The sequence below is a fragment of the Rhinatrema bivittatum genome, chromosome 3 (genome assembly GCF_901001135.1).
Source record: "Rhinatrema bivittatum chromosome 3, aRhiBiv1.1, whole genome shotgun sequence".
In the NCBI taxonomy this organism is placed as follows: domain Eukaryota; kingdom Metazoa; phylum Chordata; class Amphibia; order Gymnophiona; family Rhinatrematidae; genus Rhinatrema; species Rhinatrema bivittatum.
The window spans coordinates 343,916,338-343,988,426 of NC_042617.1; the positions used below are offsets into that span (position 1 = coordinate 343,916,338).

Below are 72,089 nucleotides of genomic sequence, written 5' to 3' on the forward strand. Positions count from 1 at the left end.
CATACTGAGTCAGACCAAGGGTTCATCAAGCCCAGTGTCCTGTTTCCAACAGTGGCCAATCCAAGTCAAAAGTACCTGGCAAGTACCCAAACATTAGATAGATCACAAGCTACTATTGCTTATTAATTACCGTAATAGCAGTTTATGAATTTAACCTCTAGGAACATATCCAATCCATCAATTTCCAGTATCGTAATAGGGACACTTAAACCCTCCCTTTGCTGTTGAGATAACTGGGGAAATTGAATATAAGCCAAAAATCCCTCTCTGTACTCGTCAGAAATTATACCCTATTAAAATTTCAGTAACTACCTCAGAATCATGAACTAAGTTACCACAAGGAGTCCTCATCCCTATAATATAATTTCTAGGTTGCACATTCCTAACCAATCTAGCTATCATCCTTTTCGATCTGTTAACATAACAAAGCATTCTGGTGCACAAAGCTCTTTGATGTAACAATGATTTAGTTGCCCTCTTATGGATTCCTGAGATGTCTTAGATTCTGAAGTGATAATCCTAATATGTTGATGCTTAACTTCTTCTGATTGCTTAGAAAGACTCAAAAATTCAGCATCCCTAACTTTATTTCTATAAGCTACGTAGGATATAATTTCACCCCTTATCCATCGCTTTCCCTACTAACCATAAGACATCTGGGGCTTTCTCCCAGGATTTATACACTCAAAAAATTGCTTCCATGTCTTGATATAAATAAGAATTAAAATGCCATTTTAAATGCTTGGGAGGGCTGCGTCCTTAAACAAAGTACCACAGAGATAGTTGTATAATCAGAAATTGAGATGACACCAATATTTGAGGATCTCACTTGTGAAAATAAAGCTGAAGAAAGAAATAATCTAAATGAGAATAATGACTGTGAGGAGATGAACATAATGTTTAATCATATTCCCTTGCATGTAGTATTCTTCAAATATTTAATAATTGCAATTCCTGCATTAAAAATGGAAGCCCTATTATCTTGTCCCTCCCCCCAGAAAGATTGCTCTTTCTAAGAGGAATAGCATCTACTTCTGTATTGTGCACTAAATTAAAATCCCCTCCGAAAAATAATTATATAGTCTAAAAATGATGCTACTGTGGTAACAAATTGAGAAAAAAAGGCAATAGCTATACCGATTTGGTGTATGGATGTTACCTAATAAATATTTTCTATTATATAGGTACTGCTAACAAACACAAATCTACCATGAGGGTCCTTTACTGTTTTCTCATTTACAAAGGTTAAAGCTTCGTGAAATAAAGTAACTATAGTACACTGGATCATACTGGGGGGGGGGGGGGGGGGGCTCATTGGCAGGAGAAATAAATTCCAAAATGACAATAATTAACTTAGGGATGCTTACGGCACAACGATTAAGGAAGGAAAGAGAAGCGAGGAGGAGGAGATACAGAGAGGATACAGGACCAGGGCATCGTTTCTGGATCTGTCTGAGGAGCAAGTCTTGCGCAGATTCAGGTTTAACCAGGATACCAAACTATATTCCACCAGTTAGAGCAGGACCTGCACCTTCCACCAGGAGAGGCCACATCTTGCCAGGACGCCTCAAGGTCACTACAGCCCTGGCCTTTTTGGCACCTGGTACCTTCCAGACATTTGTAGGGGTCACAGCTTGAATAAGTCATTCAGCCACCTCCATACATAATGAGTGGTTTTTGGCTTCTTTTCTCTGGAAAACACATCACTGTATATCTTTTCCTTGGAGAAGATAGCATCAATAAGAAATTATGAGTGGGTTCTACCATATTGCATGTTTCTACTGGGTTTTGGGATTCATTGATTTCACTCACATCCCTATAAAGGCATCAGAGGGTGAGGAGGCCACCTACTGCAAACACAAGGGCTTCCACTCCCTCAATATGCTGGTGATTTGCGATGCCAAGGCTATCATCATGGATGTAGTGCCTAGGCTACCAGGATCTTGTCACAATGCATACAAATTTAGATGGACATCACCCCAGGGCCAAGAGGCTCACTCCAGCCTCTATCTGGGAACAGTCCTGCTGCCTACCACCATAGGATATCTCACTCAGCTCTTCTCTGTCTTCTTCCTTACTGGTGACGGAGGATATCCACTCAAAACCTGGCTCATGATCTTGCTGCTGGCATACCCACACACTGAGCAGATGTGCGCTACAATAAGGCCCGCTGCCAGACCAGGGCAGTCACTGAGAAACATTTTTGCCTACTTAAAAACATGTTTCTGCAGCCTGGACAGATCTGAGGAATGTCTGCCCTACAATCTCACCATAGCCTCTGCGATCTCTCTGGCCTGTCGCATACTTTGTAATCTTGCCAAAACTAGAGGCCTTCTTCCTCCACCGCGACTACATAATCATGTTGATGAGGAGGAGGCATATTTAGTTTATTATTTATTTATTAAAAATTGTTATGATTCACCTATGCTAGGCAAAGTACAAACAATAATAACATATATTCATGCAGCAACAAACAACACATAACAAATGAAGTTTCAACTAAAATTGAGCAGAATAATGAAGCTGCAATAAATCAAATACTGCTGAGGAGTTGCAAGAGATATATTGCCAGACTCACCATCAAGCTGTAGAGGAAAGGAACACCCGATTCAAAGACATTTTCAGCGATGAAGGTGCATTTACTTAGTTGACAATGATGATGTTTGTGCATAGAAAGCTATACTTTATTCCTTCCTGGGTAGTCCTCTCTTTTTGGGAGGTAGCTCCAGTACCAGTCTGGTGCTCCTCCACAGCGGTGTCCGGTCACTACTCATAGTGCCTTCAGAGGGAATAGACACTGAGGATGGCGACAGGGGATGAAAACTGCAAAAGGGCTGTGGGGGTGGACAGGAGCTCATGAGAGCTGGCATCGGGGGAGGGGGGCCAGAGGCTAAAAGCTTGCGAGCTGTGGTGTGCCTCTCCTCTTCAGCAGCAACACATTCCATACTGGCTACGGTTGGCAGGGTGGCATCCAGTGGATCCCTCCAGACAGTGGTCATGCCCTGCAGTTCTGCCAAAGTCCTGGATCTCCTGATGGATGCCCTGAGTTTCCTCATGCTCCACTTCCCTCAGAACCTGAATGCCCTGCCTTAGGCCTGCAATATGGTCTGCTACTCTAGCATTTAATTGTAGCCTATGGCTTTCTGCCTGCATGCAAGGCACCTCTTCTTCTCTACCGGAGAAGTTGCCTTCTTCGACAAGCCTGGCCTCCTCCTCATCTCCCGCATGCTCCAGTACCTTTGGAGTAGGTGGCTGGGTGTAGATGGCCCTCAGCTTCTCCTCCTCCAACAGAGTCTGACAGCACTCTGCATCTGTGTTGCGTTTGTGCCTGTTCTTGCCCTCGCTCCACCCTCTCTACCTCTGAGGCGACTCCCTTCGGGTCTCATGGACAGTTGCTGCCGCGGCTTCTCCTTGCCATTTCTTCCGGAGTCCCCGGGCTGGTCTGACGCTGTGGATCCACCATGTTCCTGATGATGTAGGGCGCGCGCGCGCTCTGAAGATTGCACCAGCAAGGGCGCGAACCTCGGGGGTGTCCCCCCATAGTGACGTCAACATAAAAGGTCTTTGCTTACGCTTGCATATTGAGTTAGCAATAGGTTTGATTGCAGGGATCATTCCGACCCGCTTCATCCTTCGCTGCTCTGACTCTTCGAACTTACCAGGGGTACCCGCTCTTCGGGGGCCCCGCTCTCTCCTCTTGTTTTCAGATTGCTAAAACAGGATCCGGTACTCGCTCCTCGAGGGCCTACGTCCCTGAACGCTCAGAAGACTCCCTACTGCCTGGAAGCGATCGCAGCTGTGAACATTGTGAGTTTCCTTTCCAGTCGCATATAGGAACCGGTACTCGCTCCTCGAGGGCCCATGTTCCTAGAACTGAAGACTCTCTTCTGTCTAAGACGCTATCGCAGGTACGGAGATCATGAGTTATTACAGATTGCAGATAGGAACCAGTACTCACTCCTCGAGGGCCTATATTCCTACAACCTTACGAAGACTCACTTCTATTTCAGAAGTTATTTCATATACAGATATTGTGAGTTCTTATTACAGTCTGCCTAGAAACCATTACAGAGAAAATTAACTGTGAGTTACCATCGCTCTCTCAGAGCTATTCCTGGAACCAGGTACTCGCTCCTCGAGGGCCTTACTCTCTCCAGCAACTGAGCTTTATTATATCTATGTGAGTGTATCATCTACCTCTGGTTATGTATCCAGCATACCCTGCCTACTCACTATGAGTCTCTCTCTACAGATCAGCTAACCCGGAGATTGCAGTTCCAGGATCTGAGGGACTTCAGCCCTGACGGGCACATCAGCTCATTACTGCCACCTCTGGTGGTTCTACTAACTGTCTAATAAAAAACTATCTGTGTCTGTCTCCATACTCCAGCCTAGTCGATGGTCCCTCTCTTGATATCCTCGAGGGCGCTGTCATCTGCCATCGACCCAAGGATTCACCATTCTACATTAGAGTGCTCATCTCTCACTCTTCAAGAGCTGAATACAACAAACTGCTACCTTACAGTCTACCCTCAACTGTTGCTAACATCTTCTTCCTCAGGAACTGTATCATAACCATTTGCTACTTCTTAGCAGGAACCATACAGAGGGCCTACACCTCCCTCTAGGGAGACTCTCGTATATCAGGTTGCCACTCTGTACGGAGATTCATAACAGATACTATTTCCTCCTCTCTGGAAGAACAGATCTTTATGGTTGCTGACTCTCCTCTCTGGGGAGCAACTCCATAGCAGCTCTTATTACAGATTGCTACGCAGCAGTCCTAACCTATAACAGACTGTTAACTCTTAGCAGAACTCTAACAGATTGATCATTCCGCCTCCTGGCGGGGTAAGCCATAACAGACTGCTAACCCCTCTCTTCTACAGGAGTCAGATTACAACAGATTGCTACTCCGCCCTCCTGGCGGGGAAATTGCTAACAGATTGCTAACTCCGTCCCCCTGGTGGGATGATCGACAACAGATTGCTACTCCCTAGCAGGATCGATAACAGATTGCTAACTCCCTAGCAGGATCGATATCAATCTGCAACCATAGTACTTTCATTCTCCTCTCTGTCAGCCTGGACTTGACCCTGTCTCCTCCACATCCTCACTGTCTTCCTCCAGGTTTACTAGTAGCACTTGTGCATACCATCTAGGCCTTCCAAGGCCACTGGTTCTGGGACCATCAGATTCTTGGCTAGTCTCTTCCCCTGCAAAAAGGTAAAAGTATGCACACTGTCATTATACACTCTCAGACTGGTGCAGAAAGATGCGTTCAGTCAAATGCATAGATTTACCTGCATTTCAATCATCAATGTAAACCTTACTGCTGATGCAGGAAGACGTTTTACAGTCACAAAAGGTGCATTCAAAAATGTGAGTACTGCTTAGCACCCTCACATGGAAATCCCATATAAATGAGGACATTAAGCAGTACTGTTTGATTCAGAGAGGTGAGCTGGCCCCAATCCAATTTTTATCAAAGCTGGAAACTTTACACCTGGTCAGAGGTGGAGTAAGTTTTCCAGCTTTGCTGTGCTGGCATTTAATCCAAGGAACAGGTGTAAACAAAAGGTTTTTCTTTCTCTGGCCAGATAGCCAAATAAGTCCATACTTTTCTGGCTAATTAGCAGCACTAATAAAGGCCAGATAGCTGGATAAGTCTGTACTTATCTGGCTAAGTGGCAGTGCTAACTGCAGCCAGATAGTCAGATAAGACTATTTATATGGCTAAATAGTAGTGACTAACAAGATGGCCACTGGGAGAAGAGAATAGCACAAACTGGGAGGGCTGGATAGATAGTGCAAGCAGTTCAGAGCGCCATCTGAAGGCCATAGGTGAATTTGGCAATGGATCCTCACACTCCACAACCAACACCATGACTTGGTTTATGCTGGGGGTAGAATGATGCTAAACATAGTCTTTTAGCCAAGCAAATAAGGGTAAGCGAAAACACACCAGCGAATAGCAGCAGAAAAGGAGATGTGCTTCACAATAAATTGCAACGTGCAGATAAGATTTATAGGAAGCTTTATCAAAACCTTTTCTTTTTTTTATCAGATAGACACAGTTCATAGTTGCGGTTCACAGGATGAAATAAAGTAGGGCCCTCCCACACGGGCTTTTCACATGCAAAATTAGGTTCTTCATTTCTAAGACAAAGTCCTCCACAGGCAGCACAGATAATGACTTGATTTCTACTGGAAGTGGCGTGAGGCTTCTGGAAAACTGTCAAGACAGGGCTTGGCAAAGTACAAGATAGGGTTCAAAGTTACAGCTGTCAGGCTGATAGGCACGGGACATGAAGCACAGGTATTTTCTCATTCAATGCAAAGCTTAATAACACAAGGTAACAGGTTCTCTTCACCTTCCTTAGCTTGATGATATTCAACCAGCTTACTTAGCCGAAAAAGAAAAGATGTATAAGCTCTCCAACAGGACAGAACCCAATTCAAGACTAGGTCAACCTCTTTTTCCCTCTACAGACATTTGGCAAAGCTCTTCTGGGAGAAAATTCCATAGGGTAGGTGCTGCTCCTGAGATGGACCATCAGATTGTTGGATCTGTTCTTTTGCAATTTCTTTGGCCAACGAAATGTAACAGAGGCACCAAATGAGGATCTTAGTGGTCTAGAAGGCATGTATAAATGAAGCCTTTTCATAAAGTAAATAGGTGCATCTCCTTTTAGAGCCTTGGAACTAAGTGTCAGTATTTTGAATTTGGTTCTGTAGTGGACTGGTAATCAATATAGTTTGTTTTAGAACAGGTGTGATATGGTCATGTGGCTTGTAGCCTTCTAGCAGCTATGCAGAAGAGTTTTCTGTTATTTGGAGTCTGAGGAGGTCCTATCTGTTAGATCTTTGTATAGTCCATTACAGTAAACTAGCCTTGCGATTCCCTGTGATTAGGTTTGTCTTTTCGATGAAAAGGCATTGTCTTCATAAGTTATGTAATTGGAAGAGGCAACTCTTTACTGTTGCCTGGATTTGTGGGATCATGGTTGGCCCCAAGGGAAGCAAGACTCTAATGCTTTCTACCTGTGTTTTTACTGGGACTCATAGGTTTCTAATGGGATTTTCATATAAGGGACTTGTCCTTGCATGTTTTGGATCCATAGTATATTCATTTTCTTTGGAATCATTTGGAGTTTGTTGTTTTTAATCAATTCTTGGATGGCTCTGAGACATGTACTTATTTCTTTTTTGTAGTAGTTGACTGATCCATGTCCATAAGTAGTACGAGCTGGACATCAGCCTCATAGATGTAAGCTTTTATATCAAAGGTCCAAATTAGGAGAAAGGGGAGGAGCAAGATGGTGACATGATTGTGGGCATGTTGGCTGCTGAGCATTCTCTTTTTTTCTTCTGAGTTTTACTTTCAAGGTGCCGTCTAAATGTAAGAGAAAGGTGAATTGCCTCCTGAGTCTTCTTACCTTTCTGGTCAGCAGCCTATTGCAGCATTCATGTCCCTGAAGACTACAGTGTAAGGGGCTGGTGTCCCCCTTGTGAACAGCAGTGAATGAGCACCTGTTTCACCATGGGAGGTTGTTTTTTTCAGCCTTTGAGATCAGTGTCCCCTGCTGGCAGAGAAATGTGGTCTTCCCTGCAGTCCTGTTGAGGCATCCATGGATGATGCCATTGAGTTAGCCATGGTGGAAGGGGCTACTCAATGGCATTCGGTGACAGCTTATCTGATTTCTCTGTTGTTGACGGAAGCTGATGGGAGGGATGGTTCCAACTTGTGCTCTTCCTCCTTCTTTGCTGGTTGATGGATGTGATTTGGAGGCAACTTTGGGATTGTCTCCCTTATCATTGTTATAGCTGGAACACTTTGCTCCTCTTGGCGAGTTTTCTTTGAATCTAGTAAAGCCCATGGTGGTGCTAGGTTGATTATAGACTGCACTGTCAAGATAGATTCTTTGTCTGCTAACTTTGATCCTATGGTGAAGGAACACATGGATCAAATTTTGGAAGTTAGGAAGATTACACAGGTAGAAGCTGATATAAAGGATATCCATAGTTTCAATGCTGTTATGGTGAAGGACTGAAATGCTCTCTCCAGGAAGATTGAGTTGTTAGAAAATCAACCAGGATAGACATCTGAACATTCGCTTGTTAAACTTTCCAAAAATTATGAGTGAAATGCTATACAGTACTTTAAAAAAATACTTCCTAGAGGTGTTACATTTTGAGCCTGACCAAATTCCCTCTATTAATAAATTGCATTTCTTGCCTAGATTAGCCTGTTCTACTGCTCAACAAAATTAAATGGTTCAGCCCTTCACAGAACTGTTTAATCAGACAACTTTTGGCGAATTTGTGACTGGAGGTTAAGGAGCATTTTACCTTAATAGTATATTTTATTAGTGAGCACTATATTAGTAATGAAACTATATTTCAAGAACTTGAATTCTTTGTTTTTTTGGTCAAGTTGTAAGGATTTTTCCAGACATAGCTAAAATAACTCAGGAAAGAAGAAAGGGCTTTCTTAATTTAAGGCAGGGAGCTATTTCCTTGGGTGTTTCATTTTCTTTGTGTTATTCTTGTAAATATCATAAAATATAATAATGATTGTTTTATCTTTTTTTGTTCCTGAGCAACTAAACTATTTTCTGGACTAAAAAAAAAAATCTTTGTTATCTTCTATAGCTCCCAGTCAAGCCTAGATGGATCTTTTATAGTAACCTAGTCCTTCCATTCTATGCTAGTTCTTCACTTTTGCTTTCTTAGGTCTCCTCAATTTACTGCTCCTCCTTACATGTTGCATGGTATAGTTATGGGAATATCGGTTTATTATTTTACATGAGTTGTGATGATTTATTGATTCCCACGTTTCCATATTTTTTTTTTTGCTTTGTGTGTTGTTTAAAATGTATTAAAAAAAACAATATAAAAAAAGTTTAAAAAGGTCTAATAGACTGTACTTGTACTTGAGGAATATGTTGAAAAGTACTGATGAAATTACAGAAGTCTGGGGAACTCTGTAGTTCAAGATCCAGAGTAACAACAAACTATACACATTGTTGCTTGGAGGACAGAAATGATTTGAACCAGATTAGGACTTTGCCACTTAGACTGGCCTCTGCTAGTCATGATTACATTATATTATGGTCTATAGGGTCAATGGCTGCTGAGAAATCCAATAGACTTTGAACCACTTTGCAGTATCCGAGATCATCCAACAGTGTAACTAGGACCATCTCTGTTCCCTGACCTTTTCTGAATCCAGATTGGTAAGAGTCCAGCCAATTTCTCTCTATCAGCAAGTCAGTCAATTGAGTTTGTACAATTTGTTCTACTAGTTTGCCCAGAAGTGTGATATTACAAAATAGGCAATAGTTTTTTCAGGTTTGTCTAGATCCGGAGTGGACTATTTTAGTACTGTCCATACCATGGCTTTTTAAAAATCTATAGGTAGCAGTCCTGCAGAAAAGGATGAGTTTAAAATTTTAGATGCCCAGGTTTTGAGAACCCCGCTTGTGAGCTTCAGTAACTTGGATAGATAAGGGTCAAGGATGCAGATTGATGGACATAGATTAGTCAGAGCTTTTTTGAGACCACCTTCATTGACTGGGATAAATGAGTCAAAAACCTCTAGTGCACTTGGAGGGGTCAAGCTTACCAGTGTCTCCTGTGGAAGATGTCTTGATAGTACTGACAGAGGATCTTGATTTATTTATTTTTCACTATTTTTCTATACTGCACATACAGGAAGCTGACCAAGGTGGTTTACAATACAATAAAATAACACAAACACTTTTTAAAATAAACTTTATACCAGAACTAACCTTCACTAATTTACATTGCATCTTGTCCTCCTCGAGGAATGTTTTGCATCATTCCCTTTTTAATCTTTGCACTTGTCATTTTAGAGCTCAGAGGTCTTTTGTTGTACCAAGAGGAACATCCTTGAGAAGGACATAGAACTATTTTTTTGTGGGGCAATTTCCTTCAGGGCTTTTGCAAGGTTTTCCTTCCGTATCTCTACCTGGTCTGTTACTAATGAAGCTTCTCATCCGTTAGGGAGAAATCGGGGGGTCTGCCATTTCTCATTCCGGTTCACCTTCATGGATCTTGTCATGTTCACCTGTTTAAACTCACTGCATAGGGAGAATTTAATTAGTGAATGGTCAGACCATAAGAGCAGTGATGTCTTGATGCTGTCCTTATGATGTTCTGGATTTTTTTTACACCGTGTGGAAGCTCAGGTCTAGTATGTGTCCCCTTTTCATGTGATAGGGATTAAACAACATGAGTGAGCCTTAGTGTCATCATGGTGGTGAGGAAATCAGCCATGTGCAATGTTGGGTTTTCGAAATGTAGGTTAAAGTCATCCATACTCACTAGCAGAGACATTTATCTGGCTAAAGGCTAACCCTTGCATATTTTGGGCTCTTATTAGGATAAACTTTAGTTGGATGTTTTATTATCCAGCTGAAATTTAGCCAGATAATGTAGGTACATTTTGGGGGCATTTCTGGGAGGAGTTAGGTTTAGCTGACCATCAGGGTTATTCATCAAAATGTGACTTTAACATTTAAATGAGGGAAAGGGGAGGTGTTGGGAGGTTTGGGAAGGGTTAAACAAATTTTGATGCCAGTAATGCTGCGGGTGAAAATGTTTTACACATTATTGCTGGCAGTTGTGCCGGAATTAACTACAGCTTTCCCACTGGTGCTATGGGGGCGACAGTGTGCAGCGAGGCCACAACCGCAGCAGGCAAAAATGCATCACTGCGATGTGGCTGCCGGCTCACTATCGCCCCCCCAACCCTTTTTTTTTCACGAATCCTGGGGTAAGTTATCCGGCTAACTCTGATATTAGGTGTTATTCTGATATTCAGGTGTTATGGGGCTGATATTCAGAGTTAGCCGGATAACATATCTGGCTAACTCTGGTTGTTCCGTAGAGCAGTCCTAAAGTTAGCTAGATAGACTTAGCTGGCTACCTTTAAGATAGCTGACTATATTCAATATAGAAATATAGAAACATGACAGCAGAAAAAGACCATATAATCCATCCATCCAATTAGTTTAGCATTATAATTCTCATCACTTCCTTATTTATCCCATGCTTTTTTTGAATTCAGATACTGTTTTTGTCTCCAGCACTACCACTGGGAGGCCGTTCCACATATCCACCACTCTCTCTGTAAATAAATATTTCCTAATATTACTTCAGAGTCTACCCCTTTTCATCTCATTGAAAAAGGCTCAACTCCTATACATTTAAATCTTTGAGATATATGAATGTCTCTATCATATCTCCGTCCTGGCTCGCCTTTAAGTCTATCCCAATATGCTTTAGAATGAAGACCACTGACTATTTTAGTGGTCTTCCATTTGAAGGCACGGTCTCCAGAATTGTACACAGTATTCCAAGTGCAGTCTCACAAGGGATCTATACAGGGGCAATATCACCTCCCTTTTCCTGCTGAACATTCTTCTGCCTATGCAGCCAAGCAGTTTTTAAAAGAAACAGTACAAGGACTGATTCCCTCGACACACCACTAGTAACACCCTCTTGGAGTAAACTCTATTTACTGCTACCCTTTGTCGCTTCCCACTCAACCAGTTTCTAACCGAGTCAGTCACTTTTTGACCCATACCAAGGGCAGTCAGTTTATTTATGTTATCTGAGTAGAATTGTATCAAAGGCCTTACTAAAATCAAATTATACTGCATCTGATGCTCTCTCTTAATCCAACTCTCTGGTCACCTAGTCAAAGAATTTGATCGGATTCATCTGTTAAGATCATGCTGGCTGCTTTGGAGCCTCTAATCCACTGGATTCCAGAAACTGCTCTATCCTCTGGTTTTGCAGTGATTCCATTAATTTACTCACCACAGACTAACCAGGCTGTAGTTCTCAGCCTCCTCCTTTCTTCCACGTTTGCAGTGAAACTGCATCTACCTGTTTCCAGTCCTCTGGAACTACTCCGGATAAAGAAGCATTGGCTTGATCAGCCAGCAGCAGTGCTGCCAGAACGCCTCCTACGTTCCCTCTAAAGCTCTCTGATGTATCCCATCCAGCCCCGTCAATGTATCTACTTTTAGTTTAACTAGCTCTTCATGATCACAGTCTTCTGAAAATCATTTCAGATTTACCTCTCCTCCAATCCTATGTGGGTCCATTTTCTGTGATTCCCCACTCCTGGCCCTTCCTCGGTGAATATCTTTTAAGAAACTCTGCTTTGTCCTCCCTACTATTCTCTGCTCTCTCTCATAAACTGATGCCCAAACTGGACCACTTTCTTTGCCAGGGGTTAGGAGGTGGATCGGAAGGGGAGGGGGATCATCTAACAGATCTGCTAGTTTAACTTTCTCTTCCTGGCTGTCAGAACTTGCTAGGAATCAGTGAAAGCTCTCCTCATACTAAGCCCCTTTCTCTTTCCCAGTGTCATCCCCTACCCCCACCTCTCCATCCTTTCTTCCTCCTCCTCCCTTCCCCAGAGTGCCTGCTGTGCAGAGCTAAGCCTGGAACAAAGCTACACTAATTATTCTCCCTTTATTTGCCTGCTTGAATGGACCTAAATACTAGAGTGATTAATTAGCACAAGGCTGCCAGGGGCAGGATGTCACACCCTTCCTTGATTCAAAGTGTCTGCAAGGTTGTGCTCCAGTGTTAACAACAGCATCTCTTTAATTTTCTCCATGAAGGAAAGTTTAACCAGTACAATTAATCTGTGCTCGGCTAGTTTGCAAAGAACTATTCTAACATGTAGAATGATATTAGTGCTAGAAATACAGCTTTTCTATTCTTTTGCCCCCTAGGGGTAAAGTAAAAGTTTTTGGCAACTTGGTTATTGGAATATTGTTTTTTTTTTCTCCAATAATTGTTTCAAATTAGCTTAATTACTTTTGTGTGATTCATGGTAAAAAAAAAAAAAAAAAAACCTATCATAAAGTAGTTAGCAATTATGAACCATAATTACTTAAAATGAGATAGAGATGAATGGCTGGATATGACAGCCTTGAGATGGAGAAAGACAGATAGACAATGTCATTATCATTTTTTGATCTTTTAAATTTAGGCCTATAATATAATAACTTGCAAAGATGTAAATCGTGAGCACCATTTCAAAATCCTTTAGCTGCTAAGACAAAGGAAAGGGGAAATAAAGTTCAGAGAAATGGAAACGACATTGTACAAAATACAACCGGATGGCAGCTCCCATGTCTACCCTCCTTTGGGTTTCTCGCTTTCTTTCTTTGAGCTCCCAGTGGGTACTTTTGTGATTTAGCAATTAACGCTTTTCGGTTAATTTTAATGTAATGAATTTTCAGAGCAACTGTCTTCTTGAATGACATTTTCCAACCCTGTTTTTCAAACCTGAAATATGCCTACCAACTGGATTATGAAATAAAATGATCACCGTAAGTCAGTCACTGCATTGCAAAAGTTACATGGCCTTACAAGAATTGAACCTCTCCAAATGGTCGAGAAGGGGGTAAGTGGCATCTTTCATTCAATTTCAGCTATTGTCTTAATTTTTCTCAGTTGACATTTTTCAAATTCTTTTTTTGCTTGTTTATATATTGTTCCTGTCTCTTCATGTCCCTATTTCATATTCAGGTTCAAAAGCCTGTATCGGCATGATAAGCCATGCATGTTTTGCCAAAATAATGCGTAGGGTGATTAAAAAATAAAAGAGAAAAAAATAAAATATATAAGACTATAAGAGTACAGAAAGGACACTAATACACTAATTCTTACTAGCCCAGGTCAATACAGTAAAGTGCGGCCGCGGTTACCCTGCTTCTAACCCGCTTTCTACTCACTTTTCGGCCGCGTTAGTCCAACCCACAATACACTATCCCCTTTAACCCATTCTTACCGCCTCTTTAAATCACCAGGTAACCCCTTCCGCCTACGGCATGTATATTAGATGTAAACGATCAAATTAGCTATTCCCTCCCATACAGTAACACGCGCCCCGACTATCGCTTTTTTAACCTGCAGTTTTGCCGCGCGTTTAACCTGCTAACTTACCAACTACCCTTACCCCTGCCCTGGCTGCATCCATGGGTGCTGGTCTCCGGGGCAGCCCCAGTCCTCTCTCCCCTCCTCCCGAAGCAACGAAAGCGGAAAAAAAGCGAAAGAGCGAAAAAAGAAAAAAAAAGTAGCAACGGAATGACTTACTTTTCCTGCAGCCCTCCTCCGGAGACGGACATCGGCGGAGACGGACCGCGGCTCCCCTGCCTCCCGGAGGCAGCTGCCGGCGAAGATGGATGCCTGCACGGGCGAAAGCGGCCCCTGTGCGTGCAATTGGGCTGCTCAAGGCGTGACGTCACGATGTTTGGCGTCACGGCATGTGACGTCACGTCTTGAGCGGCCAAATTGCACGCACAGGGGCCGCTTTCGCTCGTGTAGGCATCCATCTTCGCTGCCGGCAGCTGCCTCCGGGAGGCAGGGGAGCCGCGGTCCGTCTCCGGAGGAGGGCTGCAAGAAAAGTAAGTCGCTTCATTGCTTTACACTTTACATGTCGTTTCACCAGTCATCTCTTCCCCCCTCCCTGTGCCTTGCTTCGGGAGGAGGGGAGAGAGGACTGGCAATCCCGAGCGTAGGAGAACCGTCCACTTCCTGGTACCTGTCATTTCAAATGTCATTTGAAATGACATTTGAAATGACAGATACCAGCGTGTCCATAAAGCGTTAGGCCAGCGCACCCAGGAATCTGTATAGCGCTCTATACAGTAAAATGGGTTGCGCGGGCCTAACACTTCACGGACGCTTCTTGGATGCGGCTTGCATTTGCAAGCTATTTACATACAGTATCGAGCGGTAGGTGAGCCGGACTGTGCGTGCGGCAACCGCGGGTGCGCCCGGCACTAACGCCCCAGATAGTAGGCAAGAACCTGGCAGAAATCCTGATGGTATGCCAATCTTCTCGAAATTACATATCTTCCAGCCAAGAGCTAATAAAGCTTATCACTAAGTTTCCCCAACTTAGAGATCTTTATTCATTCACTGGCTGGATTGCAAAATTAGTCAGATAAACTTATCCAACTGATTTTGGAGGGATATTCAGTGGTGCAACTGCACTATTGATAAGAGAAATTTCAATTCATGTTTTTTCTTTTAGAAACTAAAAATGTTTTATGACCCAAATTAGACAGTCTTCACAAAAGCCATTGGTACATAATCATAAACTGATTTCACAAAAACTGTTCATATTGCTAAACTAGTTATACCTTAAATGCATCAATATTCCAGATGAAATAAGCATTTTTCATAGAAAAGGAAATTTGGGAACATGAGGTCATGCTATGAGACCCAGAGGGGAATAGGCCCAAAATATGTCTTCACTGGGGCGGATTGTAGAAAAATATCAGCCCGCGGGATTTTTATCCATACTGGGCCATGGGTATAGAATTGTGTGCACACACAAAAAAATTATATATATTTATACACACACACAAATACATTTCTTGACCATTTAAGTATAACAAAATGATTGAATAAAAGAGAAAAATATAGAAAGTTCCAGCATTGTAATATATGCAAATTGTAAATACTTAATATATCATTTAAAAAAATATTTCAGTAAGCACTTTCAATCAACAAGAAACCTACAAGTTTGAGTACAATTTCTATTTTCACTGGAAGAGCAGGTGGCAATATAACACTGCAGGGTTGCTCAGTCATTGGCAGCTTGAGTTGACAGGCTTAATCCTAGACTTAGAAAAAGCTGCTGAACTAGGACATTTCCCCTTATCATTCACCGTGGAAAATAAAATTTTCAAATGCTGATGTCACCTTAGTAACAGTGATAACACCTTTACCAGGAACATGGTATAATCCAAAATCCTGCAAAAGAAGTACTCCTGCCATACAATAATGTACTAACTGCCAGACTCAAACAGTAATAGCCCTACCTTTAAAAAGGCAAAACGGGAAATTTAACATCAGGCCCTAAAACACCAATACACCTCCTATTGGGAAAACAGAACAAACCAGTTGTTATAGATCCATACACAGAAAATACATGTTAGCAGAGTACCTCACCTTGGTCACACATGCAGAATACAAATAGACTCTTGTCAAATACAGAATAAAGAGACCATAAACTATAAATGGAAATATGCAGACAAAAACTGAATTAGAAACTGCCAGATTCAGTATGCAGGGCAATAATAGAAAAACAGAAAAACTACCATACCCCATAAAATATCAAACAAAATCAAGAATACATATAAAAAAAAAAAATCAACCATACTAATAAAAAGAATATATATATTTCAAAATAGCTGGCAATTAGAACATCCAATAATTTTAAAAGCTCATTAAAATGTTTACAGATTTACCAAACATAAGAAAATATTTCATAACATTAGACATCAAATACTACCCGATAATTGAAACTAATAGGGATGAAAAAAAATCCTTTGAACCTGGAAACTTTTTGATTTTCAGTCACCCTAAAATTATCGTAGATTACTAGGGGAGGAGGAGAGTGAACAAACTATCTTCTCTCACACACACAGTTTCATTCTCTGAAACACAATCAAACATATTCACTTTCAAACTCTGACACGCTCAAGATCGCTCCCCCTTATAAACACACAGGCTCTCTCTCTCTCATATATACACATACACACATTCATACACTGGCTCTCTCCCCCTCCCACACATATACACACACACACACACACACACTCTCTGGCTCTCTCTCCCTCATACATACACACACACACACACACACACTCACTGGCTCTCTCCCCCTCATATATATATACTCACACATACACATTCATTGGCTCTTTCCCCCTCATATTCACATACATACACACACACACAGCGTTCAGTGTTATGTAGGGTCCTTCCCTACACGCACCATGCATAAAAATGTCAGAACACGACCATGAGAGTTGTTACAGCCACTTCCGGCTACTTGGAACCCTGGACCCATGTGGCCACTGATTTTGTTTGTGATCTTCCCCTCTCAATTGGCAATACCACGATATGGGTAGTTGTGGACAGGTTCTCTAAGATGGCACATTTTATTCCTTTTCCTGGACTCCCCTCTGTGCCTGAACTAAATTCTTTGTACAACACATCTTTTGCCTGCATGGGCTTCCCCTTTATATCCTCTCAGACTGAAGAGTTTAGTTCACCGCCCAAAACTGGAAAAGCCTGTGCCAAAAATTTGGAATCACGTTGAACTTCACCTCCATATATCACCCTCAGAGCAACGGAGAAACTGAATGGGTGAATCAAAGTCTTAAGGCCTTCCTACGGGCTTCCATAAACCTACATTAAGATAACTGGGCCTCTCTCCCCCTCATATATATACACACACATATTCACATTTACTGGCGCTTTCCCCTCATATTCACATACATACACGCACACACACACACACTCACTGGCTCTCTCCCCCTCATATATATATACACACACATGTACATTCACTGGCTCTTTCCCCCTCATATTCACATACATACACACACACACACACAAACTCACTGTCTCTCTCCCCCTCATATAAACACACACACACACACACACACACACACACACACACTCTATCTCTCACTTGCTCTCTCCCCCTAATAAACATTCTCATATTCACTGGTTCTCTCACAACCCAAGTCTCCTCTTCTGCAGGCCATGCCCGGCTCCTGCCTAATTGTAGACCTGTCTGAAACTAGTGGTTCTACAGTTAAGGCAGGGGCCAAAACCTTAAGGCAACACAGACAGAAAGTATTCTCAGTTCTTGCAGCCTGCAAACAAACCCGTGGTGGCTTTTCCCTCTAGTGAGCTGGACTGTGGCATGACTGGAGAGCTAGAGTCGGACCCCACATTGGTGCGGCTCTAATGCAGGACCAGCCCACCATCTTCCCAGCTATTTTTGGTCGTGGCCCACACCTTGACTGAGGGCGGGTTGACAACCAAAGAACGTGGGGAGATGGAAGGCTGGGCCTGCACTATAGTCACGCAACTGCAGGGTTTAGTACTCCAGCAGCAACACCTGTTTAGGTTTTGTTTATAATAAGCAAACTATGATTACAGCAATTTTACTCGGTTGCACTCGCAGATGGAAAACATTTTTATTGGTTTTGCTGCAGTGTGGGACCAACACAACAACATTATATGAGTTGTGGAGCGGGCTTCCCTAGTGCCAGGCCAGTCACCAGCTTTTGGAGGTAAGCAGCACAACAGGATAAAAAAGTGCTGAAGGCCTGAAGCATTGAGGTCACTGCCAGTTTTTTGCTTTGTCATGGCTCTGCAAAGGCAGTGTAGCTATGCTGTGGCTGCTCATTACTACAGGAACACAGTCACAATGCAAGCAGGAGCTGGGGGAGATCAGGTAACCAGCTAGAAAGGTCTACCAGGGGATGCCCGATCCTCTGATAGGCCAATCTGCCCCTGGTCTTCACAGAAAGGGTGTTGGAGGCAAGGAACAGCCTCCTAGTGGAAACAAAGGGGCCAAGGCAATACAGTGTGCTCAGCTGAGCACAATGTTTAACCCACAGTTGGACCCAGGCTGTGTAGGCTCTACCTTATCCCCTTATGAAATTAGGGGATTAGCGCCTACACAACGTATGTCCAATGTGCGGTAGGGGTGTGCATTCGGATTGACCGCATTAGTAAAACGCAACTCATATTTTTTTTTTACTTAAAAAATTGATTCGACATAAACGATCAGATTTCCCACATATCGAACATAGATATGTTCGATATGTGGGAAATCGCGATTGTTGAGCCAAAATAAAAATATAAACCCCCTCACCCTCCTTAATCCCCCCCCCCGACTTACCACAACTCCCTGGTGATGGAGCGAGGAGTGAGGACGCCATTTCTGCAATCCTTGGCGAGAAGCATGTGACGTCGGCGGCACGTCGAGTGATGCCGGCGTCACGTGATTCCCGGCAAGTTCGCGCCGGACGGCTCGTTCGGCCCAAAAAGAACTTTTGGCCAGCTTGAGGGGGTCAGGAGGCCCCCCCAAGCTGGCCAAAAGTTCTTTTTGGGCCGAACGAGCCGTCCGGCGCGAACGAGCCGGGAATCACGTGACGCCGACGTCACGTGATTCCCGGCAAGTTCGCGCCGGACGGCTCGTTCGGCCCAAAAAGAACTTTTGGCCAGCTTGGGGGGGCCTCCTGACCCCCTCAAGCTGGCCAAAAGTTCTTTTTGGGCCGAACGAGCCGTCCGGCGCGAACTTGCCGGGAATCACGTGACGTCGCATCTGAGTGACGCGGCGCCACGTGATTCCCGGCTCGTTCGCGCCGGACGGCTCGTTCGGCCCAAAAAGAACTTTTGGCCAGCTTGGGGGGTCAGGAGGCCCCCCCAAGCTGGCCAAAAGTTCTTTTTGGGCCGAACGAGCCATCCGGCGCGAACGAGCCGGGAATCACGTGACGCCGCGTCACTCGACGTGCCACCGACGTCACATGCTTCTCGCCAAGGATTGCAGAAATGACGTCCTCACTCCTCGCTCGATCACCAGGGAGTTGTGGTAAGTCTGGGGGGGGGATTAAGGAGGGTGAGGGGGTTTAAATTTTTTTTTTGCACATATGTACATATACCCAACTCATTGGATTTTTTTTATGTCCATATTGGCCGCAAGTGGGACCCCCTTTCGGACATAAAAAATATGAACATAAAATTTTGCTCTGCACATCCCTAATGTGCGGTGAAACTAATAGTGCTCATCACATGCAAATGCATGTTGATGAGGCTATTAGTTAATCACCTGAAATGCAAAAAAAAAAGTGTATCTAAAATGCACATTTTTATGCTCAAAAATTAATGCTTGCCTAGAGCAGGCATTAATTTCTGAGCACGCCCAAAAGTTGTACAGAAAAGCAGAAAATACTGCTTTTCTGTACATCCTCCTACTTAATATCATTGCGATAATAAGTAGGAGGAAGGAAACCTTTTTAAAAGTTTTAAAAAAAAAAGTTTAAAAAATAGTGCCTGCAGACCGGACTCTCAGTTAATAAGGGTCCATTTCCTGAACCATTGGCTGCGCGCCGATTAGGAAAATGGACGCCGATAAATTCAGCATCTGTTTTCCTAACCAGCGGACAGCCTCTGAGAGCCGCCTGCATCGGCCCCCAAAAGAGTAAAAGAACTCAAGAAAACCTGGAACAGGCACAGAGGATCCTAAGACTCAAAGAAATGTAATGAAAGAATCAACTGTGGACAATGGTATTGCAACAGGAAGTAAACTGAACAGTTTGGACGGGCCTTCTACCATATTGTATGTTTCTATGTTTCAGTGGGTATGGAGCTACAGCTATGGCATGTGAAATGGAAGCTTTACAGTACTCCCAGCACGAACTCAAAATTTAAGTTTACCGAGCACAGAAAACATATTTGCAGGTTATAATTTAGTATGCTGAGGATTTCTTTTGATTTAATAATTTATTTTAGGACTTAGTCCCATAATACTCATCTATTTTAATGTATCATTAATTTTACAAATATTTTGATTACCACTTTTTAAAGTTTAAAACAGTGTCTGATTCTTTTCAACATTTTTGTGAGCGACATAACAGAAGGGCTGTTGGGAAAAGTTTGTCTTTTTTGTCAATGATACCCAAATCTGTAACAGGGGTGGACAGCCAGGAAGGAGTGGAAAACACGAGGAGGGATCTAGTGAATCTCGAGGAATGGTCTAAGGTCTGGCAGATAAAATTCACTGGCAGAGTAATGCATTTAGGATGCATAAATCCAAGGCAAAGGTAGAGCACAAAGGAAGAACGGGATCTGGGAGTAATTGTATCTGATGGATAAAGGGACAGTAAAAGCTAGAAAGATACTTGGCTGCATAGGGAGAGGAATGGTCAGCAGAAAAAAAGGAGGTGATGTTTTTTCTGATGTACTGAAAGAATAAGTTGCTAGATCATGGAAAGATAATCAGCATCACAAAATAAGCTAAGATACAGATATAACATTTATGCCATAACTAAAAAATGTTAATGGAGCAAGCCACCTGGGGGGGGGGGGGGGGGGGGGGGAGGGGAGGAAAGACATAGCAACATAAAAAAGGCAAAAAGAAAAAAAATAGAAATCACTATGCCATACCGAACAATCATAGACATCTAATGTGAATTTAATAATGAACTTATACAGAATTCATCTTCAACTAAACCCAAGTAATATTTTGCAGCATAACTAAACCATCTTGCAAATACCTGGGAAGAGAATATGTGCATCTTCAAATCCAATAAGGGAACAACAAATATCTAAGAATTCCTTTCTTATCAGTCTTGAAAACAAAAATGACCCTCAGGTTTGTCCCTCTAACTTTTCCAATCTGGGAGGACTTTAAAGACTGAGTGTAATGGATATGGGGTATGTGTGTCCTTAGCACTGCGGCGTAGTTGACGTAGCCTCGAGGGTAAGCAGTGGCAAACATGACCTGTAAAGGGACAGTCTGAAGCTTCATGTTTACCAGCTGCCTCCTCTGCAGGTTGAGTCCTTGGATTCTGGCGGCCAGCAAGACTTAGGCGGGTCCCTAGGGCAGAGGTGGTAATTAGAGTCCAGAGATCCACCACAGTCAAACTAGACAGCAGGATTATGGAAGTCAGAGGAGATCCAAGGTCAGGCCTGGCAGTGAGCAAAAGTAGTCAGGTCCAGACAGCAGGCATTTGTGGTCAGGTCCAGGCAGGAGGCAAAGATCCGAAGTGGCAATCTGAAGGAGATGTGGATAATCAGGAAACACTGATGATGAGAACAAGGAAAGCAGGCTGGACAAGCTGGGCTAGAAGGCAAGACAAAGCAAGGCTGGATTGGAAGGCGAGACGAGGTAAGTATGGACTGGAAAACAAAACGAGGCAAGGCTGGACTGGAAGACAAGATGAGGCAAGGCTGAACTGGAAGAAAGACGAGGCACAGGAACACTGGCAACATGCACTGCCTAGGAATGCAGGAAACCCGTTGCTGAGGGGGCCCTTTAATAGGGCAGCAGTGATGTCATCTAAGAGCACCGTGACCTTTTCCCGTCGTGGCATCCTTAAATCCAGTGATGTCGGGCATGCACTCACACATAAAGGGAAGACCCGAGGCAGTAGTCGCAGCAAAGTCCTGCCTCATATGTGAGGTCTGATGGGGTCTCACTGAAGAGAGGAGTCCTGGTGTTTTGTGGCATTGGGGGGTGAGTGCAGTGGTCTGTGGGAACATCCTGCAGGCTGCCAAACGTAACTGCAGCACCCCTCCAAAGCCCTCTCCTCAGTATTTTGGATGGGTTTCCAAGGAAATCTTCTGTGAAAGTCCTGGACTAGTTGGGGGGGCCTGAAGATTAGCAGCTGGTTCCCATGAATTTTCCTCCAGGTCATAGTTTTTCCAGGCAATAAGGGCCTGCAACTGGTTACGAACTCTTCGAGAGTCTAAGATTTCCTGGACTTTGAATTGACTGTCTTCCTCTGCCTTAACTTCAGTGGTCTGTAGGGACTATCTGCCTAGCCAAGGAAGAATGGTAGGTTTCAACAATGAGATGTGCACCCTTAAGGACAGTGGTAGTCCGAGTTTGTAAGCTAAGGGACTCAATTGACTATCTATAGGAAAGGGTCCGATGAACTGTGGAGCAAAATTCATAGAGGGCATCTTGAGTCTCAGCTTTCTGGTACTTAGCCAGACTAAGTCTCCTGGGTACAGCTGAGGTGCCAGATGGCATTTTTTGTAGGCTTGCTTCTTAGAACATTCTGCCCAATTATTGTGGATTGTGTTATGAGCATATTCAGCCCATGGGAAGAGAGAGGCCCAGTTATTTTAATGTAGATTTATGGAAGCCTGTAGGAAGGCCTTAAGACTTTGATTCATCCATTCAGTTTGTCCGTTGCTCTGAGGGTGATATATAGAGGTGAAGTTCAACGTGATTCCAAATTTTTGGCACAGGCCTTTCCAGTATTGGGCGGTGAACTGAACTCTTCAGTCTGAGAGGATGTAAAGGGGAAGCCCATGCAGGCAAAAGATGTGTTGTACAAAGAATTTAGTTCAGGCACAGAGGGGAGTCCAGGAAAGGGAATGAAATGTGCCTGTCCACAACTACCCATATCATGGTATTGCCAATTGAGAGGGGAAGGTCACAAACAAAATCAGTGGCCTTATGGGTCCAGGGTTCCAAGGAGCTGGATGTGGCTGTAACAACTCTCATGGTCGTGTTCTGACATTTTTATGCATGGCGCGTGTAGGGAAGGACCCTACATAACACTGAATGTTGGTCTTTATCTGTGACCACCAATAGTGTTGCATGATTAGTTCCAATGTCCGGGTGTATTTCCTCTCTGCTGTAGAGAATTTCTGAGAGAAATAGGAGAAAGTCATGAGAGTACCCTTAGTGTTATGCTGTAGGAAGACAGCACCTACCCCAAGGTAGAGGCATCTACCTCCAGAATAAAGGGTTGAGATGGATCTGGATGATGTGAACAGGTCTCAAAGGGGAACTTTTTTCTTTAGCTGGTTAAAGGCCTGAATGGCAGCTGAGGTCCAATTCTTAGTGTTGGCATTCTTCCTAGTAAGGGCTGTGAGTAGGGATGCCAGGGTGGAATACCCAGGTATAAATTGTAGTAGTTTGCACAATCCAGAAAACGTTGAATTCTTTTGAGGCCTACCAACCTGGGCCATTCTAAAATGGTTTTTACTTTCTAAGGATCCATTTGAAGGCCCCAACGTGAAATGATGTACCCCCAAAAGGGAGTTCTTCTTGTTTGAAGACACACTTCTCAAGCTTAGCATAGAGATGATACTCACAGAGCCTTTGCAGGACCTGTATCACATGGTTTCAGTGCTCATAAAATGACTTTGAGAAGATCAATATGTCATCTAGGTAAACTACCACAGGGGAATAGAGTAGGTTACTATAAATTGAAAGACTACGAGGCGTTACATAACCAAAAGGGCATTACTAGGTACTCATTAGGGGTGTGCATTCGTATTGAACATAAATGTAAAACGCTACTTATTTTTTTTTTAACTTAAAAAAGTGATAAGACATAAACGATCGGATTTCCAACTTATCCAACATAGCTATGTTGGATAAGTTGGAAATCGCGATTGTTGATCCAAAATAAAAATTTAAACCCCTCACCTTCCTTAATCCCCCCCCAAAGACTTACCACAACTCCCTGGTGATCCAGCGAGGAGTGAGGACGCCATTTCTGAAAGCCTTTCCGAGGAGCACATGACGTCGGCGCCACGTCGGAGTGACGCGGCGTCACGTGATTCCCGCAGGTTCGCGCCGGAACGCTCGTTCGGCCCAAAAGGAACTTTTGGCCAGCTTGGGGGGGTCACCCCCCAAGCTGGCCAAAAGTTCCTTTTGGGCCGAACGAGGATCCCGGAAGCGACCCCGCGGGGAATCACGTGACGTCGGCGCCACGTCGCAGTGACGCGGCGTCACGTGATTCCCCGCGAGTTCCCTCCGGCACCCTCGTTCGGCCCAAAAGGAACTTTTGGCCAGCTTGGGGGTGTCAGGAGGCCCCCCCAAGCTGGCCAAAAGTTCCTTTTGGGCCGAATGAGCGTTCCGGCGCGAATCCGCGGGGAATCACGTGATGCCGCGTCACTCCGACGTGACGCCGACGTCACGTGCTCCTTGCAAAGTTGGTCAGAAATGGCGTCCTGACCCCGCTGGACCACCAGGGAGTTGTGGTAAGTCTTGGGGGGGAGGGATTAAGGAGGATGAGGGGTTTAAGTTTTTATTTGCACATATGGACATATACTCAACTCATTGAATTCTGTTTATGTCCATATTGACCGCAAATGGGACCCCCTTTGGACATATGGACATATGAACTTAAACTTTTGCTCTGCACATCCCTAGTACTCATAATATCCATCGCAGCTGTTAAAGTCGGTCTTCCATTCATTGCCTTCATAGATTTTGATCAAATTGTATGTTCTCCGGAGATCCAAATTAATAAATACTTGAGCACTCCGAGGTGGTCATAAAGTTCAGAGATCAGTGGAAGTGGATATCGATTGTTTTTAATGATAGAGTTGAGACCACGATAATCAATGCACGGATGTAATGAACTGTCCTACTTCCCCACAAAATAGAATCCAGCTTCTGAGGGTGATGATGATGGATGAATAAAGCCTTGATCCAGATTCTCTTGTATGTATTTAGACATTGCCTCTGTTTCTGGAGCGAAGAGAGGATAAACTCGGCCTTGAGGTGGAACCTTGCCTGGGCGAGATCTATGGTACAATTATAGACGTGATAAGATGGTAAGCTGTCCACCTGTTTCTCACTGAAAACATTATCAAATCCCAGATACTATAATGGCAGACCTGGAAGTTCAGAGTTGACAGTCCAGGTGGCAGGTATCACAAGAGAGACACTAAGAACCTCACTTGGCAATTTGCATCATTGTCCCCTTGATGTGGAGCTGGTGCCACAGGAACCACAGCAAGCCCAACATGATTGCATTGAATGCCTTGGGTAATACGAAGAGACTGATTTGTTCTTTTTGGAAGACCCCAGTCTGTAAGGTCAGTGATACTTTAATCTTAGTAATCTGTCCCGGCAAAGGATCTCTGTAAATGGAGGATATCAAAAGTGGGGAATTCAAGGGAACTATATGTATGCTATAGTGTTGGACTAGAGCCTCATGGATAAAGCTACCTCCAGCACCGGTGTCAAGAAGGCAAGAGCATCGAGAAGAACATCTTTGTGAGACAGTCATACTGGGACCATTAATTGAGTAGAAGTGCAAGATGACCTAGGATGGCCTCTTCCACCAGGCCTAGGTCCTTGAGTTTTCCAATGTATTAGGGCAGTGCCATGCAAGATGGCCTGGAGTAGTTCAGTAGAAACATAGGTTGAGAGTCCGATGCTTCTGTCTCTCATCGTCTGAGATTCTGAAACAATCTTCTTGCACTAATGGTGAACCCGACTCTGGAGATGAACAGTTAGTCAGCGGCTTTTGAAAAGTCAGAACAAGGTGGATGGAGCGTCAGGTCAAACTTCTTTCTTTGGCCCATTCCTGGAATTTCAAGTCAATGCATATGGCTACACTGATCAGCCCATCCAAGCTAGGTGGTAGGTCTCAGGCTGCCAGATAGTCCATTATACATTCCAAAAATGATTCTCTGAAAATTTCCATCAGGTTATTGCTACCCCACTGGAGTTCAGAAGCCTAGGTATGAAAGTGCACTGCATATTCCCCCACAGAGCCTTTTCTAATCTGCAGGAGTTCAGAAAACTTGGATATTGTGCAGCTAGGCTTGTCAAAAATTTGTTGATACTCTTGCAAAGAGTGAGTAGATCCCCTATGAGTGAGTCATTTCATTCCCAGAGGGAAGAGGCCCAAGCCAAGGTAGTGCCTCCCAGCAGAGAAAGAATGAAGGTTACTTTGACTTGATCAGTCGGAAATAATGGTGCCTGAAGCTCAAATTGCATCCGACACTTCTGGGACCCCCATCATACCTTGGAGGTGGGGCAAGTGGAGTATGGGTATGCCAAGTCAGAAGAATGGTGCTGGAGTAGACTCCAGAACAGGTTGGGCCACAACGCCCTGAAGATAGCCAGACATGGTATTCAGCTTAACTTCTTGCTGTTGAAGCTGGTATACTAGGCTGGCAAGGGCAAAATTGGGGTGGGCAGGTGAATCTCCTGAGCTCATGGCCTCAACAATCTGTATTGGATAAGGGATGTATGAGCCTTTATCGCTGCGGCGTAGTTTACGCAGCCTTGAGGGCAAGCCCCTGAGGCCTACACTGGCAGCTGGCGAATGTGCCCTGTAATGGGACAGTCTGGAGCGTTCACCTTTATCAGCTGCCTCCTTCGCAGGTTGAGCCTGCAAAGGAGAATTCTGGTGGCCGGCAGGACTTAAGGCAGGTCCCTAGGGCAGAGGAGTGAATTAGAGTCCAGAGACACACCAGAGACAAAGTAGACAGCAGGCTTATGGAAGTCAGAGGAGAGCCAAAGTCAGGACAGGCAGCAAGCAAGAGTAGTCAGGTGCAGTCTAGAGGTCAGGTCCAGGTGGCAGGCATTCATAGTCAGGCCCAGGCAGGAGATCAAGATACAAAGCAGCAATATGAGGGAGATGTGGACATTCAGGAAACATTGATGATGAGAATGAGGAAGGCCTGCTGGATAGACTGGGCTGGAAGGTGAGGTGAGGCAAGTCTGTATGAGGCTGGACTGGAAGGTGAGATGAGGCAAGGCTGGACTGGATGACAAGACGAGGTAAGGCTGAACTGGCGAGACACAGGAATGCTGGCAACATGCACTGCAAGGAATTCTGGAGACCCATTGCTGAGGTAAAGTAGGGGCATCCCAGGGACCCTTTTATAGGGCAGTGATAGTGATATCATCTAAGAGTGCCGTGGGGTAAGTGGAGCGGCCGGCAGGGACATCCTGCAGGCTGCCAAATGTAAGCCCGAGTTATTGCTAGACTAACAAAAGATAACTGGGTTTTCCCCTTCTACTCGTTCTAGTCCTACAGTCCACGTGGGAAATGATAAATAATAAGCTCAAGAGAGAGTCACTTATTTTGTTACGCATCTCTGCTGCATCTGCTGTTACTACGGCCCCTTCAGGCAAATGCAGTGCTGGAGGAACTTGCATGTCCGAGCTCACAGAGGTCTCCAAGTCTGGGGGACTTTCTTCAGGAGCTGAAAAAGCCTCCAGGGCCACTGAAGGGCATTTCTGAGACTTTGGAACTCCCTGCAGCTGAATAAGCAAAGGGTCATTACCCCAGTCAGCAGCAGAGGATGCAATCCGTATTTCCATTTCCCCCTCCAAAATGTGAGGTAAAGGAAAAATCTGGAAAAGGGTTAAGTAGGAATTTTGGGAACCCAGGCTCCAGGCATCCGTTTGGCATCTATTTGGCTCCCCCAAATTTCTGTGTTCATACACAGAACTGAGGATCCCACAACACGTGAAGACAAGGCAGTATGAAATGTAGTGCATGCAGAGGGAGATGTTATAGACAGTAAAAATATATAATATTGTTTTCTAGAAGTGCTATTGTTTTCCTGTCACAAACTTGCCTTAAATGGTGCAGGATGAAGAGAAGGGGGGAAGGCGAAGAGAGTTCATTCCAGTTTATTTCACATGACAAAGCACTGCTATACAAAAGAGAGGTTTTCCCACTTGGAAGTTAAAGTGCTCCGATAGGATATTGTTTTGATATAGTAAGCTGCCATGCTTCACGGTAACCTGCTACATTATAGTCCACCCTTTGTTTCGGAGTGTTTCCAATTTATTTACTGAGCCAGAAATGAATCTTCACAGCCTTCCACAAGACTAATTTACTGCCTTAAGAGAAAGAGGCTGCCGTCCGTGGAGTGTGTCCTCGCCAGCCTTTGAAGGTGCACAGTCCTCATTAAAGGAATGCCCTGAGCGTGGGAGGCAGGGGGAGAGGGGGGCGGGGCACGGCACTGACATCAAGGCCCCTGGCCGTGGCTAACAGAGCTGGCCCCATGTGCGGCTGCTGCTGAGCAGCCGAAAGTAATTTGAGCCGCAACGGCGAGAGCAGAGGTCAATGATTTTATATTAATGGGGATCACGGCCATTCCGAGATGCGGCGTGCTCCAAGATAAAGCGTCGGGGGCGAGGCGGCGAAGAGAGCTCAGCCAGGAAATGAGTCGTGTCGCCGTCTCCTCATGCCTTGCAGCTCAACACTGGGGCGCTGCAAGTTGCGGCCGGCTTGCAAGCATCATAATATTTGATAAACAATAATTACCGGCTTCCTTTCCAGAGAAGCACCCTTGGGTCTCTTTTTAACTGTGATACAGAATCAGCTTTATTTATTTATTTTTTTTAATGGTAGTGCAGAAGTAAATAGCACTAATAATAATAATAACACAAAAATACTCTGGCGTTTAAATGGTCTAGTTACTACAGGAAGACAGCAGCATAATATATTACTACAATATATGATAGCATTGTGTCATGATGCCAGCTTTAAAAAAATTCACAAAACATAAAACTACCCCAAAAAAAAAATGTCTTCACCTAGAGATAAAATGACATTATTTATAGCGACAACACTGGCCAGAGCTTCAGAGTATTAGCTTGTCTGGTTCCTGGCTCTATGACCATCTCTTATGATCCAAATGTATCTGTTTTTATGCCTTTTTTTCGGTTCTAGCATAGCCTACATAGGTACCGTTTCTTTTTAGAAAACACAATCTTCCCCTTTAAGTCTGCTCCAGGGCTGCTCACGTTGCATTCGTGCTGTCATTTTGTCAGTCAGTGAGATGCCTGCATGGGGCTCTGATAAGGACCAGCGCGCCTGTATCCTCCGGCCTCCCGTCTTTCCTTCAGCTTACTTAGATGCAGGAGGGTGGGAGTGACTTAAGTAGAATGAAATGAAGGAAGCAAGGAAGCAGCGCAGGCAAAGACTCATTGATTAGAAAACTTACAAGGGAAATTGGAAAGCTGCTCTCCATTCAAGACACACGATTTCCAAAGGCAGTCTTTACATTGAATTTGGGTTTCTAGATTTACGTTACTAGCCTTTCCCGGGCTGAGCTCAAAAGTAAGCTGATTTACAAATTCAGGTACAGTTAGTCGGTCTGCGAAGTCAGACCCCAGTCCTTTCTTTCTCTCCTTTTAATACCTAATCCTTCATCTGCTTACTTCTCAATATTTTTTCCTCTTTCTCACTCAGTTTTACCCCTTTAGTGAGCCCCACACCAAGCTACAATCCTCTCCCCCCCCCCCCCACCCCCCCAGCAAACCCTCTTTGCTTCACTCTCTACTTCCCCTCTAGCAGGCTGATGCAATACAGTGTATTGGGACCGATTCTGTTCAGTATCGTGGTGAGCAACATTGCAGAAGGGATAGAAGGTAAAGTTTGTCTATTTGTGGATGATACCAAGATCGGCAACAGAGTGGAAATGCCTAAAGGAGTAGAGAGCATGAAAAGTGATTTACGAAAGCTTGAAGAGTGGTCAAAGATTTGGCAGCCAAGATGCGCAGAGTCATGCATCTTGGATGCGGTAATCCCAAAAGAGCTGTATAAAATGGGAGAGGAAAGGCTGATGTGCATGGACCAAAAGAGGGATCTTGGGGTGATAGTCTCTGGTGATATGAAGATGGCGAAGCAGTGTGACAAGGTGATAGCTAAAGCCAGAAGAATACTAGGCTACTCAGAGAGAGGACTAACCAATAAGAAAATGGAGGTGGTGATGCCCTTGTACAGGTCCTTGGGGAGGCCACACCTGGAGTATTGTGTTCAGTTCTGGAGCCCTTATCTCAAAAGGAATAGAGACAGGAATGAAGTGGTCCAGAGAAGGGCTATCAAAATGGTTTAGGGTCAGTATCAGAAAACCTATGAGGAGAGACTGAAGGATATGGATATTTATACCCTGGAAGAGAGGAGGTGCAGGTATATATGATACAAACCTTCAGATACCTGAAATGTTTTAATGATGTACAAACGTCAAACCTTTTTCATTGGAAAGAAATCAGTACAATAGGGGGTCACGAAATGAAACTCCAGGGAGGACATCTCAGAACCAACATCAGAAAATATTTCTTCATGGAAAGGGTTGTGGATGCCTGGATTGCCCTTCCGGAGGAGGAGGTGGTGAATACCAAAACAGTGAAACAATTCAAAAGTTCAAAGGATAAATACTGTGGATCCCTAAAGGCTAAAAGATGGAAATGAAGTTACATGGAGTAACTTGATGGTGTGGCGGTTACTACACTCAGCCAATAAACCTTGATACTGTTGACGCAACTCAATCATTACTCTCTGTTTCAATGGCAGGGCGAATTGGATTCATACAGCAACCAACTTTTACAGTCTGGGGAAACAAGTATGGGGGTAACTTGTTGATGTAGCGGCTACTACCCTTAACCAATAATGATACTTTAATGCAGCTCAAACATTGCTCTCTGCTTCAATGTCAAGGCATAACAGGGAATTGGATTCAACAGCAATCAATGAGGGCCCTGACTTTAATGGTCTGGGAAACTGATAAGCATGGGGTAATCTATATAGCACAGCAGATACCACCATAAGCTTACTGGGCAGACTGGATGGACCATTTGGTCTTTTTCTGCCATCATTTCTATGTTTCTATGCCTGAGGCAGGATGAGTGAAAGCAGATAAAGTCACAGAAAAAGTATATGCTTTACAGTGGCCGCAAGAGGTATTTCCATAATGCAACATCAATAATACAAGTTCCAAATATTGAGGAGGAACTCAATATTTGGAAGAGACCAGAATATCTTGGAGGTTGTGCCCATGACAAAACACAAACCATATATTTTGTTGAAAAATTGGCAGAGGATTCAAACAAGTCCAATGGCATGCTGAATTTGATACTATAACATGCATGCTACCTTGCTCTCCTATATGTTGTTTCATTTGTGACAGTGCCTCTTCTTCTTCTATGAGATATTTTTCTGTTCATGTCCATCTCTTTGGTATATGACTGACTCTTCTTTGCAATCTGAGGCCTGGATTTATCAAAATATGAGAGAGAGAGAGAGAGAGAGAGAGAGAGAGAAGCCATAATACCCTTACACTAGATAGGTATTGGGTGAGGAAAATCACCCAAAGATGAGATTTGTGCAATGTTCTCTCAACCTAGCTTGATGAACTCTCTTCCTGGGTAACATCAAGCTAGGCTGAGAGAACATTGCACAAATCTCATCTTTGGGTGAGTTTCCTCACTCCGAAGGTCATCAAATCTTCACATGAGAGCACTGTTCTGTTCATACAACTCACTTTGAATATCAAAGTGGCCCCTAACCCCTACACTAATACCTAAACCTCACCTCGACATCACCGAAAGTAATCAAACATGTGCACAAATCTGTAATGGAGTGATGCGTATAGTTTTTGCAAGTATTTTATAAAAGTATGCATATGTAATTTATGTGCACAATCATGGTAACATCTGCACTAATAACCCTCAGTTTAGGCATGGAGGCAGTATTTTATAAAGTTTGCTGGTGTATACATGGGTTTCGCTTATGGAAATACTGATGTATGTACTTCCAAGTACCAATAGGCCCAGACCTTCACTAGTTCACCCACACACTCCACCAGCTCATCCATACCTTCCACCACTTGCTCCAGACCCCTATCTTTCACCAAAGGCTGCAGAGAAGTCAGATTTAATATCCACAACTAGATTAGCAAGCATAAAAGTATGTGCAGGCTTTATAAGCGCATACTTCATTTATAAAGTATATAAATGTGCACATATTTCCAGACCCCACCACAGAAAGCCCTCAAAATACCATCTATGTACGTGCAGGTTTTTTTGTATGGCAGGAACAGTACGTGCATATTTCTGACCCAAAAATATGCCTACCACACATAGAGGCTACATATATGCATGCAGTAGGCAGGGAGCATGCCTTTTATACATGCATGCACCCTGCACAAGTCTTTGAAAATTCACCCCAAGGGATCTTAGTGGTAGAGAGAAGGAGGAGGCCATAGATAAGTAAGACCTGTAACTGCATAGCAGACAAGTACAAATTGGAAGGCTGGGTAGTCCTTTCCTGTCAAAATCTGCTATGTTTAGTTCTCTGGTTATTCTTTCCCTTGATTCACTTCATTCACAGCCCTAGAGTCATACATCCTTTTTCACTTCTACAAACTCGATTTAGACATTTTTATTGAGCACACACCATTTTCCACTGAAGTATATTCCACCTTCTCATCTTTAATACATAAAAAGCATTATTGCTGATGAGATCTGTTGAACAACAACTCAGTCCAGAATGATTCTACTTTCACCATTACAACATAAAAATGCTTTTCAATGCCTTTCTTGCTTGCTCAATGTGTGCTTTTTCCTTGCAGATTGTCCTTCACATTCTGTAAATGAAAAAACATATTGTGTGATGAGGAAACAGTGGTCTCATCACAGTTCTTTTTGAGAGAGCAAAGTCAAAAACAGAAAAAAACTCTAATAAAGAAAGGGGTCCTTTAAGAGTAGACAGGTCAATAAAGCTAGGTTTAGAAACTGCACTTCCCATGGGTACTAGGGAGGTAGGGGAGGACCACCTTCCTTGTGATATGCATGCTATGGGCAAGGAAGTACAGTCATCAGATGCCTTTAATAAAGCTAATGATCACCTGAAGTTAGAGCAAAGTTGGCCATGGGCAGAGGTAGGAGTAGAGTCAGCCACAGAACCGGAGCTGAGCAGCAGGATGAAGAGGAAAGTAAGGACACAGAGCTATAAGATATGCCTCCCTACGCAGAGATAGTGAAATACATGGAGAGCTTGGCTGCCTTGCAATATTAAAAGGAGAAAACACAGCTTTGAGAAAGGTAATTCTGTGTGCAGTCACCTTGTGGGAAGCTAATAGCCTGTAGGTCTACTGAGGCTACCAAGGGCAGAGGTGTTTCAATAAAGTGCCCAGCTTAAAAACTTGTAGAAGCTGAAAAATAACTGTTTAATGAACCCTTTGTGGATAAAATGCTACTGGTGCAGAATGGACAGTTGGTGAATTTGCTCAGAGAGAAGAAAATAATTGTGCTTGTGTTGTCACTTAGCATTAAAGAAAGGTTTGGAAGGAGTTGTCCTTGCTAATCCATTCACCAGAGAGAAAGCCTTAGGCCTGGAAACTTTATTGGACAAAACCTACCTAGACCTTGCTGTGTATAAGTGTGAACTGTAAACTGTGACAATGCTTTTCTTTACCTTTCTTACTGCGAGATTAACTTACCAGAGGAAGCACTGTCTGAATTGGACAGAATTTATTTGTCCATTATGAAAAAAAATCACTGTTGACCTTACCTTAAGAGGAGCAGCATGTGACAATTGTGAGACTCCATTGATGTATCTCATCTCTGATAACCGTTACATCTAATTAATTCCTCCTTCATGCAAGCTATCCTTCTGAAGACTGAAACACATGTTGGGATTTTGAGAATCTCTGTTTCTTGCATTCTTTTTTTTTTCAACCAATTTGTGTTTCACTGTTTTGGTTTTGTACATGTCCAAGCTTGTTGAGTTTTATTGTATTGCAACAATCTACCCACAATTTCTTTAGATTTATTTCCTGATGATCTGTATTTCTTGGCCCGTTTCTTGGTTGTATGTAATAATGTGAACAACTTTGTATTGATAAGTAATGCTAATATGGTTTTATAATAAGAAGTACTGTATATCTTGAAGCCTTTAATATTTAATTTACAAATGAATAGATTCCAAAACTCTGAATCATATTTAAAATGTTAAGAAGCAAATATCTGAAATATTTCATATCATTCTGTCTGTGAGAAATGCTGGCAATCATTGGATCCAACAAAATAATCAAGATACTGACTCACACAGTAAGTATTAGAGTTAGTTGATTAAGCTGATTGAAGACTAGAGGACGATTAATTTCAACCTTCAAACTCTATATGGGGGTAATCAAGAGGAAAGGCTAAACAAGAAAGACACTGTGACCCTCTGAAGCCAATTCTGAGGCAATAAAAACAATCCCTCCTGATCCTGAATATGGGGATATGAGATTGTAGTTGGACTCTAGGGTAAATTGCTGGGACAGCAGTTTTCCCTAGAGTCCGACTACAATATCATAACCCCCTGATACAATTGCCATCCTATATTGCTGCCAGGACCATTCTCTGCTGGCACGATAGTTCACACATTCACCACTCTAGGTGAAGGATCCCTTTTCCCGAGGGTACTTCCCATCTACCTCTTTGTTTAGTTTGTTCTTTCAAGGTTGACGCGATCATCTGGAAGATACATTGAATGTGTTCAGTGTATGTGCATTTGCTTTCAGTCCTTCCTTTATTCCAAGGAAAGTAGCCCCAGTTCAGAAATGGTTTAGCATATGTAAAACGGCACAAAGGGTACCCATAAAATGCCAAAGTTTGCCTATGAAATGGTATCATGCCTGAGTGCATAAAAGATCAAATGACTGACTGTAGGTTGCCAATTTTGTCACTGAATCACCCTCATCCAGTCATATATTATAAAAAAAAATAATCATGTTCAAACTAGGCACCAAATGCCCACAACAAAATCTTCATAGAATATCTGATTAAACAATCAAATTATATATTTCTTTAGTGTTTTTATATATACACGTAAAAAACTGCTATCAGCAATTCACAAAAGCTTTGAAACAATAATATATCTCAAAAAAGAAATATGTGAATATGAAAGGATCCTCAAAGACCGATAGAGGAAGCAAAGCTGTCACCCGTAATCAATTGAAAATAACTCAAAAAATGCTGTTGTTGAAGCCCTACTCTGGTATTTCAGAATCTATTGCCTTGGTCAGGGGCCAAACACTTCAAGCTGAAAAGATCAAAACGAAAATAAGCAATTCAGAGAAAATCTTTCAAAATCACTATAAAGAAAAACGTACTACTTTAGATTGGACATTGGGTCTGCCACCGGGGCTGTCCCACAGTAGCCTTTTTCAGCTTTTTTTTCAGTGTTGTATATATTTTATTTATTAATTAAAATCATTTATATCTTATCTATAGCAGACCAGCTGTGCTAAGCGAGTCAATAAAATATAAATATAAAACAAAGCACTAAAACACAACCAAATGTAGTGCCCTCTTACCTGGCTCTGTGCCTGTCATGGAGGAACAGCCAGGACACTAATGATAGGTAATGCTGAAGTAACAACCATTACATGACTGATACAGAGACTGTTTGAGACAACCTAACTGGCTGCTCCCCAGGTGTGTGGCTGCACCATGTGACTGTACTCTGCTTCAAGGCACCCGACTTTAGGATCCAATAGAAGAAGGAGGATTTTGTTTTCAAATAGCCTAGACTCTCTGGGAGGAAGTGAGTTAGGAAAAGGAAGAGACACAGCCTGGGTAAGCAGGGCCGAAGATAGACAGTTTTAAGAAACAGGTTGCTTCTGTCTGTGCTGAGAGAGATATGCTAATCTCTGCAGGGATATGGACAGTGAGTTCCTGTTGAGTTTGGGCAGTAGAACAGACAGACCATGTAGGCAGAGCTAAGGAAAAGAATTGCTGGGTTCCTGATAGCTGTACTGAAGCAGTTTGTGATACATCTCCAGCCATAAGAGCTAAATAAAGACTCCAGGATCCAGTAGTGGGAAGCATGAGTATTTTTGGCCCAGATACAGGGAAATAGACTCTGGCACAAGCTTCTGGGTTAATTTCTGAGTAGCTGTCTCTCTTCTGTGACATTCATCTGCATTGCCTGCAAATATTTGGATTACAAGTAGAACTAGCTCTGAGCTGTTTAAACATTGACCTTTTTGAATTCCTGGTCCCATCACCATATGTAATATTGCCTGCCACTGCCAGAAAGTCAAGGTCATGTCACAGGGTTGCTAAGTTTTCTGAGTCAAGGAACAATATGTGCTGCTGTGCATTTGCTGTGGAAAGGGTGGGAAGTGACAATTGTCTTTGCTTATGTATGAATAATACTGGGTCCAGTTACTAGTGCAGGGTATGTCTGCAGGGGATATAGTAAGGTCACTGGTAATTTAAAGGTATAATAGGCTTGAGTAATAGAAACTATAGAGATTTATACCCCCATCCATTTCTGTTTAATTTAAGTGAAGTATGTAAATGTAAAGCAGTTCAACAGTTTACAGATTTTAGCCCATGTATATGTGTTTAGCCATATTTTTTATGCACAGGTTTTAATGCAGTTTATCTCTTGCAATAATAAAAGCAATGCTGATAAGGCATTCACATTCGTTGCTCCATTTGTTTTATTTGTGTTGGCAGTATGCACGTATGCTTGCGCACAGAAATGGTGTGTGTGTGTATGTATGCGCACACTATCCATTCATCAGGATACGTGCATACCGCCAAAACGAATCAAATGAACGAAGCAATGAATGCACATGCCAAATGCTGGTATCATTTCAGTATAGTTGCTGGTTTACAGGGACAGTTCCCTTCTGAAGCCTCTTCATAGAGGTGGAACCCATTATTACACTAATAAACAGACAAAACATACATACAATGGCCAATGGGTTACTGATACATCATGAGAGGTCCAACAAAACTAACCGCTATTATATCATCCCAGAGAATGCTTCCTAGAATAAAAATGCTTTGAGATGCTTACGAATGAAGCTATAGTTAGTAATTTGCTGCAAAGACTGTGGAAAAGCATTCCAGAGCAATGGCCCAGCTTGAGAAGAATCCAGATTATGAATATGAGCCTCATGGCAATAGGCCAGCTTCAAAATCCCCCAACTGATGCCTCTTAGCTCTAAGCTGCTCCTTACGATGCTTTCTAGCTTCACACTCCTTTTCTCTTTAGAGATATAGCACATTTGTTTTTATTTATTATTTTTATATACAGATATTTGATCTCAATCGAGATATCACACTGGTTTACATTCAGGTACTGTAGGTATTTCTCTATCCCCAGAGGGCTTACAATCTAAGGTTTTGTACCTGAGGCAATGGAAGGTAAAGTGACTTGCCCAAGGTCACAAGGAGCGACAGCAGGACACATAGAAGGTTTGATATTAAGTGAACTGTCATGAGGCTATAGTCTTTTAGTTTGTTTGTTTTTTTAAATCACTGTACTTGTCAACTTAATGCAACTTTTTAAAATGCTTCTATTTTCCAATCAGTGTTTAATGAATTCTACATTCCAGTTTACTTTTGCCAACAAGTTGTGCATTAGCTTAAATCTGCCCTTTTAACATGTATTTTATTTTATTTTTTTACTTTTGCCATTACCACTTCTATGCTGATCTTAAATTACATCATGTTGTTATCATCTCCCAATCTGACAGGATAAAAGAAGTAGCAGTCTTTCAACATAGCCAAAACCTTTTCGTCTTTGCTAATGTACTCATTTTCTTATCCCTAAAAGCTCCCATTGTCGTTACTTGTCCCTGCAAGACTGTTCTTCCCATCTGGTTAATTAATTTAAGTTTGTTCTTCTGTTTAATCATTGATGATTTTTCAACACACATCATCATACTTGGGAACTTCTGATTTGTGGTCATCCTGACATTGGAGTGTGGGGCTATGCATCAACTTTCTCTCTTCAGCCCCCCACCCCCAAGTAATACACACTCTCTTTCTCTCACATACACATATACTCTCTCTCGCTCTCTTCTTTACCTCCAGGCTTGATCCCAGGACTCTCTTCCAATCCCCTCCTTCACCATAGCATTCCACCCAAGCCTGATCCCAGCATCTCTCCCCCCAGCACAGATCTGAGCACCCTGACTTGTGCTTTGGGATGTCTCCTTCCTCTTACCCCACACTGCCTTCAGCTGTTTCCCAAATCCTGGTACCTCAGAGAACTGCAGATTGTTGTAGCTATGTCTGATCCAGCCCTTCCCCTCTTGTTTCTCCCCATAGACTGCCTGTCAACATGGGACAGGAGGGGAAGGGGTGAGGCTGGAGGTGACAAAGCAATGCAGAAAACAATTGCTCTCCTCCTTTTTACAGCCCCTTTCCTCCTGTCCCTTACAATGCCTGAAGGGGAGGGACTACAGCAGTAAATAAATGAGCTGTTTTCTGCTACCTGGAGCTTTCAGGTGTTTTCCTTGAGACAACACAATATATGCAAATTCCCAGAATCTCTGTGTTTGACCTGGTGAGTTCCCACTTATGGTCATTATTCACTTGTATATTATTTTTCTTGCTCATAATTTCTACCCATGGAAGCTTCCATACTCCATCTGTTTTTCCCTCAATATGCTATCTGAGTAGGTGAGGTCTTTCAGGCCCAATAAAGGCAGAGCCCCTCTTCCCATTTTAACATGTTTATATGTTCTGTCTATTTATGAGACTTTTACCATTACCTTTTAGTGGTTGCAATTATGTGTGCTATATATACCAATCACTGCTGAACATTCAAAATGTATCTATCATACTTCTTGCAATTGCAATCAATACTTCTGCAACTGTATGTTAATTGTTATTGGAAGTGGTTGGAATCTCATTATTTATAGGTATGTGAGTCTCATTAGAAAGAGTGCTTAAATTTAGATTGGGTCGATTTGAGTGCTGCCTTACACTGCCCCTGTTACTAATTTCAAGTTAATTTTTGGGGTGCTTCCAAGCCTTCTCTCTCCCTGTTCCTGCTGCAAAACCATAGACTAATTTTTACCTCTGCACAGGGCTGTCACATTTGCTGACCCATCTCTGTCTCCCTTCAGTTCACTGATTGTTCCGTCAATTTGTCCTTCTCCTACCTATTGCATGGAATATCCTCATGTTCAAATATAATCCATCAGACCAATATAGACTGATTATTTTGTACCCAGTGTTGCAAAAAGTCCAAAGCCTTCCTTTATAGGGCATACCCAGAACCATTCATTGATTTCCCTAAACTCCCTCTGTCTTTCTGGTGTAATCCATGATTTATTAATGCAGGGGAACTTTGGTTTCCCTCACTAAAATGAATGTACCATCTAACTGGTGAAGTTCTATGTAGAAGAGGGCAGAGAGAGGTTTGGGTTTTACTCCCCCGTGTGGGAGTTGCAGATGGTGTGTCCTGGCTGTTTATCATCCCAAAGCCCCATCTATCCTCTTGGAGTTGTATTTACTCTTTCAAGGAGGCAGGAGCTCTCTGTCTCTTGCTTCATCAGTTTTTCCTTAAATTAATGGAAAAGAGCTGGGGACTTTTCTCTTTTGCTAGTTGGCCTCTTGTTAACCAGATTCTGCTTGGTTTTTCCTCTTTTAAGCCAATTTTTGAAGAATTCTTCTAAAATTCTTCTGTGAGAGCCGTCCCTCTTGTTGCAGTGGATTGGGGCATCCCTGTATTCAAGGATGGATTTGGGGTAAAGAAGTCCTGCAGTGTGCTGTCTCTCCCTCAGGGGATAGATCTGACAGTGACCTGATGCTGAGGAGTTTGAACTTTGAATTAACTGTCTTTTTGCATTATCTCCTCTGCTTTGAGGCAAGGAAGTTTTATTCCACTCTTCCTGCTTATCACTTGATTTTCCCCCTTTTGAGTTAAAAGACTATTTTTTTGTTCCACTGGGAGCTGATGGCCCTTGGTACCCAGGACTCAGTGACCAAATTATTGAGAGTGCGGCATCTTTCACCCTGAAAGAACCTAAGGAGCTTGGAGGAATTCATCTGGAGTAGAGGATTCCTACCAGTGGCATAAGAGGAAACAAAACTGGAAGACACAAAGTAAAGGTAATTAACAAGTACTTTATTTCTGCTAATTCATGGGAAATATGAAGGAACGTGAAGTGCCCTTCAGGTGCTGCCTAAGGAGTCAAAGGATTTAAAGAGAGTCTAGAAAATATATTAAAACTGGCACTAAGTTCTGATAGAGCATTGGAACTAAATCCTGACCACTTTCAGTGGGAAGAGCTGGGAAAATAAATTAGGAATTAAGGGAGGGTTGAACTAACTTCAATCTGATAAATCTGAGATAATTGGAGTAATTGGGAAGAAGGAATGTTGTGAATAGAAACATGCTTTCCAAAGGAAAGTAGAGACCTTGCTAAAGAAGTGGAATCACAGGTTTATGAAATCCTTCTGCTGTCTTATTATTTACTGATTTTAATTAGAATGTGAATTGAAGCTGTAAATATTCTTTATTTACACTTTCAGATAATGGAAGGACTAGGAGGAATTCCATGAAGTTAGCAAGTAGCACATTTAAGACTAATTGGAGAAAATTCTTTTTCACTCAATGCACAATAAAGCTCTGGAATTTGTTGCCAGAGGATGTGGTTAGTACAGTTAGTGTAGCTGGGTTCAAAAAAGGTTTGGATAAGTCCTTGGAGGAGAAGTCCATTAACTGCTATTAATCAAGTTTACTTAGGGAATAGCTTAGCCACTGCTAATAATTGCATCAGTAGCATGGGATCTTCTTGGTGTTTGGGTAATTGCCAGGTTCTTGTGGCCTGGTTTGGCCTCTGTTGGAAGCAGGATGCTGGGCTTGATGAATCCTTTGTCTGACCCAGCATGGCAATTTCTTATGTTCTTCAGTCATCTATTCAATTACCAGTAAAGGAGTTAGAAACCACCCATTTTCTTGAGTGTTTTTATAGGATGCATAGACTCTTTTATAGTTATTATCAGTGCTGTACCAAGGGACGGAAATGACTTATTGCAGAAAGAAACCATCTACAAGAACTATTGTTTGTTCCCACTCTGGATTCAGAAAGCAAAGTTATCTGGTGGGGTGAAGGAGAGCCTGAGAGACAGTGAAGGAGAGTTGCGCAGAGAGGGTCTGTCTCTTTTCTTTCCTATGTGCTCCTGGGTGGAAGTTAAAAGGATCCGTCCCACCCAGGAGTTACATTAAAGTACTCCCTTGGTGGTCCTCTCCTTTAACATGGAATCTTGCTCCCTGTAATTACATGGAAGGGGCTCTCTCCTGCGCCTACATAAATCACTGGTGTCAAAGTGCACCGGGATGCGCAAGGCTTTCTAAGCCCTGCCCGGTAACCTACATACGTTATACGTGAGGTGCCATACCCAAGAGCCAGGACAACAACTTAACTATAACGTTTCTTGCTCTCAGAATCCCATAAGTATGTTTCAGGCTCCCTGATTCCTTTTTCGTTGCTTCTCCATTACAGACACAGCCTTCTAAGACATTTGAGGATGTCATAACTCCTCCCCCCTCCCCCAATTCCCTTTACTTCCAGCCCCTTGGGTGCCCACTATGCTCATGCCATCACCATCCAGCTGGAGAAATTTGTTCTGTTAGACTTTTAAAGCGGTCTATAAAACAAGGTGAGATTTGAGATGAGCACCTATGATTATTTCGTTTGAAGATCAATGGCATAAAGTAATAGCAAATGTGGGAATTAACACAAGAAGAAGAAGGAACACAGAGAAACAGGAGAGATGGTGGGGGAGAAAATCTGGAATGGATTTTAAGGTTTTGTTTTTTTTCAACTTCAAAGGAACAATTGTGAGACATGCCCATCTTCGGGGAGAAGGAGAAGTGATGTAGGGTTAGGAGGAGTGAAGATGTAAATTGTTTGGCTGCTGCGGATAAAGAGAGGAAATGGGAGGGCGTTGAACGGGGAGATGCAGCAGACTTATGACACTGGGTTCTCAAATCATCAAACTTTACCTTGATCTCACATATACTTGACTAGCATTCCCTTACAGGGGTTCAAGCTGTGGACAACAACTATCCATTCTGCTCATCTGCCCTTTTCATATCACAGGCACCCGCACTTTCACACAGCAAAGGAATCCTCCATAAACTAGAACTACTTTAACTAGTCTACCTCTTTAAAGCCTCTGCTGGCTGAACTTCTCTTCAGTATCTTTTTCTCTATTTTCTCTGCCGTATTCTTATATCTTTTTCTCTTCTTTTTCCTGGCACCCGAAATCACTGCCTTCTGAGTTGCAGCACTATTCCTGGCATTTTTCCATGTATAACCACTACTAAAACCGCAGACCTTGAATTACTAGCACTTTTGGAATGGACCGTTGGTAAATACTGACCCACAATCGCAAAGAGTACCAATAGTGTCCAAGTTAATACTCCATTCACCAAGAACGTATAAGGTGAATATACATACTAGGCTTCATAGACCTTCATAATAGGCTTCATCATATAGCATGGTTTTACTTTCACACTCTGCCTTATCTTTAATCATTGGTCAATACTGGTGCATTTTTTTGTTCTATTTTTCAATTTGCAAAATATCTCGTGTTAATGCCACGTGTGATGTGCGCCTTTAAATCACAGTAATAAATCAAATTAGCCACATTACTTAGCTTAATAAATAGAAGCCACATTTTCCAAGTCGGATTGCCCGGTAAACTCTGCCCGACACGGGACCGTGTTTTGGATGTCGAAACAATCCTTTTTCAAGGGCTCATCTACTGCAATATAAAAAGGTTCAATGTGATCCACAGAAAAAAATTTTTGCTGTTCACTTTAAAGTAATGACAGATGCATTGCAAAACGTCAGATTATAGTCCAGAGAAACCTTACTTATGATCGCTCAATTTGTCAGCTTGAAACATAGTGGCATGATGGCATTCATTTCCGGTATCAGTGGAAGAACTGCCATTGTTATGCCATATTTAAAAGGGCTGAGCTGTCAAAAGGCTGACGTGATGGAGAACTGTTGTAGAATTTTCAAGGCTGATGCTACCAAAATGGACGACGGGATAGAAAACATAGGCGGCCATTTTTGAAATGTCAATTGTCAAAACGACTTTTGATGATCTTTGAATTATGATAATGCAAACTCAAATTGACCTGAGTTTACACATATTTACTGCGAAATTACTAAGGAATAGCCTAGTGGTTAGAGCAGTGGGCTATGAGCCAGGAGACCACGGTTTGAGTCCCGCTGTTGCTCCTTGTGACCTTGGGCAAGTCACTTTACCCTCCATTGCTTCACCTTAAAAAACTTACATTGTAAGCCCTCTGGGGATAGGGAAATACCTACAGTACCTGAATGTAAACCAATATGATATCTCAGATTGAATGTTGATATATAAAAGAAAATAATTTAAAAAAAACAACAAATAAATGTATTGGAACATTGAAAAAACTGAGATAAAAAATGATCTGATATAACCATCCATTGACAAAGGGGATATAATACTCTGAAGTCTGCAACACACAGCTTTTGGAACCACTGCAATTACTCCCCCCCCCCCCCCCCCCCCCCCCCCCCCCCCATTTTTTTCCTGAGACATATTGTACTGCCGAAGGAAAATCCACTCACCAGATCCAAGCAAGTAACAATAAGGTGATGATTAATAAATAGTAAAAATAGACTTATCTAAAGCACATCATTGATCTGATTTTCAGCACCAAACTGGGAGGTGGGTTTATGCCCTCTTGGCTCACTTCCACAAAGTGGACAGGACTCCATTTCAGTGCAATGCCACTATCTTTATATTACAAGGAGATGCTTTGAGTAAGCTCTCAGTGGGCATTACAATTTTAAGCTTATATACTGTTTCCATGCAGAAAAGGCTCTTTTACAAATTATATCAAGCTTTGGATATGGATGATTAATGCAAACAATGTAACACATGTTTCTACTTAGCATATCTATTAAAGATAAGAGGAGGTACATATTCTTGCTTAATCTGAGACCTTGGGCGAGGCTTGTTCCCATGGCCTGCTAAGAGGAGAAATACTGAACTTGGTAGTCTTATAATAGGGTAACTCAGAAATAGTGGTCTGTTATAGTGAGCTAAATTGAACTGAGGGGTGCAATCACAGGTCCTAGGACCTACCAGTTCCTCTGCACAAAGAAGTAAAGACATTAGCAGATCTCACTACTCATACAAAATAATCAACTTATGAGATACTGCTCCTAGTGTTCCTCTATTTACCTGTGCAGGACCAGGCTAGTTGCCTAGTCCACCTTAAATCCCTTAAGGAGATATGCTCTCTGGGTGGGATCCTGAAGGGCAGGTGGGGCTTAGCGGCAAAACTAGATATGGGGGAATAAGTGCTGGGATCCAGATAGGGCTAACCACACTAGGCCCATGTCTCCAGGAAGAGGGCAGCTCCTATAATGTAACACATTCCAAACACTGAGCTAAGATGAAGCTGAACTGTGCGAGTACTCAAGGAAGCAGTATTTTATTGTAAATAAAGAGAGTACACTGTTGTAAAGGGAAGAGACAGTCTACTGTTGTGCTTGTGTGAAGCTATAACAAAGATATACTGTTTTAAGAAAAGCTGAAATCAGACACGTTTGTCTCCAGGCCTGTGGGAATCCTCACTAATTCCCAGGACCTATGGTTCTAAATTGAAGTACAGAACACAGGGGGCTTGTGGCTCTAAAACAAAGTACAGTGCACAGGGGTACACAGAGCATCGTGGCTTGTGAAAGGGTATGGCTCAGAAGATGCACTGAAAAAAAAACGTTTCAGGTAGAGAGAAAACTGTAAGTGGGCCTTGTTGCAGAGACAGCCAGAAAGTGGTAGGTTTGAACTGGCTAAAGAGAGATGCTCTGCTGAGAGATAGATAGGGATTTAAAAGTGATTGTTATTGCTGGTTATGCAGTCTTTTTTTTTTCACCTTTTATTTTGCCTTGAAAAAGAAAAGAGTAAGGAATACTGGTGCAGTAAGGCTGTGCTGAGCAAGGTGTGGCCTTGGAAAAGCTGCCAGAGTGAGCTTGAGTGCAGTGAATGGGAACAGAGCAAGACCCTCTTCCAGCAAGCAAGCTCCTCTGCAGTTTGAGGTATGCAGCCACAGGAAATCCTGCAGTGGAACAGTCAGGGTACTGCAGCAATCAATGAAGCAAAAGCAGCCAGAGGGCTGGAAGGAAAGAACAGCATTGATTTATGTGTAGTGGGAGTTCCCAAGTTCCAAGAGCTGGGTCAGAGAGAGGACCTGAGGCTCAAGGTTTGTCAACTGGAAATGCCAGCCAAGGTAATGTAGCAAGGGAACCCACTCCCAAGAGTCCAGGCCAGACAAGAGAGTGAATACCTAGACTGGCTGGCCAAGGAGTATCAACAGCTCATGGAGGAACTGGATGAGTGGCTGGCAGAGGGGTCCAGTGAGCTGACTGAATCATGGCAACAGTCTAAGATTGGCACTACAAGTGGTCCTGAGGAAGAATCTGTAGAATGCCAATCAATACCGGGAGTCCAGAGCCTGCTCCCGTGAGAAGCCTTGAGAAGGGGGCAGTAAAGAACCCTGAGAGAGGGATCACAGAGAGCCCTGAAAAGGGTAACACAGGTTGCCTAGGAAAAGGCAATATTGAGAAAGTGGAAATTGGAGATACAGGAGGTCCCGAGGAAGACCCAGTACGGTGCCCAAGCACTCCCAGGAGTCCAGCGACAACTCCGGTGAGCAGCACAGAGAGAGAGGTCATGGAAAGGCAAGCAAGAGATGCCATGGAGAGACCAGAGTGTGGTGCTGCAGAGACCCCAGCGAGTGAAGCTGCGGAGGAGCCAGCAACTGGCATGGGTAAGTGGTCAGAGCATACAGAGGTGGAAACTGCAGAGCCCAGAGGGACGCACTGCAGAATGTACAGAGGAGGAAACTGTGGAAAGCCCCAAGGGAGTTGCTACAGAGAATCTGGTGGAAGAGTCCACAGAGAGCCCAGAGGATGGTGCTGTGTAGATTCCAGCAACTGGGGATACAGAATAGCCAAGGAGGGGTTCTACAATGGAGTTACCAGATGCCAGGAAGTAGGCATAGCTGGTTATAGAGGAACCAGCACTGGTGGTTCCCCTGTTGGTCCATAAAGATCCATTGGGATGGAATTTGAACCCAAAGCCAGCAAAAGACTTAGTTAATGGACTGGGGATGTGCACTGAGGAGTAGATTTTAAAAAACTGCGCCCGGGCGTACTTTTGTTCTGGCGACTGGCGCAAACAAAAGTACACCGGATTTTAATAGATACACGCGTAGCTGCATGTATCTTTTAAAATCCGGGGTCGGCGTGCGCAAGGCTGCGCAAAATCGGCAGCCTGCGTGCGCCAAGCCACGCAGCCTGCCTCCGTTCCCTCCGAGGCCGCTCCGAAATCGGAGCGGCCTCGGAGGTAACTTTCCTTCCACCCCCCCTACCTTTGTTGGAAAAGTTACGCCTGCCCGAGGCAGGTGTAACTTGTGCGCACCAGGCCGGCTGCTAGCGTGCCATGTTCCGGTCCAGGGGATGGTCCGGAGGCCACGGCCAAGCCCCCGAGCCGGAACCACGCCTGTGGCCCCACCCCCGGAACACCCCCGACAATGCGCCGGCCCCAATATGCCCCCTACACGCCCCCAGCACGCCCCCCCCAGGAAAGCCCTGGGACTTACGCATGTCCCAGGGCTTTGCTCGCGCCAGCAGCCTATGCAACATAGGCTCAGCACGTGCAGGGGGAGCTTGGGGCAGGTTTTTGGTGGGTACACGCGTATCTTACTCGCATACCCCTTTGAAAATCTGCCCCTGAGTGAATGGCACACTGGGTGGTGGTCATGATTTTGTTAAGGGTAACCCTAAGCGATGGGGGTGAACATGTCACTGTCCCCATTCCCAAGCATAGCTAATGGGAAGCCAGAAGGAGGGGAATGGGATGTCTTGTACTCTCCTGGATGGGATCCAGGAGGGAGTAGGGGCAATTGGTCTATTGGGAACAAGTTGAGGGGAGGGGTATGTGAGATAGTGCCCCTAGTATTCCCCTATTTACCTGTGCAAGACCAGGCTAGACACCTGGTTCATCTTCAGTCCTTAAGGAGAGTATGCTCTATGGGTGGGATCCTGCGAGGAAGGTGGGGTTCAGAGGGCATAACCAGATACAGGGGAATAAGAGCTGGGATCCAGATGGGATAACCAGACCAGGCTTTGGTTTCCAAAAGGAAGGAAGCTCCTATAACGTAACCCTGTCGAAACACTGAGATGAGACGAAGCTGAACTGTGAGTGCTGAGGGAAGCAGTACTGAACTGTAAGCAAAGAGAGTACACTGTTCTGAAGGGAAGACAGCCTACTGTTGTGTATGTGTGAAGCTGTAATAAAATATATGCTGTTTTAAGAAAGGCTGGAATCAGACTAGTTTGTCTCCTGGCCTGTGGGAATCACCGCTCAATCCCCCACAACTTTGAAGCCTGCATGAAAGATGAATATTCATACTGACATAAGAATGGACCTTCGAAGAGAACATGCTTCATGTTAGTGTTTATCTCAGGCTTCAGATGGTAGGAGTCTGCTGCTGTTTGACTTGTTCTCCTACTGCAACCCTTACTTACCCTGCCGAGTCAGCAGAAATTGTGGCGTGCACATCCTCATGTCAGAAGCATTTCACATGAAGTGCTGCAGAATGTGGGCTATCCACTCTTCATTCAGTCCAATGATCTAACACCGGCTTTAACTGTACCAAATTGGTCATAAAACATGAAAAAGCAACATCAAAAACATCTGGAACATTTTCAGTAATGCATGGATCACTCAAAACTACAACTGCCTTCCTCATTTCACCACTAATATTTCAGAGGTAGAAACGCCATGCATCACAGTAGCAAATTATTCTGCACGGCAGAAGTACTGTACCCTGTGCAGGAACATAACACACAGCACATTATCGGCATGTTGGTGATCTTAGTGTTTGCAGTTGCTACTGTTTAGAGGAAATTCACTTATTGGCCCACCTGGGACCAGAAGCATCTGAGTGGTGGCCTGTCAGAGAACAACTTCACTTCAAAATGAGGCTCACCGCTGACCCACACCCAAATCAACCTTTTTACAGTGTCATCAGCCTTGTGGGTGAGATTTAGTACATTGCTTAATGCTTTATCCTCTGGCTTTTTTTCACAGGGAATCAGACCATGGTTAATAAATACCACAATGGTGTTCCCTTTATCTATTATTTCACTTTGAGTATTATTATTATTATATCTGTTTTTGTTGCAGAATTTCCTTCCCGAATTCCATGGCAGCTGGTGATACGCTGAAATGAGGCAATAGGCATATAATTAAGTATAAGCACCTAGTAGCTACAAATTAATTGGTAGCATATATCGTAGCCATCAGCTGAAATATGCAGATAACTCCAGCTGCATCCAGGAGACATTCTTCTGCATTTTTGTGTTATTAGTACTGGCATAATAATAAAATATCCTCTGGTGGCACTAACCTGAATTAGTAGTAAGCTCCATGAGTTTCTACAAATATTCTAGATCATTAGGTAGGCACAGATAACATAAACTATATATAAAATAGCACTTGAGGGAAACACATGATATTTTGCAGTGTCTTATTCATAGATTTGTGCCGTTTGGTTTGGTTTTGGTGCTGTGTGTGAAGGATGATGGGTGCTGTCTTGGCAGGGTTTTTTTCCTTCCTCTGGGCTCCAACTAAATAGGAGACGACCTTCACTAGACTACAGTGCCATAAGCCTTCAAGAACTCTTCATTTGTAACTACCTGTTGTTTTTTTCCTAATTCTTTATATAACACCCTCCTCTCAACTAGCTTAGCCATGGTAGCAATAATCCTAGGCCAGACAGAAAACCATGGCTTCTTCCAGAAACAGATAATGCATCATGCTGTAATAGAAAGTACATATGAGTCATGATTTTGGCCACCGGGTGTCACTGTTGTGTGAGGGCTGAGACTCCCTTCCCCTCCACAGCATCCTCTATGTCAGCTGGATCCAGTAGCTGAAAGGTTTCTTGAATGGCAGCATACAGAACTGCCACCAAACCACCACAGGACTGGCTGCGCAGCTGTACTGTTTAAAACTAGATTTAAAAAGCAAGCTATTTTAATTGTCAGCATCTGGTGTGAAGGAGGGAGGACATGAGGCTAAGATGGCATAAGGTAATTTCTCAATTCACATTTCAAAGTGAACTCTACAGTGTGTCAGTTATGTAATATAAACTATTCTAATAATGAAAATTCTTCACCACTTAATTTGCTATCAACTAAACATTAAAATGCCTGGAGAGTGAAATGAGAGACAGAAACAGGGGCAGGTAGCTAGAAAGAGACTGAGGTAGACAAAGGGAGAAACAAAAGCCGTAACAAAAGGTGGGAAAGACTCATAGAATTCCAGAATTATTGGGCTGTAGGCAAATAGGATGATACCGTAGAAGAGGCCGGCCGAGAAAGAATGGGTAAAGCGAGGCAAACAACATTTTTTTTTCCAAGTGGCCTAAAGCCTCCGCTGCTGTCTGCTACCGAGATTTACTTCAGTATCAAATGGGCATCATTGTGTGGCCATAACATGTTTTGAAATGTTTAAGCATTTGCAATTTTGACTTCTTAATTAAATTGAAAACTGAAAATCCCAGGTGCTTATAAATGAAGGGATAAGAAAAAGATCATGTGGCTGGTCCAGTCTGCTCATCCACCCAACTAATTTACTTTCCAATTCTCATCACTCCCTTAGAGATCCCCTGTATATCTATTCCATGCTTTCGTGAATTCAGATACCACTTTTCTCTCCACCACCTCCAGTGAGAGGCTATTCCATGCATTCACTACCCTTTCTGTAAAGAAATATTTCCTAAGATTACTTCTAAGTCTACTCCCTTTCACCCTCATCCCATGATACCTCGTTTAAAAGTCTTGCTTCCTATGCATTAAAATTTTGGAACTATTTAAATGTCTCTACTATATCTCACCTTTCCTCTAGGGTGTATGTATCTACATCTTTATATCCCCATATGCTTTAGAATGAAGACCACGGACAATTTCAGTAGCCTCCCTCTGGACTAACTCCATCCTGTTTCTATCCTTCTGAAGGTGCGGTCTCCAGAACTGACCACAGTATTCCAAGTGAGGTCTCACCGAGGACCTATACAGGGGCAATAATCATTACCTCCCTTTTTCTGCTGATCATTCCTCTCCCTATGCAGCCATGCATCTTTCTGACTTTTGCTATCAATGTATCCACCAGTTTGGCCACCCTAACTTCATCAGATGCAATCACCTCCAGATCCCTCTCTTCTTAAGCACTTAGAAGAATCTCCCCCCCCCCCCCCCCCCCAAATACTGGAGTATATTTTTTTTAGCTTTAAATCTTAGCTGCCAGACCCTAAACCATTCCTCAAGCTTCGCTAGATCCCTCCTTATAATTTAGACACCTTCCAGTCTGTCTATCCTATTACAGATTTACATATCATTGGCAAAAAAAAAAAAACAACAACAAAAAGCCCCCAAACTTTTCCTGACAATCCTTTGAAATGTCATTTACGAAAATGTTGAAAAGAACTGTTCCAAGGATCAATCCCTGAGACACATCACTAGTAATAACTCCCTCCTCAGAGTGATCTCCATTTACCACAACCCTTTGTTGCCTCCAGTTCATATATTTGGATATAATGACGGGCTTGCAGGTATGCATAAGAGCACTCCTACCACGTAGGGAAAGTGGCAATGGGGTCCAGAGCTGCAGCTGCACCCGAAGCTGAAGGAGACATGGGGGTAATATTCAGCTCGTAAAGCTGTACCAGCTGTCGGGGTACCCATACGCCCAGATATTTGATCTTGTCAGGAGCCCATTGAAAAGGAAAGGGACCGTCCCAAGAGCCAGGCAGGTGATCAATTTATGTTCAAACAATTTTTATTGGTTTTACAAAATGAATACAAAGTAAAGAGGGTGTTTCCTGAGCCCTCCCGAGGTTAGGCAAACCAACACACATATACACCTTTCTCCCCCCCATATGCAGAATCTCCCCCCCCCCCCCGGTTCCCCCCCCCCCCCAACCCATCCCCCCCTGCAATCCGCTATAGTCCATGACATTGAGGACAGACGGAGTGGGCAGGCAAATAGTCTGGATCAACAAGCAAGTCCGAGGGAAAGATAGCAGTCACCACTCAATCATTCAGCGCAAGACTACGCGCCCGGGAAGGAAGCCATTGAAGATAGGAATTCCAGATGCTTGAGAATAGATGACGCCTTCGCGGAGAACCTCGTGCCGCCATACTCTCCATGGACATCATGGCATGCAGATGATTCCTCCACCCCCAAAAGGATGGGGGCTCCGGGGATCGCCAAAGCAACAAAATGGTTTTCTTCCCCACCAAACCAGCTTTTTGTAGTAGCAGGCGTGCACCAGGATCTCGGACTCTAAAGGGGGAAATGCAGCCATATAAAAACCACATGGGCGAAAAAGGCAGGGCCACATCCAATAAATCTGCCATATAATCCGCGATCTTACGCCAAAATTTGCGAATCAAAGGGCACGTCCAAAAAACATGGGACAGCGTACCCACCGTCCCAGAACAGCGAACACAGGACGATGAAACAGCTATAGAGGAGTTATACGCCATCTGGGGAGATATATACGCCCGACTTAAAAATTTAAACTGCATTTCCCTAAAATACATATTAGCCGAGATTCTGGTAATACGCCGAAAACAGTTGCGTAAAATGAGGCTTGTAAGACGAAAGTCCCCATCCCTATTCCACCGCTCCACTAGATAAGAATTAACATCCAACCTAAGCCGGTGCTGCAAGAACTTATAGTAACTAGATAGGGAAGGGACCCTGGTCTGTTCAAAGTGAAAAAGACTATCTAGTGTAATGAACAGTGTATGCTCCTTAGTAGCCGCCGGCAGAGTATTCACATAGTGGCGGACTTGTAAGTAGGGAAAAATATGAGTAGCCCCCAGGTGATACAAGTCTCGGAAGTCCGAGAACTGCATAAATTCCCCTTCACGAGTCCACAAGTGCCCCAAGTGAGTAATATCTTTGGACACCCACGCCTTAAACATGACGGATTGAGACCCCGCGGGGAAATCGACATTCCCCCCCAGGGGTAAAAAGTAAGCACAGGTCGAGGGAACTTGTAAAAGCCTGGTAAGACGGAGCCAAGTAAGCCTAAAAGGCCTAACCAGAGCAGATTGGGACACAATGGCCGGAAGGCGGCCTGAACTCGCCTGAAGCACATAAGCCGGGGCCAGCGGATGTAAGAGAGCTTGGTCCACCGATAAGGACGCATAATGGGAGGTCCCCATCAGCCAATTACGTATGAGCCGCAAATTGCAGGCTAAGTTATAACGAGCGAGATCGGGCACACCCAAACCACCCTTCCCCCAAGGATTCTGTAGCCACCCTAGAGGAAGTCTAGATTTCCCGCCCCGCCATAAGAATCTGCGCAATGAACGCTCTATGACGGCCAAATCTTTGCGTTTCAATAGCAGGGGTACATTCTGCAAAAGGTACAGCCATTTCGGCAGTATGGTCATTTTGAAAAGTGAAACACGCCCCGTAAGTGAGAGGGGCAGTGACCCCCAGGTTGTCAAATTGTTTTGGGTCTGATGAAGCAAGCGGGGTACATTGGCCTGGTATATGCGGTCCGGATTCCCTGGAAGGTAAACCCCCAAATATCGGAGGTCATCTCCCGCCCACTGTAAAGGGAAGGGGCCTACCTAGGTATCCCTCAGAGTGCTAGGGTATGACAAAACCAGAGATTTGGACCTGTTAAGCCGAAATCCGGAGAACCTCCCAAAATCCTGAATCAATCGCAGCAAAGGGGGTAACGACTTGTGAGGGTCAGTGATAAAGACCAAGAGATCATCAGCAAAGGCGACTTGCTTAAAAATGTCATCACCCATGCGAATGCCACGAATCTCTCGAGACCCGTTAATGGCAAGTAACAGTGGCTCTAATTGTAAAATAAATAAGAGAGGGGAAAGAGGACAGCCCTGTCGGGTACCCCTGCCCACCGGGAAGGGAGCCGATTGCGCCCCATTAGCCAGTATACAAGCTTTCGGCTCACTGTAAAGCAGTTGAATAGCCTGTAGAAAAAAACCTCCAAAACCCATACGCCTCAATACATAAAACAGATAATCCCACTCCACCCTATCAAACGCTTTTTCGGCGTCGAAGCTGATAGCCAGGTACGGGTGGGACATCCATTGACTCATCGTCATAGCACTTAAAACTTTGCGAATATTATTAAGCGCGTAACGTTGACGGACAAACCCCGCTTGATGCTCCCCCACCAGAGTAGGAAGATACACAGCGAGTCTATCCGCCAGGATTTTGGCCAGCAGCTTATGATCATAGTTAAGTAAAGAAATCGGATGGTAAGATTCCGGCAATAGGGGGTCCTTACCCGCCTTCGGTATCAAAGTAATATGCGCCAAATTTGCATGGTCGGGGAAAGAACCTTGGGCCACCAAAGCGGAGAACATTAAAGACAGCGGTTTGGACACCTGATCTGCCAATAATTTAAAAAACTCCGCTGTGAACCCGTCAGGTCCCGGGGCTTTAAAATTTTTGGATCTTTGGATGGCCAAGCGTATCTCCGCCTCTGAAATGGGGGCATTCAGCATAATACATTGATCCCGGGTCAGCTGAGGAAGGGACACGAAATCACAAAACTGCTGACAAGCCTCCTGGTTCCACCCGTCAGATGTATAAAGGGAAGCATAAAAATCTCGAAAACACGTTAAGATAGAGGGTGTATCTCTGACCACCACAGCTGGGGATCTACGCAGCGCAGGGATAAATCTACTGACCCCCGAGGACTTAATAAGGTTAGACATCATTCTCCCAGTCTTATTACTGTACTGATAGAGTTTAAATTTATAGTACAGATGGCTCTTCTTTGCCCTCTGGTGTAGAAGGGAATTAAGAGCATGTTGTTTGGACAAATAGGACGCTCTGGTCTCCTCGGATTGAACCCGAATCAACTGAGTTCTAGCAAGGCGCACCTGGGCATTAAGAACCATAATGCGACGATTAAGGGTTTTCCGGTGGTGGGACACATAAGATATAATTTCACCGCGCAGCACTGCCTTGGCCGCACTCCAAAATAATACGGGGTTGGACTCATGAGGCAGGTTATTGGCCGTATAGTCTGACCATTTTGCTAAAAGAAACTCTTTAAATTTCTCGTCCTGGGCGAGAAAGTAGGGGTAACGCCAAATTTTGGGGGAGGTGGAAGGAGATAGAAACCCCATATCTACCCACACAGGGGCATGGTCTGATATCACAATACTCTCAATACCCGCCTCGACAACCCTGTGAAATGCATGAGTACTCACAAGAAAGTAATCTATGTGTGAAAAAGAGGAATGTGCCCTGGAGAGGTGGGTAAAATCACGCTCTGTGGGATGCAGGTCCCGCCAAACATCCATCAAATGGAGACGAGATTCCAACAACGCAGGGCCCCTACCTACTCCCGCATCCCACCGACGCCCCTGCGAGGCATCCAAGTGCGGATCCCGTATGGTGTTAAAGTCACCCCCAATAATTAAAATATCAGACAAATAGGGAATTAAATGGGCGTACAGACTACGATAGAATCCAGCATCATAAGTGTTGGGGGCATACAGATTACAGAGCACTACTGGCTGATTATAAAGCTCAGTTACCAAAATCAAGTAGCGCCCCTGAGAATCCTTTATTTCCTTGGTTATTACAATGGGGAATTGCTTACGAAAAAGAATCGCCACGCCCGCTGATTTGGAAGTGGCTGAGGCATATCTCACCTCCCCCACCCACGCGCGCCTAAGTTTTTCGTGCTCCGCGTCTGTAAGGTGGGTCTCTTGCAGAAAGGCCACCGCCGACGACTGTTTTTTCAAGTGAGAGAGGACTTTGGTGCGTTTAATAGGGGAGTGGAGGCCGCACACATTCCACGAGATAAATCTAGTGGAATTACTCATACCACAGAACAGAGTAAAGTTTATCACAATTGCTCAGAGTAATAAGGGCGGCACAGGCCCTCCCAGCCGGAGCCTCCGCCACCAACCACCAGATTCCCCTCGGGCCAGCTAAGCCATTGGAGTTGCGCCTAAAGCCCATCCCATCCGCCTGTCCAAACTGAGATGGTATTCGGATTGCCCCCCTCCCCCCTCCCAAAAAACCCAGTCCCCCTCCCCGCCCCTCCCCCACCCCCCACCCCGCCCCCTGAAATCCCCCCCCCCTCCCATAACCCCCGTAGCCCCCCAACCCCCTCTCTCCCTTACCCAGTCCCCGACTAATGTCTCCTACTGAGGAAGACAAGAGGATCCAGTATTGATGAGTCCAGGAACCCACCCTTACGAAAAATAAATATATGGCCACAAACCAACAGTGCACCACAAAAGAGAACTTGCAACTACAAAGAACAGGCATGTATAACCAAACACAACTACACCATGCCAGCACACAAGTGCCAGAGGTGGTAAAGCGGTCTAACACAGAAACAGTAATGTGGAAAAAAACAGAATACAGTGGTACAAGAAACGGTCTCCACCATCAAAAAACCAGGCCAGAGCGCCGCATCTTCAGCACAAGGAGGGGCACAACTACCAACAATGGTAAAAAAGGCCCAAAAAGGGAACTATAGAAGAAACCCCTCCCTGTACAGACAAGCCGCCATGGGCGTAAAAAGCACATCAGAAGACAGAGAAAAAAAACAATTGGCACATTACATACTGTCAAGAGAGTAAGATCTGTAAAAAAAAAACCCAGATCTGCCAACTCGAGGGGAGAGAGAAAAAAAATACACGTAAGAGAAAGAGAACCCAGACGAGTCTATAGACCAACTATGCACTCCCATAGTCTCAATATGGTCCTTAGCTGAAGTAGTCCACAAAAAGCCCAGTAGTCCGTGGCTGCGCGAAAGGCCCATGAACTCCAGGAACAAATTAAGAAGAACGCGGCTCCACGACTGCCAAGTGTAAGGACTGATCATTTATTCATAGAGTCCAGAAATGCCTGGGCCAGCTCCGGGGTCTCAAAAAGATGTGCTTTGTCCGCGTACCAAATTCTCAGACGTGCAGGGAACATCAGTGAAAATTTTATCCCCTTACTGTGCAAGGTCGTGCAGATAGGGGCAAAACCCCGCCGAGCAGTAGAGACGGACGCTGAAAAGTCCTGAAAAACCCGAATTTGGGTACCTTGATATTGTAGATCCGGCTTGTTTCGCGTGGCCCGCCAAATTTCGGATTTGTGTGCAGAATTTAGTACTTTGGCAATCACTAGTCTGGGCCGCCCTGAGCTCGGGTTTCGCGCTCCAAGCCTATGGGCTCGTTCTATAACCAAGGAGCCCTTCAAATGCGGCAGAGCCAGGACATCCGGTAGCCAGTCCGATAGCAGTTGGCACAGAGATCTCTCCTCAATGTCCTCCTTAAACCCCATAAACCGAAGGTTATCCCGCCTGGCGCGATTTTCGAGTTCATCCACCTTTGATTGAAGGGCCTTGAGATCTTTATCCCGGGCGGCCATGAGGGAGACACACGTGGCCGCCCCATCTTCTAACCCTGAGATCCGCGATTCTGCCTGTTCTAGCCGGGGTGGGAGGGCCGCCAGATGTTCTCTTACCTCCCCCAGTTGCGCTGTGATTTGGGACCACCGCTCATCCAGCGCTTCACGGATCGCCTCCTTTATATCCGCGATCGTCAATGCCGGGGGGGAGGGGGTGAGCTCGCTATCACTGACGGCCGCCATTTTCGAGTCAGATGTTTTCGGTCATTCTTTATCCTTTTTTCCACTCTTGGCGGACATCACCATCCCCGATCTATGCAGCGACCGGGTGCCCAACATACACACTGTCCCGAAGTGAAGTCAAAATCAAATTTGCAAAACTGCACGCGGTAGGATGTGCCTCAATAGGCAGAGTGGGTCCTGGAGCCAGGAGAAACACGTCTCACCGGCTCAGCTCATCACGTGATCCTCGGTGATCAATTTATTTATGAGTTGTGTATGCTGAACCAGGTCAAAGACCTTACTGAAATTCGAGGGCACTACATCTAGCGCTCTCCCATGATCCAACTCTCACCCCAAAAAATTGATCAGATTAATCTGGTAAGATCTACCTCTGGTAAAAACCTTGCTGCCTCAGATCTTGCAAGCTATTGGATTCCAAGTATTGCACTTTCCTCTGCTTTAGCAGCAATTCCATTAGTTTTTTTTTTCAGCACAGAGGTCTGATATTCTGGCCTGTAGTTCAGGGCAACGTCCTTTCTTCCCCTTTTATGAATAGGACCCACATTCACCCCTTTTCCAGTCCTCTGGAACCACTCCAGACTCTAAGGAAGTATTGAAAAAGTCAGCTCGCAGAACTGCCAGGACATCTCTAAGTTCCCTTAGTACCCTCGGATGTATCCCATCTGGCTCCATCACCCTTTCTACTTTAAATCTAGTTAGCACCTCACGAACACACTATTCTGAAAATTGATTGAGGATTAAATATTCAAATACTTCAGCTGCCTTATGTTTCTAGCATAACAAATGAAAGCAGAAAAGGACCAATTGGCTTATCAAACTGCCCATTTATTCCTGCCAGTACATCCCAGTCCTTTATTAGTTTTGATGCTGTTATTTTTATTTATTTATTTTTTTTAATAATAGCACTACAATGCTGTCTTAATAAGAGTTTTGCAGTGTCACTGAAAGCTTGGTCTTGGCACTGTTTTATGGAATAGTCTATTCGAAACCAACTGATAACTGAGCCCTCCCATTCAGAGATCCTATGGAAACATACTGGTGTGTGCCCAAATGAAATAATCCATTTGCGCTTTCAGTTAGGCACGGATTCCCTTCTGAATGTGTATGTGTGCGTGTGTGTGTGTGCGCGCTCGCGTGCGCGCGCGTGTGTGTGTGTGTGGGGGGGGGGGTATGGTGTGAGGGGAAGGAGGTTATTTGAAGCTGTTTCTGAAAGGATTTTGCTCCTCTACAAGATTTTTTTTTCTTATTGCCTCAATGTGTTGTCACTTCTCAGAGAGCTTGAGGCAATGGGAGACAGCCACACTGAAATGTGTGGACTCCGGGAAAAAGTGTTTCCTTCATGGTGAGAATTAAGTGCAGGCTTTCAGGACATCTCTCTCTCTCTCTCTCTCTCTCTTCTCATAACATTTTTTTTTTAACTATTGAGACAGTAAGAGCGAGATATGTTGAGAACTCTACAGCCAGAAATGGCACTTATTGTAAGAGTAACCATAAATCAAACATGGATAGCTCTGATTAGTACAGAAAATTATCTGCAAGGTTCGAATCTTAAATTCTTGCATCTAGATTTGGGTAATAAATAATTGCAGTTGAATTACTATGTAAGTGACCTGATAAATTGGACATAGGCATTTGCTCCTTCAGTACCTTGGAAAGCATCAGCAATAAATACAATTTACTATGTTTTCTTTGTGATAAGAAAGCTAAAGCTTGGCCGCTTAGCTAGAACTTCCATCAGTTTGAACAAAATAAAAAATAACTTCTCGACCTCCTAGGACTTTCCTATGAAGAGAATACGGACACTCATATTCAGTTGTGTTGTGCACTGCCTTGACCTTCTGTATCTATAATCCGTTTTTTTTTTTAACTTCTGGTTAGTGGTTCAGATTCCATTGTTGTAACATTTTGCAGGGCATCAGAATTCTGATGCCCTGCAAAATTCTTTATCTAGGTTGCCCTATATACGGCTGTAGTTTAAGTGTTTTGCCCATTCTTCCCTTCTATATGTATTGTCCTATCATGTTCCTGTGATTTGATATCTAATTGTTGTTAAGATGTGCATCGCTTTGAGAGATTTATCAGAATCTGTAAAAGCAAGTCATAAATACTCTCAAATAAAATAAATAAATATAAAATCCTGCCAAACTGCTTTTCAGTCCTGTGTAGCAGGCTTGCAGTATGCAGTGTGATACATCACTGCACTTTAACAGATAAGGAAATGGAGAGCATTTTAAGGCAAAGGAGAAAATGAGGTCCTTGGCAGAAGATCCGAAAAGGAGACGGGAGCCAATGAAACAAATAAAAAGCTTCATCTCAGAAAATAAAGTGCAGCATTAAAAAAAAAAAAGAGAGAGATCTACCACTAGCATTGGCTGTTAGAGATTGAGAAAAAGAGAAGCAGTCAGGATAACAGTAGGAAAAGATTGATAAGAAAAAATAAATTGGAGCATTTCTGTGCACTGCGCCAGGACACGGAAGGCATGGCATCCTACATATTATAGTTTTCTAGTTCAATTTCAGTTTTTATAAAGTGCCCTGTCCTGGGCACCCCCCCCCCATAAGGAAAGAATGAGACTCCAGAGAGGGGGGGGGGGGTTGGGGTGTAGTCCAGGACCAGCCTCAGAAAATATTTCTTCCCGAGGTGGTACCTGCATGAAAGAGACTGGTGGCAGGAAATGGTGGAGGCAGTAACAGTGTTGAAGAGAGCCCGAGACAGGCAAGGAGGATCCCGGTGTTGTGAAGGGAAAGAAAGAGGTCAACTGAGGTCTCTGGCAATGAACCAGAAATGAAATTGAGCAGGCCAGATGTCTCTTATGGCCTTCAGCTGCCAATGTATTCTGTTTCTTCATTTCTATTTACCGCACCCCAAATGTGTCAAGGTGCCTCAGAACAAAATGATGAGCAGAAGACGGGCAATGCAGAAACTGGGGATCTGGGTGTTAGAAGTTTGGAAAATGGCGGGGGGGGGGGGGGGGGGGGGGGCATTGGTTTCAATTTTATAAAGATCTGTTAAGATGGAAGCATCTTGGACATCAAGGGGGTGACTTTCAAAGCCATTTACATGCCTTCCCTCCAGGGCTGATGCAAGGACATTAAGCCACCCTAGGCAGTGATGATGTCACCCTATCATGTGATCTCTCGATCTCTCTCTCTCCCCACGATCTCGCCAATCTGTTCATCATGCTGTGCAACTCGTTCACTTTAAAAATTGTGCCTTCTCATTGACCACGGTGTCCTGCCCACTTCCGGCGCCCTAGGCCTAATGCCTCCCGCCGGCCCTGCTCCCTTCTCCTCTCCCTATTCCCAGTTTTCTCTCCCTCTCCTTTTTCCCTTTCCTGCTTCTCTCACTCTCTCTGCCTTCTCTCATTCCTCTGGTGAGGCAGGAGGAGAAAGAGGGAGAAGCTACTGTACCCTGAGCAGATTCAGGAGACACTGGTGTTGGGCAGTTTGAGGAAGCAGAGAGGGAGGTAAAGTAGTGCAAAAAGTGGCAGGTGTTATGTTGAGGCTGCTTAGCCCCCATCATTGTTCTTGTAAAAGGTGGAGATGTTGTGCTGGAGCTACCGAATCCCACAAGAACAACAATGATGGGGAGGCTCCTCTTAGTATAGTAGGAAAAGCATTTTTGTTTCAAGTTGTCAAGTTTTGCCTTGCATAGAGTGGCTTCTTGGGATTTTCTTTTTGGTTCTTGTCTGCTGTTTACTCTGCTTCTCCTCTGTGGTTTCTCTCTGTTAGCGCCAGTCTTGTGGTTTTCTCTCCGTAGCACCATGCCTGGTTTTCTCTCTCTTAGCGCCAGTCTTGAGGTTTTCTCTCCGTAGCGCCATGCCTGGTTTTCTCTCTGTTAGCACCAGTCTTGTGGTTTTCTCTCCGTAGCGCCATGCCTGGTTTTCTCTCTGTTAGCGCCAGTCTTGTGGTTTTCTCTCCGTAGCACCATGCCTGGTATTCTCTGTGTTAGCGCCAGTCTTGTGGTTTTCTCTCCGTAGCGCCATGCCTGGTTTTCTCTCTCTTAGCGCCAGTCTTGTGGTTTTCTCTCCGTAGCGCCATGCCTGGTTTTCTCTCTCTTAGCGCCAGTCTTGTGGTTTTCTCTCCGTAGCGCCATGCCTGGTTTTCTCTCTGTTAGCGCCAGTCTTGTGGTTTTCTCTCCGTAGCGCCATGCCTGGTTTTCTCTCTGTTAGCGCCAGTCTTGTGGTTTTCTCTCCGTAGCGCCATGCCTGGTTTTCTCTCTGTTAGCGCCAGTCTTGTGGTTTTCTCTCCGTAGCGCCATGCCTGGTTTCTCTCTTAGCGCCAGTCTTGTGGTTTTCTCTCCGTAGCGCCATGCCTGGTTTTCTCTCTCTTAGCGCCAGTCTTGTGGTTTTCTCTCCGTAGCGCCATGCCTGGTTTTCTCTCTCTTAGCGCCAGTCTTGAGGTTTTCTCTCCGTAGCGCCATGCCTGGTTTTCTCTCTGTTAGCACCAGTCTTGTGGTTTTCTCTCCGTAGCGCCATGCCTGGTTTTCTCTCTGTTAGCGCCAGTCTTGTGGTTTTCTCTCCGTAGCGCCATGCCTGGTATTCTCTGTGTTAGCGCCAGTCTTGTGGTTTTCTCTCCGTAGCGCCATGCCTGGTTTTCTCTCTCTTAGCGCCAGTCTTGTGGTTTTCTCTCCGTAGCGCCATGCCTGGTTTTCTCTCTCTTAGCGCCAGTCTTGTGGTTTTCTCTCCGTAGCGCCATGCCTGGTTTTCTCTCTGTTAGCGCCAGTCTTGTGGTTTTCTCTCCATAGCGCCATGCCTGGTTTTCTCTCTGTTAGCGCCAGTCTTGTGGTTTTCTCTCCGTAGCGCCATGCCTGGTTTTCTCTCTGTTAGCGCCAGTCTTGTGGTTTTTCTCTCCGTAGCGCCATGCCTGGTTTTCTCTCTGTTAGCGCCAGTCTTGTGGTTTTCTCTCCGTAGCGCCATGCCTGGTTTTCTCTCTGTTAGCGCCAGTCTTGTGGTTTTCTCTCCGTAGCGCCATGCCTGGTTTTCTCTCTTAGCGCCAGTCTTGTGGTTTTCTCTCCGTAGCCGCCATGCCTGGTTTTCTCTCTCTTAGCGCCAGTCTTGTGGTTTTCTCTCCGTAGCGCCATGCCTGGTTTTCTCTCTCTTAGCGCCAGTCTTGAGGTTTTCTCTCCGTAGCGCCATGCCTGGTTTTCTCTCTGTTAGCGCCAGTCTTGTGGTTTTCTCTCCGTAGCGCCATGCCTGGTTTTCTCTCTGTTAGCGCCAGTCTTGTGGTTTTCTCTCCGTAGCGCCATGCCTGGTATTCTCTGTGTTAGCGCCAGTCTTGTGGTTTTCTCTCCGTAGCGCCATGCCTGGATTTCTCTCTCTTAGCGCCAGTCTTGTGGTTTTCTCTCCGTAGCGCCATGCCTGGTTTTCTCTCTCTTAGCGCCAGTCTTGTGGTTTTCTCTCCGTAGCGCCATGCCTGGTTTTCTCTCTGTTAGCGCCAGTCTTGTGGTTTTCTCTCCATAGCGCCATGCCTGGTTTTCTCTCTGTTAGCGCCAGTCTTGTGGTTTTCTCTCCGTAGCGCCATGCCTGGTTTTCTCTCTGTTAGCGCCAGTCTTGTGGTTTTCTCTCCGTAGCGCCATGCCTGGTTTTCTCTCTGTTAGCGCCAGTCTTGTGGTTTTCTCTCCGTAGCGCCATGCCTGGTTTTCTCTCTTAGCGCCAGTCTTGTGGTTTTCTCTCCGTAGCGCCATGCCTGGTTTTCTCTCTCTTAGCGCCAGTCTTGTGGTTTTCTCTCCGTAGCGCCATGCCTGGTTTTCTCTCTGTTAGCGCCAGTCTTGTGGTTTTCTCTCCGTAGCGCCATGCCTGGTTTTCTCTCTCTTAGCGCCAGTCTTGTGGTTTTCTCTCCGTAGCACCATGCCTGGTTTTCTCTCTGTTAGCACCAGTCTTGTGGTTTTCTCTCCATTAGCGCCAGTCTTGTGGTTTTCTCTCCGTAGCACCATGCCTGGTTTTCTCTCCATTAGCGCCAGTCTTGTGGTTTTCTCTCCATAGCGCCATGCCTGGTTTTCTCTCTGTTAGCACCACAAGAAAATGTGTGGCATACAATATACTGAACAATAACAATATGAATAGTGTGACAGTGTGCAACTGTAAAATAAATAATTGTTTTGTTGTCATATATTTATTGTCCAGTATATTGTATGCCGCACATTTTTTTATTATGATTCCCGCTATATGTGTGTGCTGTTTACTCTGCTTCTCCTCTGTGGTTTCTCTCTGTTAGCGCCAGTCTTGTGGTTTTCTCTCCATTAGCACCATCCCTTGTTTTCTCTCTGTTAGCGCCAGTTTTGTGGTTTTCTCTCCGTTAGTGCCATGCCTGGTTTTCTCTCTGTTACGCCAGTCTTGTGATTTTCTCTCCGTTAGCGTCATGCCTGGTTTTCTAGCATCAAGCTTTCTTTTATTTGGTCTGAGGATGGTCCCATGTGAACACAGCTTCTTCATTCTTTGCAGCTGTGTCAGGGTTGTGCTCCCAGTGGTTCTCTGGTACCGCAATGTTAACAGTGTTTTCACAGTGTCCAATGCTACCTTACCTTGTGTAGTGTCATGCACATGGATAATAAAATGGCTTTCCCATATTCACTAGGGATGTGAATCGTTTATCTGACGATTTAAAATATCGTCCAATATTTTCAATATTGTTAGATATCCGGGGGGTCCCCGATAGCGATAGGAACCCCCACGATTAATTTAGTGGGTTTTCTTATCGTTATGGGTGGGGGGGCGGGAAGTAAGGACACAACCTAAAAACACAACCTGACGCTTTGAAATGAGTTTGTTAGTATCCCCCCACCCTCCGGACCCCCCCCAAATTTTTTTAATACCTGGTGGTCCAGCGGGGGTCCTGGGAGCATTCTCCCATGCTCCGGCTGTTGGCTGCCACTAATCAAAATGGCGCAGATGGCCCTTTGCTCTTACCATGTGACAGGGGCTATTGGTGCCATTGGTCGACCCCTGTCACATGGTAGGTGCACTGGATGGCCCGCGCCATTTTTAAAGATGGCGCCGGCCGTCCATTGCTCCTACACACACACACTCTCTCCCCCTCTCATTTGCTGTGTGTTTAGAAAGAGAGGTTGCATGGTAGACAACAGGTGGAAGCCTTTAGGAAGAGGGGAATGCAAACTTCCTCCTGGGCACTCAGGAAAATCTTCACAAAAATGACAAAAAGATCCAGGGATCCTCTTGCAGTGGGTCACCTTTGATTCAACCCCCTCTGTGAGGACTGAAGCGTATTGGAGTTTTCCCTGCCCCCCTCTGATATAACCTGACTGACAGACACCCTGGAATCCTTCAATCAGAGGGCTCTCACTAGAAAGGAACCTCAAAAATAATAAAAACATCCAAAAATCTCCAACCAAAGTATGGAACTAGAACCTAGGAAGGCATCAGACTCCTTCCCACTAGGGTATTGGCCCAGGCTATGAAACCTGATACCCAGTTTAAAAACTCAAAACAACACTCCTCTGTAATTTCTAACCAAAATGTTATAAGTAATGCTGCAGGCTGCTTTTATACATCACAGGAGGCAGGCAATTCCATCAGCCAAGCGGAGGAGCTACTCCCTCTGCTACATTATTCCTAGCATAAAAGGGTTCAAACTAGGGCCTAATTGGTGATGAGTCCAAAAGGTCATCACATATATATAAAAAGTAATATAAAATCAACAGAAATTCAGGGCTTACGAGGTAAGGAGGAAGCATTGTGGGTTAATCTGGAAAGAAGGAAAGGAAAATCTATTTATATTGATGTAATTTACAGCTCCACCCCCCCATCACAGTTAGAAGAAATGGATAGAGATTTAATAGAGGATACTTACAAAATTGCAGTGAAAAGGTAGGTACTCTTGCTAGGGAATTTTAATCTGCTGGATATTGATTGGAACATGATGATGGTGATGTCTTTTAATAGCAGAGAGATCTTGGATTCTTTGCAAGGAGAATTGTTCTTCTTGCTCTCCATGGCCGGTCCTGCTCACCTGGCCTGATCATCCACCAGCTTCGCCCTGAGTACCTGCGCTGCTCGGCCGTGGCTTCTACGGGTGTCCCCGGCTCCTTCGCGGCCTTCCTCGTTGCAGCTGTCCTCGCGCCGGGGCTCGGCGTCCTCCTCGGTGTCGGCCCCACCTCCTAGCGTGCCTGCGCGGAGCTCTTCCCAAGTTAAAGGGCCAAGCGAGGGAAAACCTCGGGCGGCGCCCGAGTCTGATGTCACATGAGCAGGGTATTTAAACTGCAGCTCAACCCTTAGCTCATTCCCTTGGCAATTGGGTCATACACTCCGTTGTGTCTAGTTTGCCTTCTAGCGTTTCCTGTTCCAGTGTCTCTTGTTCCAGCGTCTCCTGTTCCTTCGTCTCCTGTGTCTCCTGTTCCAGCGTATCCTGTTCCTTCGTCTCTCCATCCCTGGTAGTACCCTCCGGACTGATCTCACGGTACTGACAATTGCTTGCTCCTGACTATTCTTGACCGCTGCCTGGAACCGACCTCTGCCTGAACACTGACTACTCTTGACCGCTGCCTGGAACCGACCTCTGCCTGGACACTGACTACTTCTGGATTGACTACAGGTACTGACCCCTGCTTCGGCTGACCATTCTGAATTACTACTCTGGCCTTGAGCCTCGCTATCCATTCGGACTCTCTGTTCTGGCCTCCTGTGACCACTAGACATTCTGGTTTGGACCTCGACCGCGCACCCTTGTTCATGATGGGCACTCCTCTGCACTTCCTCTCCAGGAGATCCTGCAAGGCCCACCTAAGACCAGGCAGCCTGGGTAACCAAGGGCTCAACCTGAGGGAACCCTGAGTTGCTATTGGTGAAGCTCCAGCTAGCCTCTGTCTCCTCCTGTGTTCCTGTTGTGACCGTCACTGCCCGACGTCTTCATTCCGCCCTCTTTACCTCTGTGCGACTCCCTCCAGGTCTGAAGGACGGCTGGCTGCCGCAGCGTCTCCCTGTCGTCTCTCTCCGGTGTCCCCGGGCCGGCTCGATGCTGCAGATCCACCATTTTGCCTGAAGCCTAGGGCGCGCACGTGTGTGCACTCCAAGTGAAGTACCAGCAAAGGCTCAAACCTCAGGGGTGTCCCCCTGAGATGACGTCATCCGCTTCCGATATTTAAAGGTCTCTGATATCACGACTAGTTGAGTTAGCAAGGGCTAAGGACTCAAATCCGTTCCTGTCTAAGCTACTCTGCCTCCTCGGACTTACCAGAGGTACCCGCTCCTCGGGGCCACGCTCTCTCTTTGTCTTTCAGGTTTTAGACAAGAACCGGTACTCGCTCCTCGAGGGCCCTCATTCCTGACTATCTGCTGATTCTCTTCTGCCTGGAAGTCATCATTATCTACATCATTGTGAGTTACCATCACTCTCTCAGAGCTTTTCCTGGAACCAGGTACTCGCTCCTTGAGGGCCTATCCTTTCCAGCTCCTGAGCTCCCTGAGACCAATATGTGAGTGTTGTCATCTAGTTCTGTTCATGAACTCTGCATACCCTGCCTACTCATTGTCCACAGTTTCTCAACAGTTCAGCCTTCCAGGGATCGCTGTTACAGTATTTGAGGAACTTCAGCCCTACCGGGCACTTCAGCTCACTACTGCCACCTCTGGTGATTTCAAGACCTGTTTAATAAAAGAACTAGTGTGTGTCTGTCTCCATACTCTAAGCCTAGCTGGTGGTCCCTCTTGGTATCTTCCCCCGGGGGCGTGGTCATCTGCCACTGGCCCAAGGATCCACTTACTACTATCTCCGGCAGTCTATAACAACAGATTGCTAAGTCTGCCTACAGAATACATCAGATTGACACTCCTATCTGATTGCTCCTCCCATCAGCATAGCGGATAATGACAGATTGCTAACTCCATGGATCCGACTTAACTCCAGGACCCGGCATAATGCCATGGATCCAGCTTAACTCCATGGATCGGCTTAACTCCAGGACCCAGCATACCTCCATGGATCCGGCACAACTCTCTGCTTTGCAGGCCATACCAGGCCTGGCCCTGCGTATCTCGGAGCAGCAAGATGCCTTGGAGAAACTTACTGCAGCATTCCATCAGTTACACACACAGAAAGTTCAAGGCACAGCTTCCAACCATGAAGGTCAGTTACAGGAGGTAACTTTGAAGACTGCTGTACCACTGGCAGCTCCAATTTGTTTATCTGGAGAAATCCAGAAGACCCGGGGCTTTTTGAACCAGTGCTGCATGCACTTAACTTTACAACTATCTTTATTTCCTACGGCACTCTCTAAGGCGACTTACATCCTTTCGTACTTGGATGGTAGAGCACTGTCGTGGGCATCCACCTTGTGGGAACGCAAGGACCCAATTTTGCAGGACATAGAAGGATTTATGGACTTGTTTAAATCCATTTTTGATGACCCTGCGCGAACTTCTGTTGCCGGTTCTGCTTTAGTGGACTTGAATCAGGGCAGCAGATCATTGGCTGAATTCACCATAGAATTCAAGACTCTTGTAGCAGAACACCGCTGGGACCCCAAATGTCTCAAACGGGTATCTAGGCTTCTTCAGAAGCCTGGATACCCGTTTGAAGGATGAGCTGGCCGCTTGCCAGACACCTGACTCGCTGGACAAATTAGTAGCCTTGGCTACTCGGATTGATCATCGACTCCGGGACAAGGTGAAGGAACTCCTGTCTAAGGTGTTAGCAGGGTTGAAACAGGCTAGTGCTACCGATGCACCTCGGATGGTTCCAGTAACTTCCACTGCTGATACAGATGAACTGTTGCAACTTTGTCATGGACACTTGACCTCCAAGGAGAGAAGATTTCGGAAGAAGAGCGGCCTATGCATGTACTGCGGTCAGCCCGGCCATGATGTCTCTACATGCCCCATTCATTCGGGAAACAGACGGGCCTAAGTCCTGAGGGAGGACTGTTTTTAGGCCATACCGCATTCCCTCCTCCACCCTCTCTCCTAGTCTCCGTGATCTATGAACCAGCTACGGTTCAGACTCCTGCACTGGTGGACTCAATGACAGGAGGCAACTTCATTCTCAGACGTCTAGTGGAAGACCTGAGGAATCCTTTTGTCAAATGTGAAGATCCATTATTGCATTATAACTTGAAGTGGGTTTTGGACGTTTCTCAACATCGCCACTTCCACTGAAGATCTCTGTGACATCCCCAGCATCCTTAACCATTGCTGCTGATATTCATAACGCTTTCAACGTTCACCTGGGCTCGAAGGCATTCAACATCAAATCTGTATTCACGGATCATAAATTTAGAGTATCTCTGTCATGCTCTTTCCATTCGGAAGATGTGTCTGATGAGCCACAGCACATAATTGACCCAAAGAAGATACTCTAGGCAACCAGCCAGTCTGCATCTGCTGGCGATGCCATCAACTCTCATCCAGCAATATCTACTGGAGAATCACTAATTGAAGTAGTTTCTGGACGTTCCTTATCACCGCCACTTCCACTGAATCCGACAGTGACGTCCCAGCAGCTCTATCCACTGCTGCTGATATTCATAATGCTTTCCACGTTTCACTTCTGAAACCACTCATACTCAGCGAATTTTCTTCCAAACCTCAAGATCCACCTGTCATCAATGCAGAAGATGACTTAGAATTCAAAGTCGAAGAGGTTCTGGATGTTCGTAAAAGAGGCAATAATTTTGAATACCTTATAAGTGGGAAGGTTTAGGCCCCGAAGAAAACTCTTGGGAGCCTCAGACCAATATTCTGGACAAAGAGATGCTTCCTCAGTTCCACCTCGCGCATCCTTCAAAACCTAAGCCTGGTACCCGAAGAGATCGCCCTTGAAGGGAGGTACTGTTGCAACCATCACTGCCCGACGTCTTCACTCCGCCCTCTTTACCTCTGTGCGACTCCCTCCAGGTCTGAAGGATGGCTGGCTGCCGCGGCATCTCTCTGCCGTATCTCTCCGGCGTCCCCAGGCCTGCTCGACACTGCAGATCCGCCATGTTGCCTGAAGCCTAGGGCATGTGAGCGCGCGCGCTCCGAGTGAAGTACCAGCAAGGGCGCGAACCTCAGGGGCATCCCCTGAGATGACGTCAACCACTTCCGATATTTAAAGGTCTCTGATATTGCTACTAGTTAAGTTAGCAAGGGCTAAGGACTCGAATCCATTTCTGTCTAAGTTACTCTGCCTCCTTGGACTTACCAGAGGAACCTGCTTCTCGGGGCCTCGCTCTCTCTCTTTGCCTTTCAGGTTACAGACAGGAACCGGTACTCACTCCTCGAGGGCCCTCTTTCCTGACTATCTGCTAATTCTCTTCTGCCTGGAAGTCATCGTTATCTACATCATTGTGAGTTACCATCGCTCTCTCAGAGCTTTCCCTGGAAGCAGGTTCTCACTCCTCGAGGGCCTATCCTTTCCAGCTCCTGAGCTCCCTGAGACCAATGTGAGTGTTGTCATCTAGTTCTGTTCATGAACTCTGCATACCCTGCCTACTCATTGTCTACAGTTTCTCAACAGCTCAGCCTTCCAGGGATCGCTGTTACAGTATCTGAGGGACTTCAGCCCTACCGGACACTTCAGCTCACTACTGCCACCTCTGGTGGTTTCAAGACCTGTTTAATAAAAGAACTAGTGTTTGTCTGTCTCCATACTCTAAGTCTAGCCAGTGGTCCCTCTCGGGATCTTCCCCCGGGGGCTTGGTCATCTGCCACCGGCCCAAGGATCCACTTACTACTATCTCCGGCAATCTATAACAACAGATTGCTAAGTCCGCCTATGGAATACATCAGATTGACACTCCTATCTTATTGCTCCTCCCATCAGCATAGCGGATCATAACAGTTCCACCTCCTGGTGGCAGGCACTCTCTGGGTCTGACCGGAGGGCCGTACCAACCCTGCACCTGGCCAAGGGTCTACCTCCAGCGCAACAGTTCTATCAACTGGTAACAGAAACACCTGGGAGGGGGGAATACTGGACCTGGTGCTTACCAAAGGGAACAGTATCTCTGATGTTGTTGTGAATGATTATCTGGGATCCAGTGATCACCAGATGGTGAGGTTCAGTATTAGAGTGCAGGAGATAAAGGTTCATTTATTAGCAAGGGTCCTACAGGTTACAAAATCTAACTTTGTTAAAATTAGGTTGTTAGCTGGATAGGAAAACCTAGGGGCAATAGAAGGGCAGTGGGTAAAACTAAAAGGAGATATAAGGGCAACTAAACATTTTGTTAAGAAAGTATATAAAAAGGAAAAAGAACATAAGAAATTGCCATGCTGGGTCAGACCAAGGGTCCATCAAGCCCAGCATCCTGTTTCCAACAGAGGCCAAAAACAGGCCACAAGAACCTGGCAATTACGCAAACACTAAGAAGATCCCATGCTACTGATGCAATTAATAGCAGTGGCTATTCCCTAAGTAAAATTGATTAATAGCCATTAATGGACTTCTCCAAGAACTTATCCAAACCTTTTTTGAACCCAGCTACACTAACTGCACTAACCACATCCTCTGGCAACAAATTCCAGAGCTTTATTGTGCATTGAGTGAAAAATAATTTTCTCTGATTAGTCTTAAATGTGCTACTTGCTAACTTCATGGAATGCCCCCTAGTCCTTCTATTATTCGAAAGTGAAAATAACCGAGTCACATCTACTCGTTCAAGACCTCTCATGATCTTAAAAACCTCTATCATATCCCCCCTCAGCCGTCTCTTCTCCAAGCTGAACAGCCCTAACCTCTTCAGCCTTTCCTCATAGGGAAGCTGTTCCATCCCCTTTATCATTTTGGTTGCCCTTCTCTGTACCTTTTCCATCGCAACTATATCTTTCTTGAGATGTGGCGACCAGAATTATACACAGTATTCGAGTTGTGGTCTCACCATGGAGCGATATAGAGGCATTATGACATTTTCCGTTCTATTAACCATTCCCTTCCTAATAATTCCTAACATTATATTTGCTTTTTTGACTGCTGCAGCACACTGAGCTGACAATTTTTAAAGTATTATCCACTATGATGCCTAAATCTTTTTCCTGGGTGGTAGCTCCTAATATGGAACCTAACATCGTGTAATTACAGCAACGGTTATTTTTCCCTATATGCAACACATTGCACTTGTCTACATTAAATTTCATCTGCCATTTGGATGCCCAATCTTCAAGTCTTGCAAGGTCCTCCTGCAATGTATCACAGTCTGCTTGTGATTTAACTACTCTGAATAATTTTGTATCATCTGCAAATTTGATAACCTCACTTGTCGTATTCCTTTCCGGATCATTTATATATATATTGAAAAGCACCGGTCCAAGTACAGATCCCTGAGGCACTTCACTGTTTACCCTTTTCCACTGAGAAAATTGACCATTTAATCCTACTGTTTCCTGTCTTTTAACCAGCTTGTAATCCACGATAGGACATAGCCTCCTATCCCATGACTTTTTAGTTTTCGTAGAAGCCTCTCATGAGGGACTTTGTCAAACGCCTTCTGAAAATCCAAATACACTACATCTACCGGTTCACCTTTATCCACTTGTTTATTAACCCCTTCAAAAAAATGAAGCAGATTTGTTAGGTAAGACTTCCCTTTGGTAAATCCATGTTGACTATGTTCCATTAAATCATGTTTTTCTATATGCTTTACAATATTGTTCTTGAGAATAGTTTCCACTATTTTTCCCAGCACTGAAGTCAGGCTCACTGGTCTATAGTTACCCGGATCGTCCCTGGAGCCTTTTTTAAATATTGGGGTTACATTGGCCACCCTCCAGTCTTCAGGTACAATGGATGATTTTAATGATAGGTTACAAATTTTAACTAATAGATCAGAAATTTCGTTTTTGAGTTCCTTCAGAACCCTAGGATGCATACCATCCGGTCCAGGTGATTTGCTGCTCTTTAGTTTGTCAATCTGGCCTACTACATCTTCCAGGTTCACAGTGATTTCGTTCAGTTCATCTGACTCATCACCCCTGAAAACCATCTCCGGAACTCGTATCTCCCCAACATCCTCATTTGTAAACACGGAGGCAAGGAATTCATTTAGTCTTTCTGCAATGGCCTTATCTTCCCTAAGAGCCCCTTTAACCCCTCTGTCATCTAATGGTCCAACCGACTCCCTCACAGGTTTCTTGCTTTGGATATATTTTAAAAAGTTTGTATTATGAGTTTTTGCCTCTATGGCCAATTTCATTTCAAATTCTCTCTTCGCCTGTCTTATCAAAGCTTTACACTTAGCTTGACAATGATTATGTTTTATCCTATTTTCTTCAGATGGATCCTTCTTCCAATTTTTGAAGGATGTTTTTTTGGCTAAAATAGCCTCTTTTACCTCATCTTTTAACCATGACGGTAATCATTTTGCCTTCCTTCTACCTTTCTTAATGCGCAGAATACATATGGACTGCGCCTCTAGGATTGTATTTTTAAACAATGTCCATGCCTGTTGAACACTTTTAACCTTTGCAGCTGCACCTTTCAGTTTTTTTCTAATTATTTTTCTCATTTTATCAAAGTTTCCACT

General features: G+C 44.5%; 1 long non-coding RNA gene across 1 annotated transcript; it reads right to left on the reverse strand.

The window, feature by feature from the left end:
- Nucleotides 1-32,621: 32,621 nt before the first annotated feature.
- LOC115088789 lies at nucleotides 32,622-35,510 on the reverse strand. The gene is made up of 3 exons (XR_003855880.1): nucleotides 35,464-35,510; nucleotides 33,672-33,780; nucleotides 32,622-32,745 (listed from the first exon to the last, which is right to left on the reverse strand). It is a non-coding gene; the product is annotated as an uncharacterized LOC115088789 (long non-coding RNA).
- Nucleotides 35,511-72,089: the final 36,579 nt, after the last annotated feature.